Source organism: Enhydra lutris, unplaced genomic scaffold (assembly GCF_002288905.1).
Source record: "Enhydra lutris kenyoni isolate GAN:26980312 unplaced genomic scaffold, ASM228890v2 scaffoldscaffold33, whole genome shotgun sequence".
NCBI classification, from domain to species: Eukaryota; Metazoa; Chordata; class Mammalia; order Carnivora; family Mustelidae; genus Enhydra; species Enhydra lutris.
The window spans coordinates 368,103-438,406 of NW_019154117.1; the positions used below are offsets into that span (position 1 = coordinate 368,103).

Here is a 70,304-nt window from a genome sequence, read left to right on the forward strand (position 1 = left end):
ACTTACATAAGCCTTTACAGCCTTCTTAGGATTGCTGAGTGTTTCATATTTCTTTTCAGCTGTTTGTGTTCTTGAATACAAAGTGTCTTTTATAGACCACATAAAGATGGATAGTTTTTTAATCCTTCCTGCCAGTCTCTGTTGTTTTTTATTTGTCCTTTTAACCCACTTGGCTTTAATTAGTTAATGATAAGACAGGTTTTACTTCTGTCATTTTGCTATTTGTCTTCTATGTGTCACTTCTTTTTTGTTCCTCTATTCCTTGATTCCTGCCCTTTTTTGTGTTAAATAGATAGTTCCTAGTGTGATTTCAAAATTTCTTTATTTTGTTTTTCATATATGTAATTTAAAAAAATTATTTTCCTAGTGGTTGCGTGAAGTTTATTATTATTACCTCACTTTAAAGAAACCTAACTCAGATTAATGCTAACTTAATACCGATTACAAATACTTTGCTCCAGTATGTTGCTGTTCCTTCTTCTCTCTTAACTCTTAGTGCCACACAAATTATATCTTCATGTGTTTCAAGTCCATCAACACAATTTGATAATCACAGTTTTATGCAGTAGCCTTGTAAAATGAATGGCAGAAGTAAAGTGTTACTGAGAAAATACGTTTATACTAACTTTCATAGCCCCTGTGTAGCTCCCTTACTGGTACTGTTTTGTTTCTCTGTGTGAATTAGGATTCCTTCCGGTGTCCTTTCATTTCATCTCAGATAACCCCCTTTCTATTTCTTATAGAGCATTCTGCTAATGACTAATTTCCCCCATATTTTGCTCATCTGGTCGTGTCCTAAATTACGCATTTTTGAAGAAGAGGTTAGCGGATACAGAATTCTTGGCTGACGGTCTCTTTCTTCCCTCAACACTGTTAATATGTCGTCCCACATGTCATACGTGACAAGTCACTTCTTCTGCTGCTTTTAAGACTCTTTGTTTGCTTTTCACAGTTGTCTGTGGTGTGTCTAGTCGATGTCTCAGAGGTTGTCCCATGTAGAGTTCCATGATTTTCTTCAGTGCATCAGTCCATACTTTTTATCAAGTTTGCTAAGTGTTCAGTCATCATTTCTTCAAATATTTTTTCTGCCTTTTCCTTCTCTCTTAGATTGTTATTTTTCTTTATTTTTTCCATTTTCTCCTCTTCTGGGTAGATATCTCTCTTCCAGTACAGGTAGTGAACTGTCTTCCAGTTCATGCACTCCTTCCTCTGCAGCCCAGATCTGCTACGGAGACTACCTGGTGACCTTCAGTTGTTCTTTCCACTATAGGATTTAGGATTAAGATTCTTTTCATCTATTTAATTGATATTTCCTATTTGGTGAGAAAATTTTGTTATAATACACTTTGATTCTTTAGATGTGGTCTTCTTTAGTTTTCGAATGTATTTATAACGTTTTGGTCCCCTCAGGGACGTTCTCCATGGGGTGTTTCTTCCTGTGCACGTCGCACACTTTCTGATTTTATTTGTTGCGTGTCTTTGTGATTCTTTGTTAAAAACTGGACATTTTAGATAATGTTTTAGCGACTCTAGTAGCAGACCCCTCTACCCATCGGGGTTTGTTTTTGCTGCTGTGGTTTTATTTTTGTTTTTTTGTTTCAGTTTTTGATGGTGTATTTCTTGTTGCTGTTTGTTTAGTGGCTTTGCTTTACTAATTCTATGGGTTCTCTGTTTCCTGTGATGGGTGAGCACTGAGTTGTCCGTCATTCTTTTTGAGTTCTTCCTCTTTTCTTTCTAAACCACTTTATTGAGATATGGTTGGCATTTGGAAAGCCTTACAGATGTAATGTACACAACGTGATAAGCTCGGAGGTAAGTATATGCTCATGAAACCATCACCACTGCCTGTGCCATACATATACCCATCACCTCCAGAAGTCTCCGCTTACTGTCCTTATTACTGTTATTATCATTTTTGTTTTTATTTGTGTGATAAGAACACAAACTAAGGTCCCTTAATTTTCAAGCCTGGGTTCCTCAGAGTCACGTGTCGGTCAAGACCGTTGTGCAGTTAGCCAGTCACTCGTCATGTTTTCTCGTGTACCTCGCTGTGCATCTTGAACCTTGCGCAAGGGGGTCTTGTGAATGGACATTGGTCCAACCTCAGCCTTCACTACCTGCTCTTGATGGCACCAGCGGCGAGGGGCCAGCGTCTTCTCCTTCCTGGTCTTCCTGGGGCAAGCGCCTGGCCTTCCATGTGTGTGTAGCACTGTTGACCCTAGAAATACATCAGACCTTTTCACATTCCCTGTGGTCCTCTGGGTCTGCATTTCCTCGTATATTCAGGGCTGTGTTCGTGTTTGCTGCCATCAGAGTCAGCAGAAGGCAGTTTGCTGGTGTCCGGTCCTGTCCCAGCGGCACCACGCCCTCCTGCCTCCCTAGGACCTCGCCCCAGCCCAGCAGAGGCAGACCTAGAGCCTCCCTTGGGTGCCTCAAGTCCAAACGGCCATTGCTGCTCAATGGCCTCCGCGTTGCTTCAGAGCATCAGCTCTCGCGTCAAAGCGCATGGCAAACGGGCACAGCCCACCGTCCCTCTGAGGCTCGGTCCTTTCTCTCGGATGGATGAACTTTCAGTTCGTTCTGTGGCTTGGGTGACGCCTCTGAGCCCTGAGCTGCTTGGTGTTGGTTGTGTTGGAGGCAGAGTGAGTTCATCTAGATCCTCAGGCCGCCGTTCTGCAAGCCGGTTCTGCCACTGTTGCCGGGGGCCTGGGGTCCCTCACTTAGAGTGCGCCTTGGGTGCACCTGCTGCAGGGGTGCTGCCGGCGGCCGGCGGCTTGTGGTGGAGCAACACGTGGCCACGTAAAGGCGCACATGCACGCTCAGAAGAGCATGTGGGGGAGAGAGGATCGTGGACCCCAGCCGAGCTCCCGGGGGCACGTGGAGGACTGTCGGTCTGAGGACAGCTGCACAGGGACGTGCTCACACGCAGTGTGGAGGAGTAGGGGCCAGGCCTGGACTATGACCCCATTACCTGCCTGAGAGGAGGACATGCGGCCAAGAGCTTGTGCCGGCGTAGAGCCCCGAGCACAGCTGGAGCAGGTGCGACCAGCCTCCACGCTGGGGCCGAAACTCGGGGACGCAAGAACACGAGCACGACGGGCCCGCGGCACTGCCAGTGTCTGGGTTCTCCTCACACGGTCGCGGAGGGCTTTCTGCGTGCCTGGGTTCAAGGTTCCGCATGCAGCTGTCACCCAGAGCCTGACATCGGGGACCCGCTTTGCTGACGTGGGACAGACACGCCCCTCCGGAGAGAGATGGAGCCAGGGCCGGGCAGGTGGCATGAGGGCGCAGATGTTTTCAGTGAGGTGTGCAGGGGGTCATCGCTGGGGCGGAAGGAGGAAGGGGTGAGTGACAGGCAGGGGACAGAACAGACTCAGACCCTAGACGGAGAAGGGGCCGGACCTGTTGCTAAGGCCGTGAAGGGCAGAGGAGCCGAGGCAAGTTTAGGAGGCTGCGTGTGTGTGCACGTGTGCGCGTGTGTGCGTGTGTGCGTGCGCATGCGTGTGGAGGGGCCGGATGAAGGGAGTGGGTTGCTCCGCTCAGGAGGTGGAAGGTGCTGGAAGGTGTCGAGCATAGGAACCTTCACTCATTCACCAGATGAACAGCTGCTGAGGGTAGAGCAGACAGACAGACAGAGGGAGAAGAGGCAGACAGATGAGTATGTGGTTTCTCGGAAGGACGGGAAGCTGGCTGGGCGGCAGGATTGTGTGTGTTGTGTGCACAAGTGTGTCGGGCCCGTGGGAGGAGGTCAGCGTGGGTCCCGCTCAAGGTGGGAGCGTCACAGGAGAGATTCTGCCGGAAGAACCACAGTGAGCTCTGTAGGTGATACACGTGGATAAAAGTCCCACATCACAGGCCACACCGGCGACCTCTCAGAAACCTGTGTCCTGCTCCCTGTTGGCCGTCACCCCCAAAGGTCATGCTGACCCCCGTCAGCACAGGTGCCTCTGTCTCGTGCTGAACTTGGCGGGGGGATCCTACAAGCCAGGCTCCCTGTGTCCGGCTTCTTCCGCTCAGCCTCACGCTCTCGAGCTTCACCGCCCCTGCCCAGCGGACGGTGTGGGACGCTCCTACTAGAAGCCCGTGTGACCGCTGGCGGGGGAGGGGCCCACGGAGCCTGTCCAGGGGCTGTCGCCTGACCCCGCAGAGCCGAGGGCCACCAGGACTGGGCATGAGCCCTGAGGCACTGGGAGCATCAGATCCCAATGCCTGCTGGAGACAGAGCAAATGACCTTTCGTAACGGGTTGGATGCAGAAGGTGGTGGGACAGGAAGTCGGACAGCCGGGCCCGCAGCACTTGCCGGTGGAAGGACGGCGTCAGAATCTGGGAGGGGCGGCCGCAGGGGAGCGGTCTGTGGAGGGAAGCTGGGCTCGTGTTCGGACAGGCGAAGTGGTGCGTGTATCCGTGGTGAGGGGGTCCTCCGGCCTCTGGCGCTGACTTTCCAAGGGTGGTCTGAGCCACAAAGGTACATTTTGGGGACCCTGTGCACTTCGCCGGGCCCTCAAAGGGACGGAGGTGGAAAGAAGAGGGCAGCTTTGCAGGCCCAGCTCCGAGGCTATAGCATGCGGAGGACCGGGGAGGAGGACACACTGGCACGGCAGACGGATACAGGCGAGGGTCCGGACGTGGTGCTCCCGGGAAGGGGCCGTGAGGACGGACGTGTGAAAACTGGGGCAGCAGGCCCGCGCTGGGCTGCGGCTGCCCGCGCACACTCCCTCCAGGCCTGCTGCCCCGTGGGGACGGTGGTGCTGACGGAAGTAAGCACCGTGAGAGCGGGGATCTGCGTGGTGCAGACTCCGAAGGGGTCCCGGCCGCTGCTGGAAACCTCGGGGACACAGAGCTCGGAGGACAGCTCTGTCCTGACTGATGTCCGTTAGACGCAGCCACGGGACATCTTCCGTACGACAGAGAGGGCATCCAAAGGATGGAGTCAGGGTGCTCGAATCCCTAGTAGGCTGTGCGCGGTTCCCTCGGCCGCACCTCTGTGTGGGTCTGCGTCTGTCTCGCGGAGGTCTGTCTGTCCGTCTGCACCGCACACTTGCAAACGCCGCTTTCAAGTCGGCATTCTTCTGAGGCAACCTTGCCGACAAATAACACCCCTGTTGCGGGCTGAATCGGCTTCCCAGAAACAGGCCCACTGGAGTCCTAGCCCCGAGCATCTCCGAGTGTGACCTTGTTTGGACGGAGTGTCTCTACAGGAGTCATCAAGTGTAGACGAGGTCCTTATGGTGGGCCCTGATCCAGTGTGCCTGGGTCCTTATAAGAAGAGATCAGGACACCGATGTGCACAGGGAGGGACAACGGCAGGGAGTTCCGCCTGAGGGAGGATGGCTGGCTGCACTGGGGAACCCCACCCTTAGGCACCGAGAGGGTAGCATCTCTTGCTGACATGGGATCACACCCGACTCCGTTCTCTTCCTGATAAGGGTCATTCTTTAAAAAAAAAAAAAAAAAAGTATCTTCTTCTCCTTTACCTTTAAATAAATCTAGGGATTTGAGCTAAAAACCTTGGTGTAGGAACAGCTAGTAATTCAAGAGTCTTCCACGAAACCAAGTGGAGACCGAGAATGCACGAGCAGTGCACACCCCGCATTTCTGTTTGCCCTTTCTTGGCCGTGTTGGGCAAAGGACGAGCGGCCCAGCGAGGAAGCGGGGCTGGGTATGGCCTCACAGTGGACGGGTGGGAGGGGCTGGTCTCACCTTCCCTGCCGTGGCCGGAGGCTCTAGGTGTCTGGGAGGAGAGAAGGTGGATGAAAGACCCCGATTCAGCACAGGCTTACCAGGCCCTGACAGTGGGGCCTTTGTTGGCGGCCCTGGGGGCCATCACAGACCCAAGGGGAGAAAGCTCTTGCTTCAGGCGGTGCCCGGGAAGGGGGAGCCGCATCTGCACTTGGCTCACTGGGGGCTTTGACATGTTTGCTGTCCAAGCGGAATCAAAGCAGAGTTAAGTTGGGGACAGTCCGTGGTGACTCTGTGTCAGGTGGCTGGAGTTGACTTCGAGTCCACAAAGCAGGGCCGGGCCAGCCCTTGAGGGAGGCACGGGCCAGCATCTACTCCATCTGGGGTTAGCACGGGTGAAAGTCAGACATTAGAGACCGTTAGGACCCCCAGCGCCGAGGCCCCAGCTCACCTCACTGCCCGGTGGTGTTCTAGCTCCGTGAAGACGCACGGCGTGACGTTTTAACCGCCATCCTTCCCGACGCTGACATTACGGGGTCTCTTTCCTAGTGACTTGCCTTGTCTGGCCTGGTGCCCAGATGGATGGACACCCCTCTGGGGCCTTTCTCCCCTCGGCTCCTTCCCAGTCATTAGTTTCTTTCCTGTGGCCCTGGCATCTCCAGCATCACGCTGCTTCTCGCTGTATGTGTTGGCCTAGCGGAGGGATGGTTCTGGAACGCATGGCCGGTGTTTCCCGGTGCGAGCGGACGGGCCATCTGAGTTTTCACTGGGAGATGTGTCTGCCCTTGTGGAGGCCCCTGGCCTGCTGCACAGTCAACCCTCCGGGCTGGGGGTTTTCTGGGCCCTGACTGCTGTTTTTCTCAGATCCTGGAAATTACACCTTTTCATGAGGATGGCCACATCCAAGCGCGCCAAGCTTTGGTGAATAAAGTGCCCCCACTAATTAAACAGCAGCCCTGCTTTGAAGTTGTCTAGATATGCCGGGAGTACGTCCAATTAAATCACAACAAGTGTTCCTGATTCCGATCAACAGGTAGAGATTAGTGGGTGGGGAGTGTGAGTAACAGAACATTCTGAGAGACGCGGACCCAAACAGAAAGGCGGCCTGGACCCCAGTCCAAGAGCGTGGGTCGACCTTCATTAGTAAATTCTTGCCTAATCGTGTCTCCACTGCTAATGAGCGCGCCCGCGTCTTCGTGGAGAGGAGCCTGCGAACCGGAGCACGCCCGTGTGCCAGCTCTGCGGAGAGAGAGTCCTCCTCCGACAGCACGAGTCCTGGCGCCCCATCGGAGGCCCATGCTGCGAGCCGGCCCAGGGGGTATTTCGTGTGACCGGGGCCCGGTTTGTGGTTTCCACGCATTTCCCCGCCTCGGGGCAGGCTGGGCTCCGCCCTCCGCCCCAAAACCCTGACGACTTACCAAGCGTCACCAGACACCAGCGGTGAATCCCGGCGAAGGGTCACCCTGCAGACGGTGGCCGGTTCAGCCCGGCCAAGGATACGCCCCGAGTTCCCGGTTCAGAGCCGATATCCCCATGCCTGGCGATTAAGGCAGAATCTAGCTCAAAACCCAGCTTCTCCCAAGTGACTTCAGTCCGAGCCGCCGCTGAGTCTGCGCGGCTTAGATGCAACCCAGCGAGTCTGCGGCCCCGCGTTCCTGCGCCTCCCGCACGCCTGCCTGGCTTTGGGCTGAGTCAGGCATCAGGAATGTGGGGGCGCTGGAGGTCGGCTCTCCCAGCCCTTCTTTACTGGTGAGCCTTGGTGGCGGGCTGGGACCACGTGATGGGACGCGGACTCGTTTTCCACTAAGCTCGCCACGGACGGTAGTTTTAGGTTTGTAGGAGCCACGGGGGTGTCACGAGGTCCCGTGTTGTGCATCCCCGTCTCCCCTCGTGTTAAACCTTCCATCACGGGTGTGGTCCGTCCGTCACAGGCGTGCCTGGGCCGGCTCACTGTTCTCACCCCAAATCCGTGCAGTTCCTGTTTCCTTGGACTCTGTATTGGGTCTCTGCTTCCAGGCATTAAAGGGTAATTTTGACAGGAACCAAACTATACATGTCACGTATCGTTGTATTAAACCAGCCACGTTGAAATTTGACTCATATTAAGTGTTCTTTCTCTAAACGTTAAAAAAAAACAAACAAAAAGAATAAGGGGCTAATAATCACGCCGACCTGACACCAGCGATGGTTTCAGTGCTCCTGTGGCTTTGCCAGATACGTAATAGTGACATTTTGATGGGTTGGGGGAGAGTTTTTGTGGCCATTTAGTTGGTTTTGGCTTGAGTTTATTTTTTGGGGTGTTTGCAAGCCTTCTGGGGGGCAGGAGAGACCCTTTGGAATCTCTGGAAATGCGGGCCCATGCTGTCACCTGTCACCTGTCCCCAAGCTCGTATTTGGCCCAGTTACACCTGGCTTACACGTTTTGGGAGGTGTGGCGTCCGACTTACTGCTGTGCGGGAGAACGGCGGTTTCTAACGTCAGACTCTCAATGGGCTCCTTATTTCTCGGGGGGAGGCAGCAACAGGGCCCGGTTGTGTTCAAACTACAGGCGTCCGCACAAAGGACCATGGCCGTGGGCCGTTCCGCATTTATTCAGGTACGTGACTTGTCTCGGGGCCTCTGGGGTCCGCCTGGTGGGCGCCTTGAAACTTCATCCGTGTTTCCAACACACGCCTGGCGCTCTGCCGCTGAAGTCCCCGCGCTGAACTTTACTGAATCTTAACAGAGCTGTTTAGGGCAAAGCTGGAGGCTGGAAGAAACAAGAAATCAAACCCCGTTTCCGCGCTGACCGGCATGACCTTTTCCGACAGAACCTTCCCGTTTCTCCGGGGCCCGCAGAGCCTGCGATCGTGGCGGGCCCCTCCCCGAGGCAGTGCGCTGGTCTGGGCGGCGCCTCGGGCGCGGGGGCAGGTACGCGCTCTGGGCCCCGGAGCAGCCAGCGTCCTCCACGCCGCGGCCGGGCGAATCGTGCCCCCCTCTCTTCGGGCCGTGTGCTGACTGCTTCACAGCACGCCTCTCCCAGGGTGTGTACACAGTGCAAGTGTGTGTGATTTCCTGCGGCCTCTCTGCCCTTACACGGTGCTGAGGGACGGTACGTGTAAGGTGCCGGTTTGCCGTTGCGGACCCAACTGGAGTGCGAAGTGAGCACGGGCGCGTCGACTGGCTCGTATCGCTCCTGCCTGTCCCCATGGACGCAGCCCCCAATGTCCGACGCTGTTTACGGTCCCCTGGGCCGGGTCACGAGTCGGGGGAGAATGCTAGGACTGCTCTGGGAGGGACGTGCCGTTTGGGGGGTCGTCTCAGAGAATCAGGTGGTACTTCCGAGGGGTTGGTCAGGGACGTGTGACGAGAGCTGGCTTCGGACGGCTGCCAGAGTTTAGACTGGAAGTGATAGGAAGAGGGAACCGTCCTTCAGTGGCCATGGGAAGCCCGGGCCGGGGCAGAGACAGCCTCCCACTGGCCGTCTGGGAGCCGGGGCTGGTGCCCAAGGGCGCAGGTCTGTGGTCGCCGGTGCGTCCTGTGATGCAGTTGCTGGTGGGATGGACGGATCGGCACAGTGACACCGGTGCCCTCACGGATCCGCCGGCCCACGCTTGTTCGGCTCAGCAGTTAGAGGGCCCTTGTGCACCTGGTTCTCTCTGCGGACGGCTCGAACCCGCTTTCAGAGCTCCGCTGCCTGGAGCAAGCGTTCACCCTGAGAGCGGCCTGGAGGGTCTGCTGCTTTGTCCGCTCTCGTTTCTCATTTGAGAGACACAGTGGGGCAGCCCCATCTGTATCGGATCATAAACTGTGTCCTGTGGACTTTTTTAAAACCACGGTGGTAGACGCACATGATGCAAGGGTTCCCGTCCCACCCACTTTGACCGTCGCTGTCCACGCCGAGAGCTGCTCCGTCTGTCTCCCCCGTATGAAACCGTCCCCGTTGAACACTGGCTCCCGCCCCACCCCCCAGCCCTGGGCGCACCATCCGCTTTCTGCCTGTGAACTTGACTTGAACTTGACCCTGGGTCGGTCTTTCCGCGTCTGGCTGTTTCCGTCAGCTTCGTCCGTGTGTCCCAGGGCAGGATCTCCTGTTTTCTAAACCACGTGATGCTCGGCGTGGACGTTCCCTCTTTGGTCGGCTTTGACACCACAAACCCGGGTCCGTCGGGCTGTGTTGTCGCAGCCACCCCTGACGTCACCGGCTCTCCCCCACCGTCCCCCGCCCCCGACCGGAGGGAGCGGGTCGAGGCCGGGCTGCCAGGTGACAGTCTGAAAGTGAAAGGGACAGGAGCCACACTGGGACATGGGGCCAGGGCGTGCGTCGTGCCCACCCTGCCTTCCCCCAGGACCCGGGGATGGATGCCCACCTCCTTCTGCAGTGCTGCCGGTTCAGCAGACCAGATCCGCACTTGCGCGGGGTGTGGGTGAGTTTGGGGGCGTCGCTCCTGTGACCCCGTCTCTACGGGACGGGCTGCTGGTGCTGCAGGATGACACACTTCTGTCCTCGCAGCCGTGGCTCCATCTGTCTGTGGTGCCAGCCGCCAGCACATCCGGGAGCCGGGAGCGGAAGGAGCGGCCTGGGAGCCTCTGCGGTTCGGGGTGGATTCAGAGCTGCGGGGCCGATGTCCGGGGGACGGCCTGCAGACGGGCTACAGTGGGGCTTTGTCTCGCCCACCAGTGCTCGAACCTCTCCCTGCCCCGAATGGCGCTCAGCATCCGTCCCCCGCTCTTCATCGGCGCGGGCTGCAGTGTCCGCGCTCTGCCACCCTGGGGATCCCTGGTGCTTCCGTCCCACACCCCACGCTGCAGGAGCCTTCCGGAAGTTACCGCAGGGCCCCGTGCCTCCAGGTGCTCTGGAAACAGTGGGCAGCTGGGCTAGAACACTGTTGTCTCTGCTCGGGAAGCCGAGGAAAGGCCTTGCCCTGAGTTCTCACTGACGTTGTGCTGTGCTCTTCTGCCCAGGGGACCTGGAGGCGCCTGACCTGAGCGACCCTTTGGGACAACTGGACGGACCGGACGGCCCCCTTCCAACTCTGAAAGGTAAAGTGCGAGGAGCTCTGGGGGGCAGGTGTTCGAGAGCATCCTCGGGGTCCCACGAGAAGGGCCCCCCGCGGCGGGCATCCGTCCTGGAGGGGTGGCTGCGGACCTGGGGCAGGGCATCTGGGAGCCGGCGCTGGCCTGTTGGCGGGCGTGGTGGCCTGCCTGCCGCTGCACTGCCATTAGAGCTAGCTGGAAGGTGACAGTGGCAGGTGACAGGGCATAGAGGGGGCAGGTGGCCGCTGGAGGGAGACAGGGGCCTTGTGGGGAGCTCCATGGGCCCGAGCAGAGCCTGAGGAGCTGGACTCGTGGTCTGGCCACTGTCACCTGCCGACAGGTGGTCTTCCTGGGGTCACTCATCACCTAGATGGGGCGGGTGGCAGGTGGGCGGGCGGCTCACGAGTGGCAAGTTCTCTGTCTCGTGCTGCGCCTTTCCCATGGGTCGCAGTCCGGGTCACTGTGGGCACAGGGCACACCTTGTCAGCCTCTCCGGGTGGCAGAGTCGATAGGACACGTTTCTTCTGACACAGCCCACTTCCTCAGGGAGCCTGCCCCCTTCCTGCTCTACCTTCCATCCCCGAGTCGTCTGAGATCAACATCTCAAGACCCCACACATGGGTGCACACCTCAACCGGAACTCGTTCCCCAGACTCCAGGTGGCGGGAGTCCAGGGAGGGAGCCCAGCAGGGTCGGTTCTGGGGAGGCCTCTCTGCTGGGCCTGTGATGGGCGCTCCTGCTGTCCACGCGGCGGACAGAGTGCTCTGGCTGCTCTCCCTATCAGGGCGCTGATCCCCCTTGTGGGGACCCCTGGTGACCTAATGCCCCCCAAACATCCACCGTCAAATACCATCCCCCAAGGGGCTCTAAGCTCTCAGATAGGCGGTTTGGGGAGACTCAGTTCAAAGCCTAAGGACTGTCTATCAAAACATTCAGTTTAGTTCTGCTAACCCTATAATTACTCGAAGACCAGAAAGCCATCATAATTTCTTAGGGCCTGCACATTCGAGGGACCCATGACCCCGTAGGAAGGTGTTTTCCTCCACATGTCCACGGTGGGGACTTCTGGGCATCGAGCAGCTGGGACTCATGTCTGCTGGCCTCAGTCTAGGGGCTGACGCATCCCTGCAGGTCCCGAGAGGCTTCCGGAGTCATACGGGCGCTCAGCTCCCTCCTGGCTCCGGAACACTCACCAGCGTATGCGGTGAGCTGAGGGGTCACTTGACTGAACCGAGGGCACTGGGCTCCCTGCTCTGTTGATGGTGACGGTGTGTAGACCTCACTGTGACCTCACAGGGACCCAGGGTTCTCATAGGGGCAGGCCTCCATCAGGACAGGGATGCGTTCCTGGGGAGCAGGGCCTGTGCTCTGAATGCTGGGTCTCAAGAAACATTTCTTAAGAAGGAAGATAGTTTTTGGTGGTTTCGATTCTGAAATCATTTCTCAAAAGGCTGACTTAGCCCACAGTGCAGATGGCCCACACATATTCCATGTCGGGCCCTCTGTACCAGCTGCTGTATGAGGTCCAGGCGCATGCCGGGGACCCCAGAAACCCAGCAGCATTGTGTGTGGTCTCTGTCTCCTGAGGTTTCCATACTGGGGAGTCAGCATCCTGAGTCCCTGACAGAGCAGCTCAGAGGAAGAGACAGGAATGCAGTCAGCTGGAAGGAAGGGGAGGGTGTCCTGGCAAAGGACAGGATGTTACTCTGAGAGCTGAAGAGCTGACGGGCAAGGAGGGGGGTGTCCTGGGCCTTGGCAGTGCCCGTGCAAAGGCCCTGAGGTCAAGAGAACTCGGTGTCTTGGGGCAGCTGAGAGGAAGGGCTGGGGTAGCAGAAGGGTCAGCAGGGGCTACACCAACATGGCCCAGTACCAAGGCCACCAGCCATGTGTGGGTCTTTAAATTTAAATCAATTAAAATTAAATAGAATTAAGATTCCAGTTCCTCAGTCCTCTGAGCTGCATGTCAAGTGCTCAGTGACCACATGTGGCTAACGCCGTCACGGCACAGATCTAGAACATTCCCTCACCACAGAAAGTTGTGTTGGGCAGCCCGGGGTAGGACACACACAGCTCTCCAGGTGGGAGAACAATGTTCTGTTTTACTCTGGGGAGTGCCGTTCTCCACTGTACAAGATTCTGGCCTGGGGCGCCGTGTCACTAGATCCCACTCTGAGATGATCGCCCTGGTGGCCTGGAGAGTGATGGAGGGACTGTGGAAGGGGCAGCAGGAGAGAGTGAAGGGGAAGATAGGAGGGAGGTAAGGGGCCGGTGGGAAGGAGGTGGGACTGGCTGAGGAGGCGTGGACACACGCCCGTGTGAGCCCACGTCCAGTGTGAGCTCAGCTGCGGACTGCAGTGCTCCTCGGGGAGCCACATTTGCAGCAGCCCCCCCGGCCCCCGCCCAGGTGCAGAGCGCAGGCCTCTAGGGGGCCCGGCCTGGGTCCACAGGGACAGAGGGACTGGGGTGGGGGGGCGCACCTCCCAGACACAGCTGTGTTTCCAGCAGCGTGGGGGGCAGAGGCGGCTGTGGGGTGGGAGGCCCCGCAGGTTCCCTGGAGGGAAGACGCCCTCGCTGACCGAGGCGCGGAAGCGTGCGTGGGGGAGCGCTCACAGGACTTACTCCCACCGGGCCACCGGCTCCAAACATGGAGAAGTCAGGTTCTGTGCCTTGGGTGGTTTTCTTGGTCCTCCTTTTTGGTATTCGAGCAATTTCTCAAGCCCACAGCTGCATACTTTGTAACGCCGTCTGCTTAGTTGAGATCCGATGGCCTCCGGTCTGTTTTTGTTAACCCTCATGTGATTGTGTGAAAACCGGGGCTGCTTCCTGTCTACGGCTCTGAGGCATTTAGGAGCTTGCCTTCCCTTCTCCAGAGCACAGAAGCACCGTCTGCACGGGTTCCCTGGTGAAGCAGGTGTATGTGTAGGTGCGTGTGTGTGCGTGTGTGTGTGCGCGTCTCTCTGCACACATGTGTGTGCGCGTGCGTGCGTGTCTCTATGTGTCTGTGCCTGCATGTGTGCCTGCGTGTCTGTGTGTGTGTGTCTCGGTATGTATTCTTGCACACGTATGTGTGCATCCATGTGTGTCTGTGTGTGCATGTGTCTGTGTGCTTGAATGTTTGCGTGCGTCTGTGTGTATTTGTGTGCGTGCACGTGTCTGTGTGTGTGCCGGAGCGTGCGTGCGTGCGTGTGTACACACTGTGACGGGACAGCATGCCCAAGTGCCCCCAGTCGTCGGAGGGACGGGGTCTCGGTGTGCGGAGCCCACCCAGGCAGCAGTGGCAGGAGGCATATGCTGTGTGGCAGGTGTGACCGTCAGCATGAACCCCTGTTCCGGGTGACGGGACCTTAGCAACCCCTTGGGGACAGGATCCCCGAGAACGGCCATGGGGAGCCTCAGGGACCCCAGTCGTTCCCTTATGGCCCTGACCTCTGGCTCCTTCGTGTGATGTTATTTCTTCTCGGGTTATGGCTGTTGCACAAAAGGACACTCACTCTGCCCTTCCTCTCTGCTCCCCTGGCTGCCTCCTACGCTCAGTGACAGAAGGAGTCGGCCTGGCCATGCAGACTCGCTAATCCCCGTGCTTTTCTGTGCCATTCCCGGGAGCGTCCTTGCTTGGCCCTTTTGGCTGAAATCGTACAGAAAGTTCAGAACAGCTGGACGGACCGTAGGAGCCACTTCCTTACTCCATTCGGCGTTTGTGAGCGCCCCCCCATCTGTATAGAACCTCCGGCGGGTGAAGACGGCCACTAGGCCAGTCCCTCCGAGAGACAACCGCAGTGCATCCTCCAAGCAGACTCGGATCTGGGCACGAGGTCTGAGTGTAGACGGCGTCTGTGCTCAGATCCCCTGCACCACAGAGAGCGCTTCACGTATGTAGGGTCTGTGGCTGGTCCTGAGATCCCCGAGCAAAAAGCCTGCGTAGGGAATAAACACGACAGACACGGTGACTTACAGCTGAAAAGTTTGCCTGAAATTCCCGCCTGCCAGGGCCCGTCCCCACAGGCCTGCAGCCGGCCCGCGGACTCCAGGGAAAGTGCTGCCCCAGTGCCGGGTGGGTGTTGCCAGGAGCCCATCTTCCGTGCTGCGTAGACATCCTGGTGAGATGGTGGGTGGTGTTCTGTCACTCGCTGTTGCTGGCGTGACACTTACCGAAGCTTACCGTTTGCTCTTGCGTTCCAAGGCTGTATTTTAAGCACATCTGTGACACGTCTTGGGTTTTGTAAAATCAGTGCTTTGGAATGTTTGTGGGCAGTGGATCGCTTCTGAGAGCCCGAGGGCGGTGCTGCTGGGCTGGCGCGGCCGGGCCTCTCCCAGCACACCCGGGTACTCCTGTCCCCAGGGCATCCTAAATCACGGGGCAGACGTCCACCCTTACTCACCGGGCCGTCCCCTGCCATTTGCCGTGCGGCGCCGTGCACTGACTTCAGGTCCCCTGGGCAGAGGGAACAGAAAAATCAGCAGAGCCCTGCGTTGGCACGGCGAAGAGGCCCCTTGCTCTGCTGCCCGAGCCTTGGGTTCCCGACTCCTGCAGGATGCAGGAATTGATGAGCGTGTGTGCTGGGTGCGTTTCTGGAACTTCCGATGTGTGCGTGTGATGGTCTCCTGGAGTTTGCTGCAGGTGTGAGGGCTCCAAGCTGACGGGTGACGTGGAGAGCTCACCCCGTGTTGCAGACACAGGGTCAAGGGCTCTGAGTTCAGTGCCGCTCCCCGGGGTGGGTGGGGGGCACTTATAGATCTGCCTCGCTCCTTCCCGCCACCAGGAGCCCACAGAGCCGGGTGGACCGTCCAGGACGTGGCCAGACTGCACAGCGTTGTCGCACCGGCTCCTCCCTTCCTCCATCCCTACCCCTCTGCTGTAGCTTCCAAGGGCTCTCGTACCCAGGAACCACAGACAGTGTGTCTCGAGCCACAGGAATCTGTCTTCCAGTTCTGGAAGCCAGATGTCCACCACGTGTGGACTTCCTGGGCTCGTGGCCACATCTCTCGCATCTCTGCCCCTGTTGTCATATGGTCTTCTCTGTGTGTCTATGCCCAGACGTCCCTCTTCTGACAGGGACATGAGCCCTTGGACGAGGACCCACCCACGTGACCTCATCTTAATGTGATTACATTTGCCGCAGCCCTATTTCCAAATAAGGGCACATTCTCAGGTCCCGGGGATTAGGCCCCAGCACGTCACTGGGCCACCGTTCACCACGTGACCGGACGGACACCCTCCTCCGAACGTGCAAACGTTTGCACGCACTCATGGGACCTCGGGACCTCACGTTTCCTTTGCTCCTGTTTTCCCACGTTCTCTGGTGCCCGTCGTTCCTATTCTCGCATGTGTCGCTCCTGTCCCTGTGGCTCCTCGGCTCGTCTACCCCACCCGGCTGCCCCCATCTGCCGCTGGTTCTGTGCAGACCACTAGACAGCTCAGCGGGGACGTCTGAGCCGGAGTGACCCACTGCCCCTGCCCCCGGCTGATTTATTGGCCCATAAATGCTTTCCCCAGAAAAGAGTCCTTTATGTGCTCCGGGGGGCTCTCTGGGTCTCCTCCTCACCTGCCCAGCCAGGCAGGTTGTCTGTTTTATCTCCCCCCAGTCAAAGCCCTGCGGCCTGTGACCCCTCGCGCACACGGCTTTCCTGGTCTCCTTCTCAGACCAGTCAGCGTGGCCTGGGAAACAAGGGACTCCTCAGACGCCTAGGTAATCTGACCAAGTCTGCGGACATGTGGCGGTCAGCAGAGACTTTAAAAAAACAAACACACATGGTGATCACTGATCTGCGAGGCAGGCGTGGCGTCCCACGGTGACGGGTTCTCCCGTTGCCTCTGCCTTCGGTGTGTTTTCACGCTTGGACTCGGCGCTGCTGTCCGGAGTTAGGGGTGAGCCGAGAGCTGGCCAGGCAGCAAGGCCACGGAGTCCATTAGCATGGTTGTTAAAAGTCACTGTGCTGTGCAGCAGGAGAAACGCTCTCGGCGATGACACGGGAAGACTTCTGTCCTCCCTCTCCCGCTGTGGGGCCCCAGCTGACCTGTCAGCAGGTCCTTGGTTGTCTGGGTTCGCCCCACTTGGGCTGTCCGGTCGTGTCTGGAGCAGTTTGGGGGCGCACCCAGAGGGAGCCTTGTGAGCCAGAAGAGAGCTCAGCAAAAGTTAGTACAAACCCCATATTTTGCACAAAAGAGAAATGAAGCCGGGAGTTTAAATGGGTACCCGTGAATGAAGCCGAGGGCCGGGGCAGCACTGTACCTCTCCTTGAAAGAACTTTCTTTCTGGCTTTCATTATGGCCCCAGCGAGTTAACGGTGGCTACAGTGGTGGACCAAAGCAACGTGGCCACCCTCCCACTTAAATTGCATGCAAATGCTCCATGAGGATCAGTAGAAGAGGTCACTGCAGAGATGAGCTTACAGAGAGCAAGCGAGAAGGAGGAATGCCCAGGAGCCAAGAAGAGACAGGAGGCAGAGTTGTGACGGCCTTGGGCAGGATCAGCTTGAGGTGGTTCCACTCTGTTTGCAGCCTTGGAGAACGTCCCGTGGTTTTGTTTATCTGAGACAAAGAATTGTCTCTGCAGGTGTCACTGCTCGTGACGTGGGCTACCCAGCCGTGAAAGACGGCGTCCCCAAGGGCTTTGGGTGTATCCACGGGCTCCAGAGGAGAAGGAACACCAGGAAGTCGTGCGCATCTTGACGAAAGCTGGGGGTGGGCAACGGGCTTCTGCAAGTGCCTCAGGTTCTCCAAAGCAGTGATGCTGGAAGACCCCCAACCCGTTCCCCCGGCCCTGAGTGTAAATGCTCATTAGAGAGAATATCCAGGAGGGGGAAAATGCTGGCTGAGATCACATGACTAAATACATCCCTTCGTGTTACGACTTCACTTGGAATCGGAGGTATTACATTTCCTTCAATCAGAAGAAATAGGAATCGCAACGAAATCAAATCTGCCTTCAGGAAAATGAAAGAACTTACACTTCTTACTCCCTCAGCAAGGCCTCCAAATGATCGTTCTGCTACGGAGGCTGTTCTGGAAGGCTCAGCTGCAGCAGGAGTCTCGGGTTTCAGGGTCAAACTGAGGGAATCTGGGAGGTGCAGGGAGCTGAGTGTGGAGGGTGAGCCTTTGGCAACAAGCTAGGAGACCCCGGAGCTACAGCCCTCTCCTGAACCTGGCTCAAAGGGGCAAGCACAGGAGCCACTAGCATGAGGAATCACACTCGGACCCACCCCTCAGGAAACCCAGTTTACGTGATGGGAAATTTCTCGGGGAATCCCAGGCCCTAGAAAACATAAAACATGAAAATTTGGCACTGCTGTTGCAGGAACCCAGTCCCGAAGGGGTTCCCGCAGGAAAACCAGCCCCACAGTGGAAAATTACAAAGCATAGTTGGAGAGGCTTGGGATGAGTGGTGAGCTAGTAAACAAGGGAGCCAAAAGGATTAAAGATAAAGGAAGAAAAGGCCATGGTGGGTTTGAAAACCAAACAGACCTTCTAGAAATAAAAAATTGTAGTCAGAGAACTGAGAAAATTGATGGGCAGGTCAAGGAGCGGAGGGTGCACAGCTGGAGTTTCAGAGAGACAGGGAATTAAAAGCAGTGAAGTGCACTGAGGAGCCACAGACAGGAGGAAGTTCGGCATCTGACTGGAAGATTTCAGAGGAGAGATAAAGGGGCTGTAGAAACAATGAGGGACTGATGGGGAAGTTTACAGAATTGATGGAATTGGGAATGGTACTAAGACCCATTAATGCTACGTGCAAATAAATCCACAGCTAGGGATACATGGGAATGGCAAAGACAGAGGGGAACTATGGAAAAGTAGCCTGCGAGGGGAAAGGTCGGATAACCCACAAAGGAGTAGGGACTAGCCGGACTTGCAGCAGTGAACACGGAAGCCCGGAGATGGCCGTGTAATCTCCAGTCTAGAATTCCATACCCAGCTAAACTGTTAGGCAAGTGGGGAAGTCAGAGGCCACCCTCGGACCAAGACTGAGGGTGTTCACAGCCTCAATCCTTTAGGGGAAGTCAGAGGCCACCCTCGGACCAAGACTGAGGGTGTTCACAGCCTCAATCCTTTACCTAAAGAGCAAATATGAATCAGGATGAGAAAACACCTAAGTAACCTGCTCTTCCCTAAGGGAAACTTTTACAGGCCGATAAATCAGTAAGGGAAAAGTGGAGAATAAGGAAATCCAGTAGAAAATAGGAAAGGGGGATTAAAATGAAATGAAGAATAAGATGCAAAATGAAAACATTAAAAATAAAATTTGCCAGTTAAAAAACCCATAGTTCACACATACAGACACATCAACTAACACGTTAAATTATTATATGTGGTTTAGAAGATTCATCTCTAAAATTTAATCATAAAAATGATTTAAAAAATTAAAAATAGTGTAAGACCAAAGTACCCTGAGGTATCTACCTTAATGTCAGACAAGTTCTGTTTTAGACAGAAGCCTTACACTGTGGTCTAAAGAGGGAAGTTTAGACACCCAGCAACATAGTTTCCAATATATAGACACAACTCGACAAAATTACTAATAGTCATCTGACAAGCACACCATCAGTGAACACAGGTGCCGTTGAGAGTAAGAGATAAACATTAACAATTTGAAAATTTTGACAAGCTTAATCTAATGGGCATATGTAAATCCCTGCCCTGAGCAGTTAGAGAAATACATATTTTTAAAGATTTATATTTATTTATTCATCAGAGAGAGTGAGAGAGCACTAGCTCTGAGAGGCAGAGAGAGAGGGAGAAGCAGGCTCCCCCCTGAGCAGGGAGCCCAAAGTGGGGCTCGATCCCACAACCCGGAGATCATGACCTGTGCCAAAGGCAGATGCTTAACCGACTGAGCCACCCAGGCAGCCCTAGAAAACACATTCTTACCAATAAAATGTCACTGGCCCCGTGACATCACTTCTGCATGCAGGTAGATCCTTTCCAGATATTTTTGTATGTGTGTGAGATGACACATGTATACAGGGGGTCATGGAACACAAGCAAAAATGTGGGTACAGCTGACTGCCCCTCAGTTGGGGAAAAGGTAAAGAAATCATGGTTGGTTTGTACTGTGAAACGTGCAGTCATTAAAGTAAATGAACATCAACAAAGATAAATCCCAAGCTGACTTCCAGTGGAAAAAAAAAAAACTAGCAAGATCTTTCAGGGAAAATTTCTAAAAATATAGAACGATAGAAATGTGCATCAGAACGGTGCATACCTGTTCTCAGGAGAGGGAGGAAGAGATGGGAAAGTGTGGATCTTCGTTGAATCCTAGAATGTTTAATTTTTTTAAATAAAGTATTCTAAGTCAAATATGGTAAATGTTAGCATAAAATATCGATGTTGTGTGCACTTGTGTCTATTATATTTCTATTTGCATTTGTTGTGTGTTTTACCATTTCAGTATTTAAAATTAAGTTGGGAAGAACTAACACTGAGCAAAATAATTAGGTAAAAAGATACTCGAACAGTATGAACTTTTAAAGCAAATTGCCAATGGTCACACTGTTGGCTATTTGAAGAAGATATCTGCATAGAAAATCCAAGACAGTCAGCTCAGAAGCTATTATAACTAATAAGATAGTTCAGTAAAGTGGCAAGATAAAAGAAAATTATACATGGTGGACAGAATATTGCTCTTCTGAAGATGTCACAGGATCCTGGGAACATGTCACCTTTCGTGGTGCAGGGACTTTGCAGATGGGAGTAAGTTAATGATTTTGAGATGGGAAATGATCCTGGATGATCCAACTGGGCCCAGTGTCATCACAGAGGTCCTTACAAGAGGAAGGCAGAAGAGTCTGAGTCACCAGCTGGAGACCTGGTGATGGAGACAGAGGTGAGTCTTGTCACCGGTCTTTGGAGGAACTGTCATTAGTGTGGAGATGAGAATTATAATTCATCTTAGGCCAAGAAGAGATCATTGTTATTTTAATGCATCATTTGCTATTTTCATTACAATTTGATGACGATTTTATAAGCCCTACTCTGCGTTTGTGTGGTGCAAACCTTGATGAAGCATTTGAATATTAAACAACTTGAAAGTGCTTCCTGTGAAACCCTCTGATTCAGTTGAGCTCTGGCCAGAACACAGTGAAGGGGTGAGTGTCCCCTCATCTGTGACGGGGATTATATCAAGGAACCACTTCAAACGGTCAAGTCAGACTGGGTTTGTGTTCAGGGTCTCAGGGTCTAGGTTGGGAGCTGCAGGAACTAGGTCTCCCCAAGTCCAGTGAGCAATTGAGTTCATGAAGAGCATACAAGCAGCATGTCACCCTACTTGCTTCCAGGGGGATGTCATCAACGTGTCCCTCACATGACAGCTTTGTGTCCTCCACGAGAGTTCTCGTCCACAAGTGAATCCAGTGCACTGAGTAAAGGTTGGCCAGGAGAGAATCAGGGTTGACTCTAATGATGTGGGTAATAATGACTAGTGCTAATTAGGGACATTCTCAGACAGCTATCCGTCCACTCTCTCTTGTCAAGAAGAACCATCCTTCCCTCATAAAATCCACAACTTCCCATCCCCTCTGCCACTTCCCGTCACCCAACATCTGGGCCCATCACCCAGCCTGTGAAACATACCTCAAGGGTCCACTGGAAACGCTGTAGTTTCCCATGCAGTGAAGGCTAACAGATTCCTAACAGATATGTGCCATCTTTCCACTTCATTTCTTTAAAAAAGGGTAGGAACCTACCATAAATCAAGCCAGAAGATTCAGAGCGTGAGTATATTTGAGGGTCATTTCCAGACTGCTCTCTTATCTTAGTTTTGTCAGAGGTGAGTTCATCTCCTCATGGCTGATTGTCTTATCTAATCGTAGGGTTTGTGTGTGCTATGGAAGTTTAGCTTGCGTGTTTATCTTGACAGCATGATCTCCCAGATCCTGACATACATGTGTGCACATGTACACACACACACAAACCACACCACAAATACACATTCCACATCACACCCACATATCACACACCACACATGTACATGCACACTCCCTATACCACACACACACCACACAAACACATACACGCAACACACACACAACACCACATCACACCCATACACCACACACCACATATGTACAGCACACACAGACACACACAAACACACCCCTCTCCTCTGCCATCTGTTTCACTTCCTCTTGTCCTCCGTGGCCTATGTCACCTGCGGAGAGTCCCCAGCCCTGGTTGGATTGAGCCCACATTCCAGCCCCGCTGGTTCTGTGTTCCGGGTCCTTGCCGGCCCTGCTCTCCCCTGCCCCGCGGGGAGCCCCGCACAGCTTCTTCCCGCTCCTGCCCCACGTACAGCCTTCAGCAGCACTCAGCCTTGACGTCCCTGTTCTGTGCAGGCCAAGGATTAGCTCATTTTTGAGGATGTGTCCGGTGACAAATTGTTCCTTCTTGAGGCTTGACTTGGTGGTGCGACTGAGGGAGGACGGCTCTTCTGAGCGCAAATTGCATCACGAGTCCCTGAGATCAGATGAGGCCGGTGCTGGCAGAGAGCTGCCCAGTTGATCCTGTCTTCGGGGCTCCACTTTCCAAGTTCCTGCCGTCCAGAGTGTACCTGTAGCCCCCAAATCAGGCCTCACGGTGCCCTTGCGTGGTCACTCGCAGACCTGCCCGGAGCCATGAGTGCGTCTGATGCACACATCACTCACGGAGGCCCAACCAGGTGACTCCCGCAGTGGCTCCCGCTCAGACTGTAAACAGGTGTCCTTTCTGTGGTCTCTAAATAGTCTCAGGCTTTTGGCATTTTTTGGCTTTTTGTTGGTGATTTCGCTGTTTAAACCCCCTGCAGTGATGGTGCGAAGTGTTGTCTCGTGTTCTAAGCACCAGAATGCTGTGATGTGTCTTACGGAGAAGACACAGATCAGATAAGCGTCCTTTAGGCCTCAGTGTTGGCGGTGACCTTGTGTCAGCGAGTCAACAATACTTGTTAACGAGGGGTCTTCAGACAGAAACACGGGTAAAATGAGGTTGTGCCATGACTGACAAAAATCCTGTCCTCATTTCCCCGGGAGCAGCGGTTGGCTCATTCAGTGTTCTCAGAACATTCTAGAACATGAGTACCGCCAGGGACGGAGATGGAGTGCGTTTAGGCGAGAGGTCGCAGGAGCAGTGGCGTCCTCCCGGCCTCACCCAGCCTTGCCCTGTGACTGCTCTCCTCCGCAGGCTACTTTCTGAACTTCCTGGAGCCGGTGAACAACATCACCATAGTCCAAGGCCAGACGGCCATTCTGCACTGCAAGGTGGCCGGGAACCCCGCCCCCACGGTGCGGTGGCTGAAGAACGACGCGCCCGTGGTGCAGGAGCCCCGGCGGGTCATCGTCCGCAAGACGGAGTACGGATCCCGGCTGCGGATCCAAGACCTGGACACGACGGACACGGGCTACTACCAGTGCGTGGCCACCAACGGCGTGAAGACCATCACCGCCACAGGCGTGCTGTTCGTGAGGCTCGGTGAGTTGGGGCTGCGGCCGGCAGCTCGCAGGGAGCCCTGCTCCCGGCCCCGCCCCAGGACACAAACGTGCCTTTGGACACTGAGCATGCCCAGGGCGGCAGAAAGGAAATCAGACCGTTCCCCGAGGCCTCTCCCTGTGCACGAGGTCCAGGCTTGACCTGGTCCCCATTTACTAGTCATAACAGAAAGTAGGCACCGACGCAGGGGGCTGGAAACCCGGCGAGCAGAAAATCACCCCAGATGCAAAGGGGAGCTTCAAGGTGGAGGGGGACCCATGGCCAGGCTGGCCACACTCAGGGGGACAGGCGGCTGCTGTCCACAGAAGACGGGGCCTGGCCGAGAGGAAGGGCCAGCAGCAGAGCGCGGTGACGGTCCCCCACGTGCGCGCTCATCACAGGGGGCAATGGGGCAGGATGCGTCCTCGCTGACCCCCGTGGGGGGGGTGGTCCCCGCACTGCCCCAGCCCCTGCACACGGGCTCCACACAGCTCGGGCCCCGGCTAGGAAACAGACCTTGTGAGTCAAGGTTAGATGAGGAGAGAGTGAGAAAAGACAGCAAAAACTCCAAAAATATCTCCAAATGTTTCTGCATAAACAGAGAGCAGGCCCTGTCCACATTCCATGGTTTCCTGCATCCCGGGCGTGTTGTCTTGGGCCGCAGTGGAGCCCAGGCCCCAGGTCAGCTCACCACAAATGGGCCCACTGGGCTGTGGCTGCTTCACCGTTGGCGGGGCTGGAAGAAGGTTTGATTCCAAATCATGAAGGATTAATAACCTGCCTTTTTTTTTTCCTTTTTAGGTCCAACACACAGCCCAAATCATCACTTTCAGTAAGTATCCATTTCCCTCAAACCATTTTCTCATTCCCGGAGGGCTTCCGTTATGTAAGGACCCGGGATGGAAATGCCACAACGACCTGTCTTGGCCGAGTTGGCTGGACGTTGGCTGGACTTCACACAAGCATGTGGCTCGGGGCTGGGACCCTGTTGGAGTTTCCACGGCCTCACATCAGGGAGAAACATCGTGAGGCCAGTGGCTGCGGGATCGGGACCTCATGAGGCAGCTGGAAGGGGTATGGGCGTATGGGCCAGATGGCTGGGGACACCCGGGTCCTGGAGACAGGGAGGTGCTTCTCACGGAAATCCTAGCCCCGCTCACAACCGCACCACCAGCCGCGGGTCGATGGCAGGTGTGGCCACGCGCCTCAGGGTGTCCCCCGGCACAGGCGGGTGTCAGTCCCCCGTCAGAGGTGAGGACATTGAGCGTCAGAGCTCTGGCTCGTGTGTCTTCACCGAACCGTGGCTGGGTGCTGGGAACCCAGGCGTCTTTTCCCCGGTGTCTCATCTCTCCATGTACCCGTCCATTTGGGGACATTTTCTTCCAGAGCCTCCACGTTCTGTCACCCTGGACACGAGAACCACTCTCTTTGGGGTTGTGTTCGAGGTTAGCAGGGGCTCCTGGGCTCCCCCTTTCTTGTCCCGACAGATCAGAGAGCTATTGCTTCACCCCCAAATGTTGCAAACAGTGGCACGGATGCTACGTGTGGGCTAACGTGGGCTACTCTGTGGCCCCCCGGATTCTCAGCAACACTGGCCCCTGGGGTGGGTGCAGGGACAGGGGCCCCTGGTAGCGTACGCCGGGTGCCATCTGCAGAAGGTAGATTTTGGAGACCATCCTGTGCTGAGCGGTCGCGTCAACAGTCAGCTGTGCGGAGAGCGAGGCAAGGAGAAGTGACGTTAGAGCCACAGCTGGGCAGCTTTGGAGAAGGTGCCCGTGACTTCTGAAGTGGCCCTGCCTTACTTTTCCATACTTGGACATCTTATGTTTATAAATATTACATAACACAGACATACAAGGACAATGTGGTTTATTAGATAGGCAAATATCAATTCTATTTGCATATTTAAATTTCATATAAAAACTCAGCAATATTTTTGTATTTATTTTCTTCTGGTTTTTAATGAAGGATTAAAGCAGCACGTTGCCGTCCATCCTGCGGGCCGTTCCGGGAACGTGAACGTCTCCCCATCCCGTCCCCCCAGCCTGGGCCCCAGGATCGCCTCCACAGTCTCGTGGGGGTGCTGGTGGGGACCTCTCTCAGGATTTACCCCTACCTGGAGGGATACCCCATCCCACTGCCGTTGACTTTCTTACCTAAAAGCCATACTGGGCTGATGAGCGGGCTGACGGCCTATTTTAAATTTCCCTGACTTTCTCCCCATCTCTGTCCCTGGCAGAGAGTGTGATGTTCCCACAGTGACAAGAACCTCCCATCCTACATCCGTTGTGGTCGCTCTGTGTGTGTCCCGAGACGGGTGTTCGTTTCTCTAGGGGACGTTCTGAACGTGCTCCTTTTTTTTTTTTTTTAAGACTTTTTTAAAAATTTGACAGATCACAAGTAGGCAGAGAGGCAGAGAGAGAGGGGGAAGCAGGCTCCCCGCTGAGCAGAGAGCCTGACTTGGGACTCGATCCCAGGACCCTGAGATCATGACCTGAGCCGAAGACAGAGGCTTTAACCCACTGAGCCACCCAAGCGCCCCAAGATGCTCCTTGTTACAAGCGATCCCACCGCGGAGGCATGCACGCGTTGCTCTGTGCCATACGAAGACCGGATTGTCGTAAACTTGCAAGCTGACCACCGAGTCTGTTCGTGTTTGCTGCTCTGAAGGAGGAAAACCCGCAGCGGCCACGTCGGCTGGCTGGCTTGTTCGCGACAGACGTTCCTTGACACTCGTGGTTCCTCTTGGTCAACTGTCTCTTCGCAGTCTTTCCCCACCGCCCTAACGTTGTGCGGTGCTGAGTTTTAGTAATTATTTATCTCTGTCTTGATTATACAGAAATTAAAATATTTCAGTCGCTTAGCAGTAGTCACCAATAATTTTATGGTGTTCGTGCTGTGTCTTGTTAAAGAACACCCTCATTTCCTTGATGAATTCTGGTGGTATTTCGATCGGAATGATAATGAATTTTAACGTAAAGTTGGTGAAAATTAACATCTAAATTGAATTGTCCTGTCAAAGACCACTTTCTTCAAACTTTAAGGTTCTCTTTTTTCCTCCAGTATATATTTTTAAAATTTATTTATTTGAGAGAGAGAGAGAGACAGTATGGCTGTGAGCAAGAAAGAGGGGAGAGGGGGAAGCAGGTTCCCCGCCGAGCAGGGAGCCCGATGGCGGGACTCGATCCCAGGACCCTGAGATCATGACCTGAGCCCAAGGCAGACACTTCACCGACTGAGCCACCCAGGCGCCCCTCGTAACATTGTATTATGAAAAATCACAAGCGTATGGAAAAGTAGAAAGAATGACAGTGATATCCAATCCGCACGCCCCCAGCCAGACCCTGCCACTTCGGTTCCCGCTGCTGGCCTTACGGCCTCTCTCTCCACCCATCCGTCCGTCTGTTTTATGTTTTCCACAACTAGTTACAAGGATTTGTGCCCCTGAACTTCAGTGCTGCGGCGTGGACAAGAGTTCGGTGTCTGTGCGCTAGCCTTGCTGCTGCTTTGGAGCTAAAACACCACACAGCGAAGCGCACAGATCTGACGTATCGCCTTAATAAGGTCCAGCAAGTGCAAACCCCTGCCCAGGCACAGAACATTCCTGTCCTTCTAGAAAGTTCCATCCTGCAGCTTCTCAGGCAGCTCCCTCCTCCTCGGGCAGCCACGGTTCTCATTTCTTTTCTGCCATGGACTCGTTTTATGTATTTTAGAACTTTCTGGAAATGAAATTCTACAGCACGTAGCCACGCAAGATTGGCTTCTCTCACTTCATGTGAAGTGTTTGAGGCGCACGTGTGTTGCGCCTGTGTTAGCAGCTCACTGCCTTGTCGCTGGAGGTTGTCCCACGGTATGTCTACACCCGTTGGTCCGTCCACTCTCCTGTTGATGATGGATGCCCAGGTAATTCGCCCCTTTGACTCTTAGGAATAAGGTGCTGTGGATGTTCTCAAACACGTTTTGGCGGGCATATGTTTTCATTTCTGTTCAGTAAATACTAGGAGTGGTGTCGTTGGCTCACAGGGTGTGTGTGCCGAGTTTTGTCAGAAACACCAGAAAATACCAGACTTTTTAAAGGTGCTCGCGTCACCTTCAAACTGCCAGCAGCAGCGCAGAGAGTTCTGGTCGCCGCACGGTTCACTAGCGTTTGGTCTGGTTGGTGTTTTTATTAAGTTGCGCCATTCTGGTGTGTGTGTGTAGTAGTCCCGCCGATCTTTATGTCCATCTAATTGCTTGAAAAAGTCGTTTTTCTTAAGCATTTTAATTTTTCAAACAAATGCATTTAATACTACAACATGTCCTCTGAATAATGCTTTGGCTGCATTTCCCCCCTTCCCTCCAGGCACATCGGCTTTTCTTGGGATTTTCTGATACTTGCCACATTGTCGTCACTGATTTGGGGACGTATGTTACTTTGGCGATTGGCTGCGATTTTCTCCGGGGCCAGTTAGATGTGGTCAGTTCTTGTGAGTCTTTCCTGTCGTTTCAAGAGATAAGCATGTTCCGCTGGTGGTCACACGTAGGTTGCTTCGTATACGCGATCACGCGTGTTAAGTGTGTTATTGGAGGTGTCTGTCGTTTTGTCCACATAGGTTATAGATCTCTGAAATATGTGAAACTCATCCGTACCTATTCTGGGTTTGTCAGCTTCTATCCATTTTCTTCCTTCCTTTCTTCCTTCCTTTATTTTCCTAAACGCCTACAGGTTTGAGGCTGTACAGCTTTTATTTTGTTTTTAGTCCCTTTTGGTGCTTTTTGCTTTGAATTCATTCGCCTGACAATAATACGGCTGTTCCTACCTCCTTTTTATTTTATTTATTTATTTAGTTAGTTAGTTAAAGATTTTACTTATTATTTATTTGGTAGAGAGAGAAGGCACGAGAAGGGGGAGGGGCAGAGACAGAGGGCGTTGAGCATATTTTGTTTGTTTAGTGACCGCTGAATTGCCGCCGGTGAGTCTGTCCTCTTTATCTGCAGATTCCCTGGCTGCACAGTTTCTTACTCGCTAAAATCTCGTCCTAACTCCGAAGCCAGTACTCAGGCGGTTTCGTTGTCACTCACGGACGTGGGCAGGGCAGTGAAACGTGTGTTGCCTGTGCGCACGTCCCACCCGAGGTCTGCGGTCTTACTTCAGCAGCCCTTCGGTAAACACGGTGTTAGTCTGTTCTCATTTGCGGCTGCTTGTGGGTGATTCGCTGTGCAGGGCGGCCCTGAGCTCTGCGCTGAGGTGCTCTCGAGAGTTCCCAAGCACCAGAAGGCTGTGACAGGCCCCACGGAAAAACACGTGTGTTAGATAAGCTTCCTTCAGGCGGGAGTTACGGTGCTGTTGGCCCTCAGCTCGACGTTAATGAATCATCAACACACGTTACAGAAGATGTCTTCAAACAGAAACACACATGGAACAAGGTCCCGTATTGACTGGATAATGAAAATGTCATGACAACGGACGCGCAGAAAATCACCTCTGCCTTCTCCCCTGGGAGCCGTGCTCCGTATTTGCTTATTCAGCATTTGTGACACCCTCATAGGAAATAATTACTGCAAATAACCAGAATAGACTGTATTTTACCCATTTTTCATTGGGTGATTTGTCTTTTTCTTGCTGGTTTGCGAGAGTTTTAACCTGTATTCTAGATAGAACTTTTCTGTAGCTCTTACTCCACCCGGACTGACTTCTGTGCTGGTACAAGCTGGGGCTCTCCTGCCGTGTTTTCTCTATCAATGGCCTAGTCGTTGGCACTGTCTAATGAGTGGCGCCATCGGTAATCATTAAGTGTGACGTCACCTCTGTCACACGTGAGATTCCTGCACATGTGCGTCTGCTCTGAGCTCTCCGATGTGTTCCTGCAGCATCTCTCTCTGGAATGTCATCACTGTTCCAACAGCATAGCTTTGCACAATGTCTTGGTACATGTAGAGAGATTCTCTTACTCTGCTGCTATGGACTGAATTATGTCTCCCCCCACCCCCACCCCCCACTTCACACATTGAAGCCTTAACCCCCAGGGCCATGTGACAGTATTAGAGGTACGGTCTTTAAGGACGAAATTACAGTTAAATGGGGTCATAAGGGTGGGACCCTGATCCTGTAGGACTCATGTCCTTACAAGAAGAGGAAGACCCATGAGAGCTTTCTGTCCACGGTGTGAGGGACACAGCAAGAAGGGGGCCGTCTGTGCCGGAGCTGAACAGGCCGGCACTTTGAGGCTGAACCTCTCGCCTCCAGAACTGCACAAAGTCAGGTCGAACCGTCAGGGCTGTTTGTTACCGCAGGCTGAGCTGACGCATACACCCCCCTTATTACTCACCATTGCTTTCACATGTCCTGGCCGTCATGTTTTACTGCATCTGGATTTCTGTCGGTTTGTGTTTTTCTTGGAGCTGCAGAGTAGAAGTCCGACTTTTGCCATCACTTTTCTCACATACAACGGTGACTCTGGTTTTTCTCCTTTGAGAATATCAGTGTTCTGTTACGAAGCAGCGCTCCCAGCGTGGTGCGGCTTCGCGGCTCCGGCCTGAAACGCACTCAACGAGGGTGAGTTCTGCTCCGTCGAACTCCCGAACCCGTCTGCTGCCGCTTCGTGCTGGTGGACGACCTTCCGTAATCGGGTGGCCTTGTGATCCGACGCGCCCGAGCTGGATGCTGATTGTGTCTCCATAGACGAACCTCCCCTCCTTGTGGCATCTCTGGAAATTAACCAAAACCAAGACAGAAAGGGGGGAAATCACTGGCTAAAAACAGATTCGTCCACACGTTCTCCATTTTTGTCCCTGGAGTGTCCCCAGCTCATCGCACCTGTGACTCCTCTCGGGCTATCTCCTTGGGCTTCTCCTTGTTGTACCAGCCTTGGGCCTGTGCCTGCAAGGGGGGAGCCGGCCCTGGAGCACCAGCAGAGCCTCGGCCGACCCCCGAGTGCTGCGGGTCAGTGCTGTGAGCGGGAACCTCTGTGGCGGCTGCCCTCACACGGCCACACCTGCGCCCACGGGCAGAGCGTTGGACGCCAGTACGTGGGCGTCGAGCGAGGTGAAGGGATTTACTGCTGTTAAAACACGGTTTTTCCTTTCATGCTTTTGAAGGGAGGGTGAGGAGGGTGTGTACGTGGGGAACCGAGGCTTTAAGAGCAGCCGTGCCTCCGCAGACGTGGTTCAAAGACGGCGCTACCGCAGCTTACTCAGGCGGCAGCTTGGATCACGTGAGGGGATTAACGGGAGGCTGCGCGTCCCGTGTTTCGTGTATGGGCTCCGTTTTCATCTGCCCTTTAAAACGGGGCTCGACTTCACGATGACAGACCCGTGCGTCCACAGTGGCGTAGCCTGGTGGCTTGGGCCGCGGCGGGGCGGGGCAGGTGGGGTGGCCCCCGAAACCCGCCCTGGTACCTGCATGGCTGTGTTGGGTCAGTGCCACGGTCCCAACGTGAGCACCCCCAGGTGCTTCAACAGATGCTGCTTACAGGGACGCGCGTTGCTCTTTTGGGCGGTTGTGAATTAGGTTCATGATGGGCTTCCGGGAAATCGACAAACGGGGCCGCGTCCCGAGCCCTTTTCTTACTTCACAAGGTGCGTGTGACTCCAAGGCTTTGGCCACTCACCACCCGTGCGCTCACAGCCCTGGAAGCCCCGTTTCCCGGTCTGACTATCTCCCCGTCTCCAGGCCCCGGACTCCGCGGCATCGGGGCACCCCTGGGCGGATGACTCAGAGGTGCCCCACAGCCAGCGTGTCTAAACAGAGCGCGGCGATCTGCTCCCTCCAGCTCCTTCCACTGCCGTTTTTGGGGAACTGTCATAACGAGCTCAAGCTTTATCCTAATTATAGGAAAGTAGAAAAAACACACTGAAACTTCCAACAGGCAGTGATTGAAAATGACTTCAGGAGAAACCCGGCCGCCTCACCGTGGGGAGAGAACCGTCCCGGGCAAAGGCTGACACTGAGCATTTGCTGTCTAACCACGAAGGCCTGCCCTGGTCGAGCCGAGCTGCAGAGAGGGAGGCGCCAGCCCGGTGTCCTCCCTCCCTGGCTTCTCGTTGTGGTAGGTTCTATTTCTTGGAAAACGTAACTCCTTAAATCCTGTAGTGCCGAACTTGAATAAAAGGAGAAACTCAGTTCGTTTTAAGATTACGTGATGCAGGCAGGAGGTGGCAGAGATCCTCGTGGGGAGTGTGGGGGACACCCACAGCCTCCCGTTCACCGCACAGCGGCACGTGGACGTGTCTGCGCGTTAGCAGGGGTGACGGTGTCCACACAGGACGTGTGGTGACACATCCGATGCCTCCACTTGGTCCTTTTGTTTTTGCCTGAGTCCACGCACGAGCTGTCATGCCCTAGTATTTAGGGATGGGAGCTTTTTACACACCGACCGCCCAAGTCACCCAAGGAAATACCCACCTTCCAAGGTTTGCCCGGGAGGGACGAGCCCGCTGCGCTCCGCAGAGGAGAACCACGCTTCCCTCCGGTGAACTGTGAACCCAAACCACCCTTTCTCTGCCTCCGGCCGCCGCGTGCGATCCTGGCCCCGGAGACGGTTTCTGAGAGGTTCTGCTGACGTGGGCTTTGGGTCATGAATGCTGGTGTCGGGTCTGCTCCCGCGGACCCTGTCGACACTTTTTGTCACGTCCAACACGACATCCGCATAACCAGATGCTGCGAGTATTTTATCTTGAATTAGAAATATGAAGCGTGTGTCCCATGGTTGAAGAAAGTGTTCACTCACTCAACAGACGTGTGTTGAGGGTCAGCTGTGGGCCAGGCGCCGCTCGGAGTGTGGTGAGTACCACAATGCGTGGGACAGAAACGCATGGGTGCTACGTCCTCGCAGAGCCTCTCGCGTCCGGCTTCTTCACGCGGTGTAATACCTGAAAGATTCTTCCCGGACTTTCCCCGCTCGCTTACGGACCGCTGTTTCAGGAAGGCGCGACAGTGTGTGTCTTCGTGTGCTGACGGGCACTTGGGTTTCCAGTTTGGGGCGGTTACAGACACGGCCGCTGGGAATGTTTGTGTTCGAGGATTTCTGTGAGCGTGTTTTCATGGCTCTGGACCGCGTCCCGGCCGCGGGGTTACCGGGTCCGGTGGTCGGTGCGTGCACACGCCGGGGAAAGTGCCCAACTCCTCCCCGGAGCGGTCTCTCCGTTTTTTGCTGCCGCCCGTGGTGTGAGAGTCCGGCCGCCCCACGTCCACGCCAACGTGCGGGGTCGTCCGACGTTAGCCTTCTGGCACTTGTGTTGTGATGATTTGTGGCGGTTTGATTATAGTTTCTCCTCACTGAGACTGGGAACGTCTTTCCAGGCTGCACTTTGGTGAAGTGTCTCAGGCCTTCGCCCAGTTTTCCTGCGGTGTGTGTCTTCCTGCGGGGTCATAGGACTTCTTAGATATTCCGTACACAGTTCCTTTGCCAAAGAAAAAGTGACTGTGGTTTGCCTTTTTAGTTTCGTGACGCTGTCTTTCGGTGAGCAGCAGAATTTAAATTTATTTAAATTTAAATTTATTTATTTATTTGAGAAAGAAGGAGAGAGCAGAAGCAGGAGGGGCAGAGGGAGGGGGGAAGTCGACTCCCCGACGGGCACGGAGCCAGACATGGGGCTCGATCCCAGGACCCTGAGATCGGACCCGCACTGAAACCAGGAGCTGGCTACCTAAATTTTCCGCCACCCAGACACCCCAGGAAAATTTAATTTTAGTGAGTTAGTTTATCTTTTGTTTTCTCTTATGCATTGTGTTTGAGAAATCTTTGCCTTTGCTTATCTCAGTAGAATAAGGATATTCTCCGGTGTTTTCTTCCATAAGTGCCATAATTTTAGCTTTAATGGTTAGGTCTGTGGTCTCTCTCAAAATCAGGTTTTGTGTACGGTGGGAGACATGGGTTTGAGTTTATTTTTTCCATACGAATATCCAGTTCTGGGGCGCCTGGGGGGCTCAGTCAGTTAAGCCTCTGCCTTCGGCTTGGGTCATGGTCTCAGGGTCCTGGGATCGAGCCCCGCATCGGGCTTTCTGCTCATTGGGGGGTCTGCTTCTCCATCTGTGCGCACTCTCTCTCTCAAGTGAATAAATAAAAATCTTAAAACAAACAAAAGAAAAAGCTTCCGAATATCCAGTCCTTCCAGCACCGTTTTTGAAACTATCGCCGGGTCCTCCTCAGACGCCTCGTGTCTGTACTGAAAATCACTTGACCATTGGTTAGGGTCTATTTTAAGATTCTCCGTCATGTCCTCGTATCCCAGCCGCACGTTGTCCCCGACGTCGGAACGTGGTAAGTCTCGGAATCGGGCGGCTCCAGTGCACCCTCAGTCCTCCTCGTTCACGACTGTCCGGGCTGCTCTGGTTTACGTGTAAATTCCAGCGTTTGTCAGTTTCTACCAAAGCACGCACTGGGACGTTTTTAACTTTCCGTTTTGAAATAACTCCAAAAGTACAGAAAAGTGACTAGAAGAGCAATTAGGAGTAATCTCTCCTCTCTCTAGGCGGGCTTGCCAGCTGTGGTCGTGTCCTATTTGATTTCTCATTTTCCCATACATATTTGTAATTTTCCCCTTTCCTGAGCCACCCGAGAACTGGCTGTGTTCCCTGTGCCCCTTTTCCCTTTATACTTCCGTGTTAGTCCCCAAGGTCAACCTGTTTCCTCCCCAAACCACAGCTTCAGACTCGGGGTGTCACGTGACACGTGTCATTCACTTTCCAGTCTCTCCGCTTGTCCCAGGAGCGCTGTGTGGACCCTCTCCGGGGACGGGATCCTCTCCACGTCGCTTTAGTGTCTTTAATCCGGAACAGGTCCTCAGCCTCTCGTGGCTCTGGAACATCGGTCGCCGTGGGCAGCTGTGGTGCGGGCGGCTCTGGAGTTGAGTTTGGCTGATGGTTACAGTGGTCGCGATGAGGGGCTGCCTGTGAGTTTTACACTTGAAGGTGTCATAGCGACGTGTCCTTCTCAGGGTTGGACGTCTGGAGGCGCATGTCAGTCTGCCCCTTACCGGTGCTGTGGATTTTGCTCACTTCGTCATTTTCTCATTATGTAGTTTTTTTGTTTTTTGGCTTGTTTTTTTTTTTCCATGATTTAAAGTAATTTCTGCGGAAGCCGTGCTAGGATTTGACAGGTGACGCTGTGCTTGGGAGAATCGACTCCTTAAAACCGTTGAATGGTCCATCCTAGGAATATGGTACGTATTTCTATTGATGTAGCTTCTCTTTTCTTTCTCTCTACAGTGTTTGGAAGTTTTAAGTGGAGAGGTCTTGTACATTTTTACTAGGTTTTGTCCAAAGTATTTCAGCCATTTTTAATTGAGAAGCTCAGGGGTATTAAGTACCTTCTCCTTGCCGTGCAGTCATCACCACATACCGTCCAGAGCTTTGCACCCTTCCAGCCTGAAACCCAGTGTCTGTTAGACTGTGGCTCCCCATTTCCCCTTCACCCCGACCCTTAGCAACCATGATTCTACTTTGTCTCTATGAATTTGCTGCTCTTGTGTACTTCTAACGTTACTGTAAATGACTTTCTTTTAAAGATCTATTTACTTATTTGAGAGAGAGTGCAAAGAGTGGGGAGAAGCAGTGGGAGAGGGAGGGCATCTCAAGCAGACTCCCAGACGCTTGGAGCCCTGCGTGGGGCTTGATCCCGTGACATCGCAGCGAGCCGAAACAGGAGTCGGATGTTCAACCACCAGCATCACCGGAGCATCCCTGGAAATGATATTTTTTAAACATTCCGTTTGCTAACTGTTACATGTAGAAATACAGTTGATTGTATTGACCTTCTCCTGGGGCCGTACTAGATCTGTAGTAGTTTTAGCAGGTTAAAAATATATTCCTTGGGATTTTCTATGTAAATTTCGGCATCAGGTCTTACCTCTTCCTTCCCGGTGTGTGCCGTCCGTCTGCCGGGCCGCTGATGGGTTGATCACGCCGTCTCCTGATGGTACTGACTGAGCCCCAAGGTCACCTAGAATGTAAGAGCAGACAGGGTCATCTTCCCAAATGTCTACGGGGAAATGTCCCTTATTTCACCGTTAAGTAACGTGTTCACTGTAGGCGCCTGATAGATGCCCTTTTTAGTAGAGTACACTCGGAGAGGTTTTCTGTTTGTCGAGAGTTTGGTCATGAATGAGTGTTGACTTGTGTCGACCTTTTTTCCTTCTCAACTGAGATGATTACACAGTTTCCCTCCTTGTCTCTGTTTTCGGTGACCAGTTTTTAAATGTTGAAACACCTTGTGTTCGTGATCGCCCAGGTGGCTCACTGCCCATTTCTCTATTGTCTTTCTGTTTTGTTGGGTCCAGCCTGTGCGCTTGTGTTTTGTGAAGCGTGGTGCCCGTTCGGTCCCGGGCACGTTTGTCTGGGATGTCCTTGGACGTGCTTATGAGTCACTTGTGTCACTGCATTTTGGGATGATCTGGGTGGTATCTCTTATTCCTTTATATTCTGGAAGAGTTTATCTAAAATTACTGTTTCTTCCTTAAATGTTTGACAGAATTCACCAGTTTCTATTATGTGGGGCTGGGGTTTTAATCATGGGAAGGTTTTTTATTACAACTTCAAATTTCTTAAGACATTTAAGGCTATTCTGAGTTTTTTTTCTGTTTCCACTAATTTTAGTGTGTTATGTTTTTCAAGGAATTTGCCCTATTTTCCTAAGTTACTGGATCTGTGTTCAGATATCTGCGCATAACGTTCCCTGTTGTCTCTGAACATCCGTAGAGTTGGGCAACGTCCCCATCGCATTCGTGATGTTGCTGGTGTGTGTTTTCTCCTTCTCTCTTCTGTTTCTCTTTTCCAGTTTTTAAGCAATTTTGTTTTTTTTTTTTTTTTTTTGAAGAACTAACTTTTGGCTTTATTGATTTTTCTGTTTCTTTTGTATTGATTTCTGTTCTCATCATTGGTATTTTCTAGTTATTTCAGGCTTAATTTGACATTATTTTCTTCACCCTGAAGGACTGACTGCATCACAGCTCCTCTCTCGTGCGCAGGTGACGTTACACGGAATGTGGCTGTCTCTGATTTTCCAGGCGCAGTGGGCAAGCGCCCTGAGCCGCCCGCAAACGGTGACGCGTAGCACACGCACTGGGGCAGAGCCGACGTGTGCTTTTGGTGCATTTGGTAGGCACTGGTTTTCGTTTAATCAGCAGTTGACTCCAGCTCACAAAGAGTGAGAAGGGAGGGGCCGGGCTGTATTGTTAGCATGTGTGCTTGTCTAGTTAAGCTACATTTAAGGAATCCTTGACCCAAGGAAATAATGGCTAAGCGAGCTTGCGAGAAAGGGCGTCCAGCTCGTGTGGACACCACAGTCTCTTTGTTTCGGTTATTTATGGCTCCACGTTCCTTTCTTTGAAAAAGAGAGCTCCTGCAGGTGCCCAGGAGGGAGAGAGCCGAGCGGCTGAAAGGGTGTTCTGCCAGATCCTTTGTCTCTGCCCTTACGAGCGTCGGATTTTACATTTGTGAAGGAGCTGAAATATGGGTGTGGAGCTGGACACAACACAGGTTTTCCTGGGGGCCGGTCCAGACCACTGGAGGGCGGGCTGATGAGCGCTGTCAGGCTTAGGGGCTGGTTACAGATTAGCTAGAGAACAAGTGACTTAATTACAGTCCTAATGCACTTGTCAGTAACCTGCCCCTGGAGCCCCAAGCACCTCTCCCTGGCTCCAGCCACTGCCAGCTCTCGTATATCGGCCGTGGCCCCGTCCCCGTCTCCTTGGAGCATCCTGAGGGCTCTCTGAAAAGCATCTGGTACTCAGAATGCCTGATCTCATCAGCTGAAGGCACGACTAACAGGTTCCCGCAATAGAATGTGGCACAGACTCCAGCATGCCCTGTGCGTGCCGTGCAAAGGCCCTGGGGAGGGAGTCGAACTGGGGGGCCCGGTGGGAGGGCCATGCTTCGGTGAGGCTCCCCACCCAGCCCCTGTGTCTTGAAGTGTGGCCCGTGCCGTCTACTTCTCTGTTGTGTAATAAGAACATCTCCTTGTACAACTTATTTGAAGGCCAGACTTTCGGGGATCCCCACTGTTTCCCTCCATTTCTCTCATGTGATGCAGGAACGCGGTTCCTGGACTGTCATCGCTTTCGCGAGTGTTGCTTGCATACCAGCGATGCTCGTGGGGTGCGCTGTGATGTTTCTGCGTGGCTCACGGGTGGGATGAGATGTTCGTGGCCAACGTTCTGCGTGCGTTTGCTCAAAGACGTGGCCAACGTTCTGCGTGCGTTTGCTCAAAGACGTGGACGTGTGCCCACCCATGCGTACGCTTCACGTTTATGATCCATCTGTCACGCTCCATGGCGCCACGCCCTTAACGATGCTGGATTTTTTTAAGTTAATAGATATTATATTTTAGAGCCATTTGGGATTTCCAGAAAAATTGAACAGGAAGTCTGGAGAGTTTCACCGACACCCTCCCAGCATCCACACCTGCGGTTTGCCCCTTAGTGTGGCACGTTGCTTAGAACGGACGAGCCAGTGCCAGCACTTACGACGAGCTGAAGTCTGTACCCGCGAGCTGTCACTCTGGCTGCCGTCCCCGCTGGGACTTTGGGCAGCAGACTCTTGGACAACAGGGGAAGGGGACGCCACCCCCCCGTGTGGCTGGAAATCTGTGTGTAACTTTTGGCTACCCCAGAACTTAACTCCTAGCACCTCACCGATCACTTAGTCAATTAACGTGTGTTTTGTGTGTCGTATGCATTATGGACTGAATTCTTGCCATAAAGTCAGCTACAGAAAAGAAAATGCTATTAAGAAAATCATAAGGGACACAAAGTGCATTTACCGTACTCTGTTGTGTTCACCGTAAACGCGTTGCCCGTCAGTGGACTCACGAGGTTCAAACCGGTGCTGCTCCAGCGTCAGATCTAGAAAGACACGCACCCGCCGCCACAGTATCATACAGAGTCGGTTCCCGGCCCTGAAGTCCCTGTGCTTTGCCTGGTGGTCCCGTGTACCACCCCCGCCCCCAGCCCCTGGCCACCACTGAACTTACCCCATCTCCATAGTTCTGCCTTTTCCGGAAGGTCCAGCCGCTGGACTCCTACAGCACGTGGCCTCTCTGGATCGGTGTTTCACTTAGTCCCGTGCATGTGAGCTTTCTCTGTGTCTTTTCATGGCTCCTTTGTGTTTGGTGCTAAAAGCTCTTCCATCTGGACGGGCCACGGTATCTTTGCCCATCACCTGCTGGAGGACAGCTTGATTGCTTCCAAGTTTGGGCAGGTTTTCGGGTGGTCTGAAGTTTCCAGCTCATTTGCGTTGATACCAAGGAGTGAGACGATGAGATCACAAGGGTGTTCTGTATGGTGACTAACGTCGCATAATGAAACATAATAATCGTTATTTAAAAAAGATAAAAAAGATCTAGTTGGGTGTATTACTTGATGTGTAACAAAAAATCAACCCAATGAAATTTAAAGATCTTTAAAAAAAAAAAAAAAGCGCTGGATTTGAAGAGAAAAACCAAACAAGCCAGTGTGCTCACAGCCGTGTCTTCCCCAGAGACGACTACCACGAGGACGGCTTCTGCCAGCCATACCGGGGGATTGCGTGCGCACGCTTCATCGGGAACCGGACCATTTACGTGGACTCCCTCCAGATGCAGGGAGAGATTGAAAACCGCATCACAGGTAGGAGCCCCGCGTCGTTGTTGTCGGACCGTGAGCGCGCGCCGCCCGTCTCCGCCCCCCTCGTGCGTTTATTTCCGATCTCGGACACGGAGTCCCTGTTCCGCACGTCGTGCGACAGAGTCGGACAGCCCTGTTAGAAGCAGCGGGGACTGGCCCCAGGGTTTGCCCTCCAATGTTCCCGTTTGTGCGTTCCCACTAGCAAGCACACTTACTCGGGCCCACCGCATGGCTCCAGAGTCCTGAGACGTCCCGTCTCACTGCGTCACCAGGGCCTCCTGTTCCCGGGCTGTCCCCTCCTGTCCCCTGGCCACACCTCAGGGAGGCCGGCACCCACCGCACTTAATCACTGCACTTCTCTGTTCTGCGTTCCCCGACTCCTGTCCCCCATAGATCTGAGCTCAGTGAAGAGCTTCACGGGTCTGACTTCGGCGTTGGGGACAGGGGTTTGCAGTCCGTGGCGGAGCCCGGGGACGCTGCCAGGCCGCCTGCGGCCAGCATTCAGGTCCCGTGGACAGTCAGTGTTTGGGGACCTGCTTCACCGCGTGGGAAAGGGGGCGGCTCCCTTGGCAGGCAGTGGCCTGCTCTCTGTCTCTGCAGGCTTCCCGTTTCGGTCGGCCGGTCGTCCTCCACGTGCTGGCTTTAACGTGGTGATGTGAAAGTCATCTTGGGGGAAATGCTTTGAGAAGTAAGAAAATGAATTCAACCGAAGCCCCTCTCTGCTCTCCCCACAAACACACACACGTTTCCTCTCCAGCCTCCAGACGGCATCGACTTGTCCTTCCAAATCCGGGTCACCCCCCCTTCGCTTTCACCTCAGCTGGAGGGTCTAGGGCGATGGCCATGCAAGGATCCTCCTGGCCCGTGGTTCCCGAGCCCCTTGAGGACTGGGCCAGGTGTCCACGGAGAAGTAGGAGGACGGTGGTCGTCCAAGAGGAGCCCATTTGAGAACCTTGCTATTTTTGGAAAAGCTTTTCATGCTCTCTAAAGCAGAACTGCTCAAACCTTTTGGGCCACAACATTCAGTGGTTTACGTAGGGTTCTGTGTGGCCGTACCCGTGCCTCAGAGGTGTGACACAGGTTCCAGGGAACAGAAATCACCCTCGACAGAAGCAGGGCTCTTGGATTTTTCTCGTCGCTTCTCTTTCATTAAGGGAAGAGTCCATTATGGCCTTAGTAGGAGCCACGCGCTCAGACATCCTCTGTCCTAACCGACCTGGGAAGCGCTAGCCGCGTACCTCAGACCGGGCGTCCCACTCACTGACGAACCCGGCTCCCAGGCACGACACTGTTCCCAAGTCACATCTCCAGGAACGGCTGGACACGCTGAGCACATCTGCTGTCCGAGCAGGCGGGCTGCACAGCAGCGTTTAGACGAAAGTCTAGAACGAGCATTTCTAGGTGTGTGGACGTGAGAGGAGGTCGAAGTTGACCTGGGCTGACGGGCTTGTGGTTCCAAGGCCGTTGGCTCTGCGGTGTCCTGCCTGGGGCAGGCTTGTCAGAACTCACTCCCAGGACTCTGGGAGCTTCCGGGGGAAAGAGTCCCAGGACACCTTCAAGGTGACGTGGGGAGTGGACGGAGGCGGGGACATGAGCTGCTGGACCTTCTGGGTACCTAGAGCCGGATGTTGAGAAGTGAGTCCTCATGGGACGCGTCTGAGGGGGCAAGGGCAGAGCAGAGACCATCACAGGGTCACGCTCCGCTGGTGACTGCCCCGAGAGCAACGCCAGATCTGTCTGGCTTCGACCGTCCTTCCGTGCCCGGGGTCCCCGCCACGCCACGCCCGCCCTCCTGATGGTCCCCAGCTCCATCGCGGGCCTGATCGGGCCTCACCCCGGGCTCCTGAGCCGTCTCCGAGAGACCCTGCCCGGGGACCTCCTGTCCCTTCCTCAGCGTCAGTCTTGGCCGGAAGGGACCGGAAGGAGCAGGGACCGCGTGTTCCTCTCCCGAGCTCCCTCAGACGCTCTGTGTGGGCATCCGTCCCCCAAGGTGTGGCCTCAACAGGTCACCGCACAGGACCAGGCGGACGAGGGACCCACCGTCCGTGGTGGGTAACGGGCGGCGCCTGAGCTGGTCTCCCTCCGGCTCATCTGCCTTGGGCCGGGCCGGTCGGCAGAGAGTGGGCACCCCGCAGCGCCGCCTGCTGGCCACACGGGGCGCCGCAGCACGGGTCACTGGCCTGTGTCCCGGGGATGAGCCCGGCCGGCCTGTTTACTCGCCCGTGGCGCAGGGGGTGGGGCAGGGCCTCTCTCTTCGGCTGCCGGGTCACATCCTCAGGAGCAGGCCACAGTGGCTGGGCCTCGGGGCAGCAGGCATGCCGGCTGCGGCCTCCCTTTGAGCCCTGACGGGGCTGCTGCCTCCTGCCCTCCTGCCCCCGCACGTGTTCCCGCTCGGCCCGCAGTGCCACTGCGTGTTCTCTCCGGGTCACACGCCACGTTTGTTCCTCTCTGCTCCGTCCCGTGTCCTGCCTCGGAGGACAGGCAGCCGACCACGGCTCAGACCCTGGCTACACCTGCTTCTCTGCTTCCTTTATCCCAAAGCACCTCCCTCTGGCCCTCCCAACGCCCTCCGGCTATCTGGGGCCCCCCGCCCCGCCTCTCCTGCTGCTGCTTGGCCGCAGCTCTGGTCTCCCATGCGTCTGCCCTGCTGCCGTCCTCCTCGGGGGCACCCTCCCCCCCTCCCTGCCGCAGCCTCCCCAGGCCCCCAGGTCGGCCACAGTCCCGCAGGACGCCGGGCTCTGTCCCTGCGCCCTGTCCGGTCTCTGCTTCCAGACGTCACCCGTTGCTCTAGCTACCGCCCGTGGCTTGCAGAGCCCAGTTCCTAGCAGGGCCTTGGGAAGGGGCTTTGGGTCTGACCCGCGAATCTTCCTGTGCTGGAAGAAGCCTCCAGCCGGGTGAGATCCTGGGCCCGGTTTCCCCTTCTCTCCCGTTCCGCGTTTGTAAGTGAAGCCCTGGGACTGAGACTTTCCGTGTTCCCAGCACATCCGGGCAGCTCCTGCTCTCGGGGCGCCTGCCTTGGAGAGAGCCTTTCTGGGTGTGCAGAGGACAGGGCAGAGGGTTGGGGGCCCTGCTGGGAGGGGAAGGGGGAACACGAGCAGGAGAGGGGTGCAGTGGGGGCGGGGAGGCTCCGGTGGTGTTCAGGGGCCCGGGAGCAGGTGCCACCCAGCCTAACGCCCGTCTCGCGCCCCCGCAGCGGCCTTCACCATGATCGGCACCTCCACGCACCTGTCGGACCAGTGCTCACAGTTCGCCATCCCGTCCTTCTGCCACTTCGTGTTCCCGCTGTGCGACGCGCGCTCCCGGGCGCCCAAGCCCCGCGAGCTGTGCCGGGACGAGTGTGAGGTGCTGGAGAGCGACCTGTGTCGGCAGGAGTACACCATCGCGCGCTCCAACCCGCTCATCCTCATGCGGCTGCAGCTGCCCAAGTGCGAGGCGCTGCCCCTGCCCGAGAGCCCGGACGCCGCCAACTGCATGCGCATCGGTATCCCCGCGGAGAGGCTGGGCCGCTGTGAGTCCCGTGCGTCCGGCCTGGCCGCGGCCGTGGCTGCTCCAGCCCGGGGGCCCCTCCAGCGTGCCGTGGGGCTTTCCGCGAGGGCTCTGGGGTCCTCCTCCGGTGGGCGCACGGCAGCTGTGCCCCTGCCGTCTTGGCACTGGCGAGAGTCACTACGTCATTGGGCTTCAGACTCCGCTTCTGGGGTTTGAGGGGGGCGTCATGTCCGTGCCCATTAGCAGCCTGAGCAGAGGCACGGCCGGCCTCCAGACCACCCCGCGACCCCTGAGAGGCTCTCCTCTCCGATTAGGTCAGGGTTGCTGCCCCTTGCAGGGGACGGAGCGGGGAAGAGCCCACCCTCGTCCCAGGCCCTGGACTCTGGCCACTTCTTCGGTGAGGCTGGGGGTTCTCAGAGCCCTTCAGAGCTCCTTGGGGGGCAGTCGGAGCCCAATCTCTGGGCTCCCGGGGGCGTCCGGATCCAGGCGGCTCGCTCCTCACTCTGCGCGTGGTAATAGCCACAGAAGATGGAGCGTTGGTTAGTGAGTCCGTCTACAGGAGGGGCTGAGAACGGCGACAGAACTGAGGCAGCAGAATGGCTCTGAGAGGGCTCTGGGTCTCCGCCCTGGACACGGGGGTGCCTGGGTGTCCTCCCTGGGCGGCAAAGCGAGCGTGAGGTTGGGGTTGACGTCCTCCTGCAGCGGAGGTGCCTGGCGGGCCCCCAGGGGCTTCCACACTCATGGGGTGACTTCGGATGGGCCTTCCTTCCCCACTCATGTCCCTGGACGCCCCCCACCCCATCCCCCGACTTACCTGGTGGGCCTGCGGCTTTAACGCTGCTGTTTTTGGAAGTCGGACCGTTTGGTCTTCTGGAAGTTCCAGTTCGGGTATGTGCAGGCAAAGTGGTGGCGGTTGTCCTTTCTGGAAGGGCTGGGGAGGCAGCGGCCGCTCGCCAGCCGGGCGTCCTCACGCGTCTCTCTCCCACAGACCATCAGTGCTACAATGGCTCGGGCACGGATTACAGAGGCACGGCCAGCACCACCAAGTCGGGCCACCAGTGCCAGCCCTGGGCCCTACAGCTGCCTCACAGCCACCAGCTGAGCAGCGCGGACTTCCCCGAGCTCGGAGGGGGGCACGCCTACTGCCGCAACCCCGGAGGGCAGATGGAGGGCCCCTGGTGCTTCACGCAGAATAAAAACGTACGCATGGAACTGTGTGACGTTCCCTCCTGTAGTATGTATTCTCTCTCTCTCTTTTTTTTTTAAAGCGTTAACTGTTGAGGGAACCTGGGGATGGCTTGGGGTCCCAGGGCGCCTCCCCCATGCGCCGCCCTGATGACCGGCTTTAAATACAGCCATTGCCGGTTCTGGAAGTAGTACCTGGTCGTTATGGGACATTTTAAATTAGAGAAAGTTCTGGAGTCGTGTGTCCCTCAGCCCAGATTCCACCATGCGGGGGAGATGGCTGATTAGGTCTGGGGGCCCCTCACCAGCCTTCTCCTTGCGGGTGGCCCTGGGACGGTCAGTTTGGTGCCTGGTTTCTCCATCAATGTCGTCACGTGCTGTTCCCCGGCATTGGTGGACGGGCTTCCTGCTGCGGCCACAGCCCTCGGCCTGGCGCCTGGCCCCGGGGACACGGCACCTATGCTGCCCCGGCTCACACAGGTGGAGCAGGCGGAGCGAGGAACAGCGGAACTTCGGTCTCATGACCTGTCTCCCTGCCACGTCCTCGTTAAAGTATGAATGGGACAAGAGAGCCGTTGAGGGTCGCACACTTCACAGGCCTCCCTATTTCTGTCTCGAGGCCATTTACGTTTCGCTGGCTCCCACCAGCCTGGGTCCCCGGGAGAAGGTTGGCCGCCTTCTGAGTCTTACGTTCTGGTTCCTGGAGGCAGTGGGTTGCTGGGACATTACCGAGAAGTGACGGATGAGGAGAGAGGAAGGGTGAAGCAAAGCCGGGCTCGCCGTCCCCTCACCAGCCTCCTCCTGGCGGCCCCCGGTCCGGCGCACCTCCCCCTACAGATGCTGGCTGTGGAAACTGGCATCGCTTCCCTCCTGGGAGTAGAATGGGCCCGTTCCAAATTTGCCACTCCTCTTAACTCAGCACAGATCGTGCCACGGATCTTCGAGAACGTGCGTCCGCTGCAGGACTAACTTTTAAGAATGAGAATGTTGACAGTATCATGAAGCTGTTTCGTGGTTTGCTACGGTTTCTAAAAAAAATTTCCTGCAAGGAAGGATGTCCATGATGACCTCCTGGGGAAAGAAAGAAAGAACGAAGCTGTGGGACGATAGCTGGTTTCTCCCGCTTGCTTTTCCTCCCCTGACCCCCTTCTCTGTCTTTCTTTGTGAAGGAAAGACGTGCGCGTGCGCGTGCGTGTGTCCGTGTGGGTGAGCACACACGGGCACCTCCATGTTATGCATGAAGTTTTGGAGTGATACACGCCAAACTTTTCGCAGAGATTTCCTGTGGCCTGAAGAAATGTTAAAACAGAACACATTTTCACAATGAGCCGCTATTACCTTTGTAATTAAAATTAATCAAAACAGTAAAAATATGTATGCTGTTCAATCTGGCTGATCTAGGTACATTGGATATTGCAAAAAACTTTGCATTCTGAGGGTAGAAATGCAAAGCACACCTACTGTAGGATGGCTTTTAGCAGCTAAGGGAGACACAGGCTAATTGCTTCCCAGTGGGGTTCGGGTGATGCCCGAGGAACCCCCGTACGGGGAATGGTGTGCGGCCCCCGCCCGATGCCTGGAGCGTCTGGTCCTTGTGGAACCGTGTCTCAGATGCGGTGTTCTGCCACAAAACCAGCGGCCGGGGAATAGGGAGGATATGACTGCCTTTAAAAAGAACTCGATTTAAAATTCTATCTTAAAGAACTCTGTGACACTGCTGCTTCTGCGTGTCGGAACAGCCGAATGCCATGTGCTCCTGCTCACCTTAAACGGGATGTAGGAAATCGGGCAAACGCCCCTGTTAACGTGGGTACAGTCTTCGGCCCGTGGGCTGCGAGGACGCAGCCTGTCCTGTGGTACCGTAGTTAACAAGTGTGTCTGCTGGTGATTTTGAAAAGATAACGATAAAGTAAATGGTCTCACAGATGCTTGGACGGCGCTCCCATCTCTGACCTGGGACGGAGGTGGCGGGTCATGGAATCTCCCCAGAGAGATGACCCGGAGCCTCCACTGCCCCTGGGGCTTCTGGAACATCTGCCTCGAGGGTGGGGCTGGGGGAGTTCTGGGGTTTTATTTGGTTCTCTCTGCAGCGGGTGCAGGATGGGGCGTGGCGTGGGGCTGATGGGACGGACAGACAGACTCTGGGTTTGGGACAGCGCTGCAGCCCTGCGCGCCCCCGTGCCTGTCTGGAATCCCATAGAGGGAGACAGAGCCTTGCGTCTCGCTCTGAAAACCTTGGAGCTAACCGGAAGCCTCGCTGGACCTTTGACCGCCACGTTTCCCAGCACGCTTGGGGCCCTGTGGCGTCCTGCCTTGGGTCAGGCTCACTGGCGTCCGGTGCTCTTTGACATCAAATGCACTTTGGATTAGTGTCTTCAATGATATGTGTTCATTACACACAAAATGTGGAAAACCCTAAAAAGCCACAGGCGGGGTCACTTCTCATCCCAGGACTTTGCTTGTAACTACTGCAAGAGCCCTGGCATTCACGGGTTTTCTGAGCCGCGTACTCCGGCTTCAGGCCTTGGGGGCAGCTTTGGATAGCGTCTCCCGAGCGTGCAGGGGTACGTTACCCATTCTTGGGCTTGGCGTGCCCCTTCCCCTCCGAGCGACTCATGGCACCGTCCCCTTGTGCTTGAATCTGGCAGCTGGGGCGGGAGTGGGCTGGCGGGAACTCGGAGTTGGGCGGGGGATGGTTTCTAAGAACCCGTGACCCTGGCTGTTCGCAGGTCCCCAGGACGGCAGCAGGATGGGGATTCTGTACATCCTGGTCCCGAGCATCGCCATTCCTTTGGTCATCGCGTGCCTCTTCTTCCTGGTCTGCGTGTGCCGGAATAAGCAGAAGGCTTCCGCGTCTACACCACAGCGGCGGCAGCTGATGGCCTCGCCCAGCCAGGATGTGGAGATGCCTCTCATCACCCAGCACAAGCAGGTCTCCTCCGCCTCCTGGCGCTGCCTCTGCCTGGAGATGGCTTGCCCCCGACGCTCGGGTTCTTGGCTTACTCGATACACGACCCACCACCATGCTGAACTGCCCTGTATTTCCCGCATCTCCTCTAAGACATGTCGGGACATTTGTGTCCTTAGGAAGGAAGTGGTAGGCGTGTTGGAATCCTGCCATCCCGGAGTCTAGGCTTCTCCCTCCGCTCAGACGGGTGCATTAGCCAGAAGGTGCCGTCCTGCATCTGTCTGCAGGGCTGCCACTCTCCCCACAGGAGAACCAAAGGGAAAGGGCTCTGACTGGTCCACCACATGGGGGCCCGGCTGGCTCTGACAAGGGACGGGGGCCTGTTTTCTCATCCGTTTGGAGTTGGGTTGGTTTTGTTTTGCTTTGATTTTCGGGGAAGGGTGGAACTGCACATTTAGAGTGGAGGTAGAACACCCCCGTTCCCCTGCCCTGAGAGCTCTTAGGACAGCGATACCACCCCGAGATACAGCACAGGGGAGAATCTGTCCCGGCCTGCCTGGGCCTCCACGTTACTTGTACGCTTTGGGGGTACATCACTCCCGTCCGGGCTCTGAAGGGGATCGTCAAAGCGGTCGGGGGAGCGTGCACTGGGCTCGGAAGCCAGAAGTCACTGTGTGTTTGCTGGGGCTGGAGGGGTGGGGGGTGAGGAGATGCAGGTCAGCCCCCCCGACCCTGCTCGTGGGGCTTCTGTCATAACTTATCTAACCAAGAAGGAGCAGGGAGAGGGGCCCACGGAGGGACGGCTGGAAAACAGCTGGCCTGGACTCCAAGAGTGACAGAAATCGTGGGAAGCGCACGGCAGGGTTCCAGGGAGACAGTCCGGGTGTCGCTGTGACGAGCAGTGGGGCCTGGGCCTCGGTGGCCACCACGCATCAGGGAGCCATGGGAGCGGCGCTAGATGGGGGACGCAGCTGGGAGAGTCCCTTGGTGCCTCTGGGACGGTGGCGCCCAGCTTGGCTGTGTGCGTGCGCGTGCGTGTGCGCGTGTGAGTGTGGTGTGAGCAGGTGTGCACACGCCCTGCAGTGGTGTCTCTGGAGTTTGGGGGAGAGCAGACTTTGCATCCTGGCTGGGACCCGTGGACGTGTTTCCGGCAGCCTGACGGTGCCGAGCGTGTTGAAGAGCAGAGAGTGGGTGTGGGTCAGGTGGGGCCTGGGGCGGGCAGGACTGGGGTCCTCTGCTGGGCTCCCCCCGCCCCAGCTGCCCGGCTTGTCCTTCCTGTTGTGGGAACAGAAGTGGTTCACGGGGCTTTTCTTGTTGGCAGGCCAAGCTCAAGGAGATCAGCTTGTCGTCGGTGAGGTTCATGGAGGAGCTCGGGGAGGACCGGTTTGGGAAGGTCTACAAGGGCCACTTGTTCGGCCCGGCCCCGGGGGAGCAGAGCCAGGCCGTGGCCATCAAGACGCTGAAGGACAAGGCGGAGGGCCCGCTGCGGGAGGAGTTCCGGCACGAGGCCATGCTGCGGGCCCGGCTACAGCACGCCAACATCGTCTGCCTGCTGGGGGTGGTGACCAAGGACCAGCCCCTCAGCATGGTGTTCAGCTACTGCTCGCACGGGGACCTGCACGAGTTCCTGGTCATGCGCTCGCCGCACTCGGACGTGGGCAGCACGGACGACGACCGCACGGTGAGATCCGCCCTGGAGCCCCCCGACTTCGTGCACGTCGTGGCGCAGATCGCCTCGGGCATGGAGTACCTGTCCAGCCATCACGTGGTGCACAAGGACCTGGCCACCCGTAACGTCCTCGTGTACGACAAGTTGAGCGTGAAGGTCTCGGACCTGGGGCTGTTCCGCGAGGTGTACTCGGCCGACTACTGCCAGCTGGCGGGCGGCGCGCTGCTGCCCGTGCGCTGGATGTCCCCCGAGGCCCTCACGCACGGCAAGTTCTCCGTGGACTCGGACATCTGGTCCTACGGCGTGCTGCTGTGGGAGGTCTTCAGCTACGGCCTGCAGCCCTACTGCGGCCACTCCAACCAGGACGTGGTGGACATGGTGCGCGGCCGGCAGGTGCTGCCTTGCCCCGACGACTGCCCGGCCTGGGTGTACGCCCTGATGGTCGAGTGCTGGCACGAGGCCCCCGGCCGGCGGCCCCGCTTCAAGGACATCCACAGCAGGCTCCGTGCCTGGGGCAGCCTGTCCGCCTACAACAGCTCGGCACAGACCTCGGGGGCCAGCAACGCCACGCAGACCAGCTCCCTGAGCACCAGCCCCGTCAGCAACGTCAGCAACGCCCGCTACGGGGGTCCCAAGCAGAAGGCCCAGGCCTTCCCGCAGCCGCCGTTCATGCCCATGAAAGGCCAGATCAGGCCCATGGTGCCCCCTCCCCAGCTCTACATCCCCGTCAACGGGTACCAGCCCGTGCCGGCCTACGGGGCCTACCTGCCCAACTTCTACCCGGTCCAGATCCCCGTGCCGATGGCACCGCCGCATGTGCCCGCCCCGGTGGCCCTGAAGCCTGGCTCCCACCACAGCGGCAGTGGCTCCACCAGCACGGGCTACGTGACCACGGCGCCCTCCAACACGTCCATGGCGGACAGGGCGGCCCTGCTCACGGAGGCCGCGGAGGACACGCCGAACGTCCCCGGAGATGCGGCCCAGACCCCTGGGCAGGAAGCGGAGGAGGAGGAGGACGGCTCCGTCCCCGAGACCGAGCTGCTGGGGGACAATGACACTCTGCAGGTGGACGAGGCCGAGGTTCCCCCGGGCAGCCTGAGGGGCACGGGGCCACCGGGCACCCCGGGGGAGGCTTGAGCCCCAGGCGCGGGGTGGGGGGCGCCGGTTTGCCGTCGCACGGCGCAACCTCTGCTCCCCCGCCGTCCTCTTGTGCACAGAGCGGCCGCTCCCGCACCCAGAGGCCAGAGGGTCTTTGAGCTGGGGACGCCTGACCGGGCGGGGGTAGTGGTCTGGCGGGACACATGGTGACACCTACGCGGCCCGCAATCCCTGAGGGAGACGGGCAGGGAGGCCGGCCTGCGCCGTGCGGGAAAGTAGCCGCCGTCTTCCCTCCCCTGTGCATGTGCACTGGAGGTGGTGCCCCTTTGGGCTTCCGGGCGGCTGGCCTGTTCCTACCGCCGCCCCCACCGGCGACTGTCTCCCACCACCGTCGCCGCCCAGGACTGGCGGGACTGGGTGGCTGCCCCCTGCCAGGGTCCCAAGAGCACGGGGCTTCCGAGGCGGGGGCTCTCTGTGCCTCCGTGAAAATGTGCCTTAAAAAGAAAAAAGCCGGTGCGGTTTTGTACTTTGGGGAAATGGTTGTGGTCACCCTGCATGTGTATCCGGCCCCTTGTCTGGAGTCGGGGGAGGTGTGCTGGGGTTTGCAGTGTTAGGGGCACCGCCGTACGGAGCACAGCAGGGGATTCTGTTTCGTAGACGTGTGTACAGGCCTGAAGTGTAATTTATATGGCTGCGGCCGCCGTTTTCACTGAAGCACTGTGAGCTCAGTGATTTAGGTGCTGACGTGACCCACTCTGGGACGCCTCCCGACTGTATTTTGTCTGCCTGTGTTTGTCCCCAATGCAGGCGAGGTCCGTTCATTTCAGGCGGGAGAGAAGGCTCACAGGCCGCACACCCGTATGCCCCACTTGTAACCCCCACACCTGGTGTATCCAATAAAGTGAAACACGACTTCCAGCTGGCTCTGCGGGGGGGAGGGCGTCCGGCAGCCGGAGTTCCTCAAGATGGCAGGGGACGGCGAGGGGACGGCGAGGGGACGGCGAGGGCTGAGGGCGGGCCTTGGGGCGAGCTCGCTGGGAATTTGCATCAGGTGCGCGGGCAGCGGGACCCCTGTCCGCTCTGCTCCCAGGCAGGTGGGGGGGCTGGGGGTGCCAGTGTCCACAGTCCTGGGCGAGCCACCCAAGCCCAGAACGGACGATCCTGACCTTGTAGGACCTCAGGTCGTGCAGAACCTCAGGCTCGGGGCTGCCCCATGTCTGGTCTTCTCTCCCCAGGTATGCTTCTCCAAAATAACCGTGACCAGGAACCTCGCAAAAGGTTCGTCTTTAGAGTCCCGTTCCCTGTAAGCAGACAGTTTCCCTCCCGTTCGCTGGAAACAACCAGTCAGGCTTGAGGCAGCCCACCTGCTCGCACAGGACACAGGACACAGAAAACTGAGGCATTTGCTGGAAGAAGGCAGTCTTACCCCACAAGGTTAGCTGTGCAGGGGCGCGGGGTCCTTCGGGGGAGTCGGGAGCCCCTCGGAGGGCAGCGGAGCTGGGCGTGCGTCCGCCTCTCGCGACCATCCTGGGGTCTCCAAGCCGCGGACCAGGCTGCAATTCTGACGAAGGCCACTAGAGGCCACTAGAAAACAAGCTAATTAGTCCACGGAGCTAGTCTATTTCTGTCTACAAATAATTGTAGTTTGCCCCCAGGGTCAAAGGGGGGGGCACCAGCATCTCTTCGGTTCGCCCATTTGGCGGGGGGGGCATACACAGAAATACCAGTCAGTGGAGGCGCCTCTCCAAGCCCAGGCCGGCTCCCTCCTGCAGGGGTGGGTTACGAGAGGTGAGGTCCCCGGGGCGGGGGTTTTCTCCCTCTCCCGGCTGCCACCCCAGGGTTGTGGCACTTCCTGGGCTCTGCTGGGCAGCCTCTTACTTCTGGAGCCACAGGGGCGCTCTGCAGAGAGCAGAGCGAAGGTGAGGCTGTTTCCCCTGAGACGCCCACCGTGACCCTCCATAATGGATTTGACGACCTCTTCTCAATCGCGTGTCAGGACAGACGGCAGCTAGGACCTGGAATGGATGTCACACCGCCCCTTTGCTCAGGAGTCACGTAAGGCCCTGTTGCAGCAAACAGCGAGCAAATTGAGAGAAAGGACCGCGCAGGTTCAGGAAAATATCAAGAATCTTCCTAAAACCCCTCTCCCGGGTTCTCAAACTCAAGGTAGCTGCTGTGCACCCCCCCCCACACCGTCCCCACAACCCTCCCAGAGCTCAATCGCTCTCTCTCCCTCCCTCACACACACCCTAAGGAGTTCTTTGCTCATTGACTGCTTTGCTTCCTCTGATAAGTGAAATTCTCTGCTTCTAGATTTTTTCTCTTCTTTTAGTACTAAGTTATTGTGAATGCAATTGTAGCGTTACCGTGAACATCCTTGTGCCCGAAACCATGACCTATGCCATGCCTGGCACAGAGAACACCAGAGACGGGGCTGCCCGTGCCTCCCCCACACGCCCCTCCCCCTTCCCCCGTGTTCTTTTTTTGACACCACAGACCTGTCTGTCCTGATGCCCTCGTGCTTCCTTCTAACCCATCAGTTGTCTCCTCGAAGTATCTGTGCTCACACATGGACGCGGGGGAGCAAAGTGGCACATTTCACCGGGAACTCCTCCCTCTGTCCTTGACCAGGGGAGGAAGCCGCCATCACACAAGGCTCCGTGGCCACAGATCTTGGTCAAGTCTTCCTGAATTCTGGTGCATGAGCAGTTTTGAAAATCAGCCCAGGATAAATGCCATGAAATGAAAGTATTGGGATAGTCAAGATGACCTCTCCAGGCCACAGAAGAATGTCCGTACTAGCCCCGTCCTGATGCAGAAGTAGACGCCAGTATTGTGCAGGATGAAGGGCTCACGGCGTGGGCCGGGCTTCCTTCAGAAGTTGACCCGCAGTGACTCGTGTCGCTGAAGGACTAGGGTCCCCCCGCCCAGACACGGCCAGAAGGGTCCATCCTCGGCACACCCAGCCCTCCCCCGAGGAAGGTGAAGCGAGTTGCCTCTGGTCAAAAAGATGGGTTAAAAACACAGAAAAACAGAAGAGGTCACTGTGGGTGTTAAACATGGCGGGACCTAAAGTCAGAAGAACTCCGAGATGATGCGGGGCTCCCTGAGAAGTCAGAGAAGCCACAGCTGTTCACACAGCAGGCAGGGCAGGTAAATACACCAGCAACAGCTCCCTTAGCGGGGTGTCACGGCATCTTCTAGAATCCGAGGGAGCGAGTTGGAAACACGTGAGCGAACGCGGGAGCGTATGAGTAGCGCGATCCCCGGCCTCAGCCAGGGGACTGAGAATTCCGTTCCCTGTGGGCACGTTTCTCAGGGACATTTCCACATCATCGATCATGTCCTAGACAACAAAGTCAACCGGAATAAAATCCCAGAAGTAGAGACGTCACCGGCCCTGCTCTCTGACCATAATCTGGGAAACAGACGACAGCCCTGTCTTGTGTGTAGGGATGGTGGAGAAGTGCCTCCCTTCGTTTCTCGCCCCGTGAGATCCGTCCCACTGCGCACGGAGAGCCACGTGCCCTGCGTGTGAGCTGCCAGCAACAGGTGGCTTCCCCCTCCGGTTCCACCGTGTCCCCAGCGAAGAAGGAATGAAGTTTCGAAACAACCATACGCCCAGGGAGCTCGGGGGTTTTCTTTCTCCCTCACGTCCAAAGAAGTTTGTAACTGTTGGCCCCGGTGAACTTTTTTTTTTTTTTAAGTGATTGCAAGATCCTGTCACTGGATTTTATTTATTTATTTTGAGAGAGAGAGAGTGAGAACACGAGCGGGGAGGAGAGGGAGAAGCAGCCTCCGATGCGGGACTCGATCCTAGGACCCTGGAATCATGACCAGAGCTGAAGGCAGAGGCTTAACGACGGAGCCACCCAGGCACCCCAAGACCCTGTCACTGGACACAGCAGTGGTGGCACTGCTGTCCTCTTGCTTCCCTTTTGATGCAGCCTGTGTCCCGGGGACACTTGAGAGGAAGGGAAGCTCCTCTCCACCTCTACTGCGGGAAAGATCGGGAAATCAGTGGAAGGGTGACCCACCGTGACTACGGGTCCAAGTCCAAGGAGATGGGGGTCCCGGGAGCTGCACGTTCCCTTGCACAAACACCGAGATCCCAAGGAGGGATGACCCTGGAGTCAGGCATGGATCAAGGAGACAGGTTCCTCTGACCCAGTCAAGCAGTGGCATCCCTCTCCCTCTCTCTCTCTCAATCTCTCTCTCTCTCTCTCTCTCTCGGTGACAAATTTCCTGGCATCGTTTTCGTGTTGGACATTTTATGAGGTGCCTGGTGCAGAGCCACTTGGATGAAACTGTGCAGGGGACACCGTGTCCTGCCACTGCACTGTCCTGGAGGAGCTCAGTCGCGGCTGGGTGAAGTCAGACCTTCCTTTCTGACGATCTATTGTTTCTTCTCTTTCCTTTCCCCGCTAGGCTCAAATCAGGCCAAAGATTCCATTCCTCACCATGTTTTCTAGGAAGCCAATGGCACGGGGTGGGGCACGGACACAGAAGGGCAACACGGCATGAGCCCTGCAGAGAAGTTGCCACGGTCACCTTCTCTAACTGCATTCTCAGCGGAACCCCAGCTCACAGCAGGGGAAACTGAGGCCCAGGGGATGGCACGTGCATGGCGACGGGATCAGGAGGGCTCTGCGGCCAGGCCAGGGTTCCCACTTGGAGACATTCCAGTGCCTGGCCCTGCCATAGGCCCTTCCCGCCAGGAGGTGCAGCCGTGGCCCGGGATGGTGGCCGTGGGAAGGCTAGGACAGGGGCTCGAAGCCCCGTGCGTGGTGTATGGGGCTGGGGAACTCCTCCTGGGGTAGAACCTGAGAACTTGGGGGGTCACTCCTTCTGGGAGCGGGGCATGGAGACATGGGGGGTATGTATAGGCTGTCCTCCTGGGGATGACTGGCCCTGATGCGATCTGCCCCAGGGCCACTGTACACGGTCCGGGACAGTTCCTCCCACAGGACGGGTCCACGCACAGGTTGGAGGGAGCCCAGGGCTGAAGGGACCTCCTGGGGACTCAGGGACAGATCACTGTGACCCAAGCGGCAGGGTCTGCACAGGGCAGTTCCCCAGAGAAGGAGCCCTCCCGAGGTCCCCGCCACGGAGATTCTGGTCCATTTATTTTCTCTCCCTCAATTCCTTAATGTTAGTTGAGCTCGAAACCTGTACCCTCCCCAAGATGGAATTTTATCATTTTGTCACAAAGTGGGGAAGCTTATTTTCTACTTTTTAAATGTGAAGCCAAAAGCTTACGGTGTTAACATGACGTGTATCACATGCGACTGGTTTTATTACTGTTCTTTATAATTTTATATTCTTACGCTCCAAGCAATAGAGCTGAACATCCCGGAGTGGGAGAGACTGGTTTTTAGGAAGCTGACTCTAGAAGACAGAACTAGCAAACCACTGTGTGACGCAGGGGGAAACCCATGAGAAAGACTTCCAACGGCCCATTAGAAGCTTGCTGAAAATCTCAGATACAATGCTCCCAGATATAAAAAAAAAAAAAACTAGGTACTTTGATACCTATTTTCTCCCCATTAAATTTTTTTTTTTAAATACTCATGTTTAAATCCAGTTTTCAGAGTTTAACTTCCCCAGTTTTGACACTGGCAGGAGTACCCCTGGTCGAAGAGCCTGTTAATATCTGTAGGTTCTATTTCCAGCGAGGAGTGGAGGCGAGGGAAGGAAGGTGGAGGGGCCCTTGGGCTGCCTATCGGGCACCCAGAGGAAGCGCAGGAGGGTGGGAGGGTCCCTGAGGGCTCTCCGCACTCTGGACCAGGCTGGGGGCCAGACACGCTCCTGCCCCTGGGGTCAGCGAGCTGGCACCACCTCCGTTCCCCAGAGAGAACTGAGACAGAGGCTGGTCTGTGAGGTCCCCTGGCGGGTTCTGTACAGACCGTCACACTCTCTTGTGACCCAATTGCTGTGGAAAACTATTTGGCAGGTTTTTTTATTAAAGATTTTATGTATTTATTTGACAGAGAGGGAGCACAAGCAGGGGGAGCAGCAGAGGGAGAGGAAGAAGCAGGCTCCCCGCCGAGTAGGGAGCCCGACGCAGGACTCGGTCCTGGGACCCTGGGGTCATGATGTGAGCCGAAGGCAGACGCTTCACCGACTGAGTCCCCCAGGTGCCCGATGGTTTTTTATAAAGTTTAGTACATACCCGCTGCACGGTCCCGAAGTTCTGCCCCCTGCGTCTGCCCGAGAGACGGGAGAAGATTCCTCACCCCGCAGTTGTGCAGGAGTGTGCGTGGAGGCTTTCGTCCTCGCGTCCCAGCAGGGGGACCTCCCAGTGCTCGCCAGCAGGCGAATGGTAGACCAACGGCAGCCCCCGTGCAGGGAATTGTGCGTGCAGTAAAAATCCCTCTCTCTCTCTCTCTCACACGCACACACACACACGCACACACGCACGCACACATGGGTCTCCAGAACACGCAGAGCAGAGGAGACCAAACGGAAACGGTGCATACAGTCGGGCTCTTGTGCTGTCCTGGGACAGGAAATCATCATCTGTCGGGACGGGCAGCCTCCCTGTGCTTGTCTGGAACTGGGGGGCTGGGTGTGGTGCAGGTGGAGCCTTCCGCGAGGGACGGACGCAGTCTGGATGTGGGGGTGGAGGTTCCACGAGCGTCCACGTTCAATTCACCGAGTTACACACTTCTGATGGACACCAGTTACACTCTTTAAATTACCCCTGGACAAGGAGTGCTTGTTTTAAAAGACGAAGAACCCTTCTAATGCTCTCCGACGCAGATGCCAACACTTGGCAATCACACAATTTCAGGCCAGTCCGTGACATTAAAATGTCATTTACAAAAGTGTCTGCAGGGTCGTGGAGATGGAGAGACGGTTTCTTCTTCAGGTTTGCAGAGGGAGTGAGGGGTCAGGTGGTGAGGGGCAGGCCAGTCACCAGACAGGGCAGGTGACCCCAGCCTCAACCACCCGCACAACGCTGGCAAGTGCGTGAGTGTCTCGAGCCCCATCCACCCCCGAGTCACGGGCCACACGGGTGAGGATGGTGGCCGCAGCCGCTGTCCAGGCTGGGCCATGGGACAGCGGGGAGAACGGGAATGAGCAGAAAAGGCCAGGCTGGGCCTGCTCGTGACTGGGGTGGGAGGGGCAGCAAGGGGCTCCGTCTTGCCTCTGGGGCTTCCCACCCCCGCCGGGGACCCTCCGTGTGGGTCTGCGCAGCTGCAGGACCATACCAGGCACTGCGGGGACCTGCTCCGGACGTCCCCTGTCTCTGCTGAGGTGAGCACGCTCGTGTCCCCCACATGAGCAGAAGCATCTGGATGGGACGGCGAGTGGGAGAGGTTGGAGCTGTGGGATCGACCCCTGCGGACAGGCTCTCCCGAGGTCCTGCTCCTCCCACGGCTGTGACGACCGTCCCCTGCTCGCCTGTGGAGCCCATGGGGCCGACTCGGGCTCTCACGGTCACACGTGCTCTCGCTCAGTCCCGGGCTCCCCGGCTGCTCCCACCCAGGGTAGAAGGACCCAGCTGGCTGTTCAGCCAGAGATGTTGAGCCGGGCCGGGGCAGGAGTGGGGCGGGAGCAGGAGTGGGGCGGGGGCAGGAGTGGGCCGGGGGCAGGAGTGGGCCGGGGGCAGGAGTGGGCCGGGGGCAGGAGTGGGCCGGAAGCTAGAGACACCGGGAGCCTCCCGCACGTTCCAAGCCCGGCCCGGACGGCCTGTGAGTGCGGCTTAAAAGCGGAAGCGGCCAGAGACGAAGCCGACGAGCCGCCCACGGACGGGCCCTGCAGGTGTCCAGGGCGGCCGGCGGAGGCCACGGGCAACGGCGCTGATCGTTTGCTGCCATGGTCGCCAGCCGTCCCGCTGCGTCTGCACGAGACACTCTGGGGCTGGGAGGTGAGAGCAAATGGGAAGAGAGGAAGGAGTGACACTGTGAGGGCGACCCCCGGTGACGTGCCCTGACCTGGGAGGCAGGGTCCATGCCGCGCGGACTCTCGTTTTTAAATTACAACCGTCTATGTCTCCTCCCGATTCTGCTACGGCCTCGTCTTCTCTGGTTACATCCCCCCAGCCCCGTTTCCAAGCAAGGCCGCATCCTGGGGCTGTGGGAGCTGAGACTTTAACCTATTAATTCGGGGAGGACACGCGATCGTCTCAAGAGAGACGGTTTGCCGGCTGGTTCCTTACTTAGACCCGCGAGTTTTCTGTTGGCTGAGCAGCCTCTTCTCCGCGCTTCTCTCTCGCCATAACGTCTATTCGCTCGGGGCTGCCCTCCAAGTCTCCTGCCCTTCTCCTTGCCCCTCGTGAGGCTGAGCCCCGCAGCCCCGAACCCCAGCCCCACCCCGGCAGGGTTTTCTCATTCATCTGGTGGTCGGACCCCCCACTTCCTACAGTGTGCAGTGGATTGGGTCTCTTTTCTGCTCAAGGCTCCTCATGAACCCCCATTGCCCTGGGACGAGGGCAAACACCCCAGCCTGTTTCACATCTAAACCACACCTAAGCTGGTCTGATTTCCTGCTCAGCGTGCCCGAGAGTGGTCCCCAGATGCCCCCAGTGTTCCCCTCTGGGTGAGCTAGGTGGGGCCAAGGCCTCCCTATCTCCCAAGCAGGAGGAGCTAAGCCCTCCCCGGTCCCAAGAGTCCCATAATTCCTTCCAAAAATTTCCGTTTGCTTTTCACATTTAGGTCTTGCATCCACAGTGTGTGTGTGGTGTGAGGTAGGACAAGAAAGGTGCCCATTTTCCTGCGGGACAGCCCATTACCGGGTGGACCGTTCTCTGCTCATGAAATGCCACTTCCAGACGACACATGAAGTCTGTTTCCAGACTGTTTTGTCCCATGCGGATTTGTGAGGTCGTCTTTTCAGAACAAATGCTTCCTGAAAACCCATCATACTCTGTTCTTAGGCTTCCGTTTTGCACGTTCTATGGAGCCCGTGCGTGCAAACACACATGGCAGGTGCAGGAAATGACATTCCTGCACGGCAGTCAGCCCTCGTGCGCCAGTGTCAGCCACCGGGTGGGGGGCGTTAGCGTCGTGAGCAGGAGAGTGGCTTGTGGACCCCACAACCCCGCTATCTGCGGTCGGCTGACAGTGAGCTCAGAAGGCGTTCCGACACCTGGGGCCACCCTCCTAGGTAACCCATCAGCAAATATCTGATTGATAAGCAGTTTACTTGTATCTGCAAAAATGAGATTTTTTTTCCCCTCAAAACATAAGGCACGGCGATGCAGGTGTTAAGGAGTTCTGTCATCTGTCCTGTCGCTTACCCATTTACTTTCCTTTCAGGACTCCCTAGCGGTTTCTGAGTCCTGAGAAGGAAGCCTGTGAGGTTCTGGACGGTCGAGCCGTGGTCCCTCTTCCGAATGTACGTGGGACTCACCACGGTGAGGTGTACGACACATCTCGGATCCGTTTTATTTCCTGAAATAAGGTGTCCTTGAGAAAAACGGCTGTTTCTCCTTTTCCTATTTTGTACTTTTTGGGAATGAGATGTGGACAGACCCTTGGGGCCCCCACCGCACTCACACCTTTCCCCTCTTTCTGAGTATGGGCAGGACCTGCCGCTTCCTTAAACCCATGCGAGCGGCCAAGGCAGTGGCGTGTTGCTCTGGGATGGGGGCACGGTTGAGTAGATCCTGTCGTGGGTGGCCTTGCCCTCTGTCTCCACTGCTGGCTTTGAAGAAGCAACCTGCCGTGACTCTTCCGGCCACCGGCAAACAAACAGCCACGCGAGGGACCCTCCCCGTCAAGCCTCCGACAGGGACCCCAGCAGGGTCAGCATCCTCGCTAGAGCCCGTGCCACCCCAGACGATGACCTGGCTCAGAGCGCCTGCACTCCGGGCCCGGAGAAAGTGTGAGACGATAACCTGTGTTCTGTACGACCCCCGTCATGTGTGCGGGTTGGTGTGTAGCCCTAGGCGCTCACACGTTAACGCACGGATAATTCGTGGAAGTCACTCTCTGGCCAATGCATACGTGTGGGTGGGAATGTGCCAGCCAGGTCTGGGGCTCGGATTTACCCAGATGAGCAGTGGGAGAATGTTTATGTTAAGTCTCTCCCAGCACAAACTGGGTTCCAAGTCGCACAGTGGTCCCTCCTTGCCCTGCCTCCGTCCCATGTGCCCCGTGAGCTCTGTGAGCTGGGGAGCTGGGGCCACGGCTTGGGGAGGGACGGGCCGGGCCGCCAGCTCCCGGGAACCCCCATCCAGCGGGGGTCTGGCACCCAGCAGGCTCCGTAGGTGGTTGTTGCAGAAAGAGCAGACGGAAGCCGGCTGTCCCCTCTAGTGCTCTGCCTTGGGCTCTGGGGTGAGCGTGCTCCCTGCGGCACCTGTGGACTCATCCCTGTGGCCCCTTAGGTACGTGCTGTCACTCTCCGCACGGCCACTGGGCAAGCTGCGGTGCCAGCCATCACCCGGGACCCCAGGGAGTGAGAGGCCGAGCTTGGGACCAGGCCTTCTGGACTGAAAACATTTACACACACGCGTGCACACACACACCTGCTCGCCTATAAAGTTTTACTAAAAGGACGAACCTTCTCTTTCATCTCCGCAATCACTTCCTTCCCTGCAAAGGGAACCGGGTTGGGGGGCCTGACGGGAGCAGAGGTGGTCCGGGCCCGTGGTCGCCACTGTGGCTGCAGGTGGCGCTCCAGCCCTGCCGTGGCCGCCTCTGCTGGGCCCCTTGGAAACGTCTGTAAGGACGCCCGGCGTTCTCGCCCTTGGAGAGCTTATTTTCCCACAATTAATGCAGACGGGTGGTCCCATTATGGCCGATTCTTCGTCTGTGAATTATCTAGTGTGAGAAGAAGTGCCTGCACAGGCTTAATTTCTGATGGTGATTACAGGCCGGCGCTACGCGCGAGGGGAGGGAAGCGGTGAGGCTGAGAAGCTCTTGGTGCATCTCCTTCCTCCACAGGAACAGGGTACCCGTGGCACAATTTGCATTTGCGGAGGCTTACTCCGGGACTCCACAGGACTTACCTCGCCTCATAAACCCCATCAGGGCCTGGGGAGGGAGGCGCTATTATTATTCTGCTCACAAAGCCACAGATCCAGAGCTGGAAATTACCCGCAAGGAAGGGAAGGGCCGGGGTAGCGCTTGGTCCCAGACCTGCCGCACCCCCACATCCAGCTCTCGAAGGCTAGATGGAGGCAAAGAGGTCCCCCCCCCGGACAACCCCCTTATTTCTGCAGGTTTCCTCTTTATTGTCAACAACCATGAGCCACGCAGCCACAGAGATGAGCTCAAACCTCCTTTGGGACAGGGTGATCTCAGCAACGGTGTGACCCGGGGTCCCCATGGCACCGATGTCCACACCCGATGGTCCCATCTCCCCTTGTTGTGCGAGGAAGGTGGGAGCCACGGGGCAGCCCGGAGGTCGGTGCCGGTGACTTTGGGGGACCACGTGATGCATTGGGTGGGCTTGGGAGGAAAGACGGGAGGACTGGGGTGTCACAGAGGTCCCTGCTGTTAAAATAACTTCTGTGCCATTCAGAGAATCAACCCTCGGGCACCCCAGATGAAATGGGTCCCAGCTAAACGAGATAAGCTGGCGGGATGTGAAATGTCAGTTGCTCTGCCTCCCGTCGGGGCTGCCGGACAAAGACCTGAGCTCTGGCTCCCCGAGGGCTCCGTGGAGAAGGGTTGGTTCGTAGGGAGAAAACCAGAGAAAGCCAAAGACAGACCCTCCCCGCAAAGCTCTGGGCAGAGAGAGCGCCTTTCCTAAGTCACCCGCTTCGGGAAGTTGGGGCGGCTGGGAAGGCGACACCAGCCGCTCCCCCTTTGGGCATCCCAGAGCCCCCCGTCCTCGGACGCACACTGACACGCCTGCCGGGAGATGGAGTCCTATCCCTGAAACCCCTGTGCTTGCCGGCGCTGCCGCAGGCCGTGCCGTAATGATGAGACGAGCTCTGCACATTGAATTATACTCACCTCGGTCGTGATAAAACCACAGGTTGTCGTCTGCACGATGGAGAAGTGCGCATGGAGGCAGTAGGGACTCGAGAGCGACTGGTCAGGCCTGGGGCAGAGGCACTCCCTTCTCACAGAGCCTTTCCAGAAGTCTCCGTGTCAGTGACACACGACAAGCGCCCACCCACCCTTTATCTGGTGGACGGAAGGGAAGGCCTGTGGCGCCGGCGTCCAGTGGTCCGTATTGGAGAGTCCTCACTGGGGTGGAGGCGTTAGAGCTCGGGGTGGGTCTGCCAGTGTAGCCCAAGGGGTGAACAGACCTCATCTCCTTCCGTTCCCAGGCCTCCAGGCCTCCTCCCAGACGCTTACTGGGGCACGAGAAGCAAGGATTACTGAAACTCGTGGGCGGGGACAGTCCAAACACCGTAGAATCTGTAAACCCTTCATCCTGTTGCTTTCCAGGAAGCAGACGGAAACTTACAGACAATTTTTTTTTTCATTACTTAGCCAGGAACCTGTGAGCGTACATTTAATAAAGTGGCAGGCAGCCGTGTGAGGGGCTGAGAACGCAGCCACCAAACCCAGAGACCGTGTTTTCTGGAAGCTACAGACTCCAGGGCAGGCAGTCCGGCCCATGAGCACAGACGGGAGGAAAGGCAGTGGGGGAGGAGCGCAGGCTGGGCGGTCTCGGGACAACAGAGGTGACACCAGCTGGAGGGTGTTAGAAACGGCCTCCCCAGGAGGGGGACTTCCCTGGGTGGGTGGGCGAGGCCAGCGCGGCACTGGGGGCCCCGTGGAGGTTCCCAGGCCGGAGGGGGGAAGGTGCGGGGCCTGGGAAGGCCTGCAGGGGAGGGGCGGGAGCTGCCTGTCCCTCACAGCCCCCGGCAGGGTCCCAGGTCGGGAGCGCAACTGGCCCGGGCACACTCCGGCCGGGAGGTGCTGGGACGTTTGCCACGAATCCGTGCTCCAGGAGAGCACCTGGGAGGGCTCCCCGGTCACCTCCTCCCAGGCTGACAAAGGAGTCGCCTCCCATTTTGTTGCTTGTCTCTGATTTAAATTCATAGAAAAAGGGGTTTGGGCGGCTTCGTTGCCAAGGTGGTGTGACACCAGGTGTGAGTCTGCGAGGGGCCGCGGGCACCGTGGCTGCGTCTTCTGCCCAGGCCTTTCTAGCCCAGCGTGACGGAGGCCGGAAGTCTGAGATCAATGTAGACCCCATTATTCCTCCTGGGCTCGCAGATCGGCTGTCCTCTCCCTCGTCCCCACGGGTCCTTCCTCCGTGTCTCCTCGTGTCCTCATCTCCCCTCGTAAAAGGTCCACCCACAGGCCTCGTTTTAACTTAACTGCACTCCGGAAGGATCTGGTCTCCAAACAGAGTCCCGTTCCAGGGCGCTAGGGGTCAGGGCCGCAACACGGGAATTGGAGAGGCAGCGGCCATTCAACCTGTAACACGCCACTCAAGATAACGCTTTTTCCGAGATGTTACTGCACGAGGACAGTTGGAGCAAAAGAGCATTTTCTCTTGGGACGCTGGGAGCTCGACCAGCCAAGTTTAATTAAACTCATCTGCCAGTGAGTAAGTGTCTCTGCGCAATGTACTCCTCTAGTGGAAACCCCACTGTCACCTCGTCTTCGTGATTCAGTCACAAAGGACGCCTTCCTCCTCTTCCTCCTACCCACCCCCACGTCCTTTTATCCCTTTCCAATGTGGAAAAAGGAAGAGAGCTCTTCTGGGCATGCCTGCATTTTATCTTCCAACAAAAAGAAATGGAGTCAGGCATGGTGGAGCCAAGCCTTGTTACGCGTCCATGTGAAATGGAGACCTTCTCCACGGTGTCCCCACTGTCCCTGACACGGGACGTGTGTCGAGCCAGAAGGGGCAGCGGCGGGGGTGTGTGCGGGAGGGGGAGCCGTTATGATATCTGGGAAGGACACTGTTACTTAAGAAGCCTTTAGTGCTGGTTATTGAATTTAAAAGTCCCACTTTGTCTTAAGTACTTCTCCTTTTTCCAATTTCACTGTGATTTGCATCATACGCTCTTACATAAAAATTACTCTCCAGACCAGAAATTCTTCATTCCGACATCTGTCCAAAAATGTTCCTTCTGCAACTTGCAGTCATAACTCCTTGTTTTAATACCACCACCTCCTCCTTCCTGCTGTCACATTCTTGCGGAAATGGCAAGTGAAGAGAAAACACTCCCTCCTGGGAGCCCAGGAGATGCAAAGTAATTCTCTGTCGAGAGATTTGCTATATTTATGTAACCAGTAGAAAACAAACACAGACGTGTACTACAATCAGAAACTCCTGTTTGCTCTATTTTAAAGAATCTCGGTCTGCTTTCTCAAGAAGGAGAAGCAGCTAATGCCAGAGTTTACAGATTCTTTACGGTCGGGGACATACCGTGCCACCATGCCGCAACCAGCTGAAAGACCTCCCCTTTCAAAGCCGCGAGAGGAGAAAGGCTGGGGAGGGTTGATACCCTGGCTGGAGTGGCACACGCCCTCTGGAGTTCAGAGCCTACTGCTTGGGTGGAAAATCGAGAAAAGCTGAATTTTTATGATAGAGCAGCGTGGTGTCCCGGGGAAAAGTCAGTGGTGAGGAAAGGCCTGTTGAGGCAGAACTTGACAGTCACCTCGTTACATACAGTGCGGGCGGCCTGTGATCCTGGGGTCTTTGCGGAGTCGACTGTGAACCTACGACGTTCAGCTGTTCTGCTCTGAGACCCTGCGTTGTCCGCACCACGTTCCTAAACACATTCTGATGAGCCGGGTCGCGGGACCACGTCACATTTAATTTAATCCCGGCAGGAACTTTAAGAGAAAACTCCGCAAGTTTATCCCAGATTGTCTCAAAAGAGCAGCTCATACTGGCCAGAGCAGTTCTGAAGTGTAAATCTGAGTGGGGATCGCTACTCTTCACCAGGAGCAGAGAATGCTCTAGCGACTTCCACTGCCGGGGAGATGGAGCCGATGGACACTCCCTATGCCTCCCAATAAATACCACTAAAAACCTTAGAGCTTATCCACAAAACAAATACAGGCTCTGCTCTGACGGGCAGAGAGGAGAAGCACGCTGGCTGGGGACCTGGAACCCCAGAATGACAGCATGGAGAGTCTCTGGGTTTCCTCTTTGGCCTCATACGCCCCAGACTGGATACCGGGGAAGCTGGCAATCCGAGACACCCATGTGGGAGCCTAGACATCCCCTTCTGATGTGCCAACACCTGCTCCAACTTTCCACCGGGATGGTGTTGGAGAAGCAGAGTGAGCAGCTGGGACCTTCCTCACGCTGCATGGCCGCAAGTCCTTCTCCTGTACCCCGTGTCATCAGTGCAGCAGACGGGGAGTTGGACTTCCACCCCCTCAAGGGCTGCCTGCCTCTGCCCCTAAGAGTGACGTCATGAGACACCTCCAGGTTAACCAAGCTAGGCGGACCCCAAGCCTGAGAACTCAAAGCGGCTCACCCAAGGACCCAATAATGGTTTTATGTCCCCAAATTAAAGACAACCACAGCTCTTGAAGGCAGCTGGGGAGAAACGATGCATCCCTTTCTGAGGCACATCTTAACGATGGTGGATTTCTCATCTGAAACCACGGACCAGAAGGAAGTGACATGTTGTTCGATGTGCTGAAAAAAATGTCTAATCCCAGGAAATCTATATCCAGCAAGAATACCCTTCAGTGATCAGATCACAATGAAATAAAGGCAGTCTTATGTGAACACTGAGAGAATTTCATGCCCACATTCCTGCCTGAGCATATCAGCTGGAGGAAGTACTCTAAATAGGAAAAAAAGAGAGAGAGAGAGAGAGAGAGAGAGAGAATCTTCAAACATCAGAAAGGAAGGGGAAACACAGTAGAGCAAATATATGGATAAATAGAGTAGACTTTCCTCCTGTTCTTGAGTTTTCTAAATTATGTTTGGTGGCCAGAACAAAATTATATGGTTCCCAGTGTATTAGGGGAAATATTTTGATCAAGTATGTTATTGACCACGGAAGGTAAGTGGGCATAAAGGAGGGCAGTTTATCCTAACCTTGTTTGAACAGGTAAAATGTCAACACCAATAGACTTTACACATTTAGAATATACAATGTCTAGAGCATTCACTACAAAAGCAACCTAAAGAGATAGAGCCAAAACTCCTGTAACTAGAGATGAATTCTAGGAAAGATGAGGAAACCCAACAAAGGCAGGAAAAAGGAAACAGAAATTCAAAAAGGGAAGAGAAACTTGAAAAATAAAATGTCAGGGACACCTGGGTGGCTCAATGGGTTAAGCCTCTGCCTTCGGCTCAGGTCATGATCTCGGGGTCCTGGGATCGAGCCCCACATCGGGCTCTCTGCTCAGCGGGGAGCCTGCTTCCCTCTCCCTCTGACTGCTTCTCTGTCTACTTGTGTGCTCTCTCTCTCTCTCTGACAAATAAATAAATAAAATCTTTAAAAATAAAAATAAAATGGCAGACTTAAGCCTTAATGTATCAATGGTTAAATTAAGATAAATGTTCTAAAAGCACCAATTAAAAGGCATAGATCGACAGAATGGATTAAAAAAAAAAACATGACTCAACTACGTATTGCCTACAAAAACTCACTCGACTATGATGATACTCATCAGTGGAAAGCAAGAAGATGGAAAAGATACACCGCACACATATTGATCAGTAAAAAAGCTAGAGTGCCCCATTAATATCAGATAAAGTCAACTTTGGAGCAAAGGATATTGCCAGTGCGGGGAAGAAACATTACATACGGTGACGGAGTCTATCCATGAGGAAACAGCTGTTCCAAGGATGAAAGAACCAAAGGGCTAGCAAGTACATTCATCAGAAGTGGATAAAACGGGAAGGAGAAAGACAGTTCACACTGGGGACTTCTACACTGTTCTCTCCAGCTGAAGACCAACGAGATAGGAAAACAGGAAATGTACGGAACTCGGAACATCACGCACAGCCAGGACCTCGCCAGCACACACGGGACAGCCCTGGCCGCGGCAGAGCTGTCTCTTTTCAAGAGCCCACCAAGAGCAGGCACCAAGGTCGACGGCAGCCTAGACCATGACGTACACCCAACGGATCTGAAAGAACTGGAGTTCTGCAGGGTGTGTTTTCTGAGCACAGTAAGACGAAGGAACTCACAGAAAGATAAGTGGAAAACAATCCTCTGGAGATTGTTTTCTCTGCGTGTTTAGAGAAACCGCTGGAACCTCAACAACCCTCTTCTGAGTAATCTGAGGGTCAAAGCAGGAGTCTCAGAGGAACAAGAAAAACAAAAACAAAAACACGGAACTAGATGAGAGTGAAAACACATCTTACCAACACTTTGGGGACGACAGCAGAGCAGGAGGGAAATTCATGGCACCAAAAGTCTGCAGCAAGAAAGAATAAATTCTCCGATGGGTGATAGAGGCTCCTGTTGTAAGAGACCAGAAAATAAAGAGCAAAACAAACCGAACACCAGAAGAAAGAAGGAAATTATACAAAGAAGAGCAGAAATCGATGAAATTGTGAACGGAAGAACAATAGAGAACATCAGAGAAACGGGACACTGGTGCTTTGCAGAGATCAATGAGATTGACAAGTGTCTGGCCACACAGACTAAGGAAAAAGGGAAGACACAAATTATTGATATCAGGGATGAAACAGAAGATACCATGGCAGACCCTACGACACCAGACGGAAAAGAAGGGAGCACGTGAACATTCGCGTACCCACAGATTTGATACTTCACACGAGACGGACCTGTTCCTTAGAAAATCAATGACAATAATTCACCTCACATGAAATAGATCATTTGAAGCCATTTAACAATTAAGACAATTAAAGTTGTAATTAAAAAGCTCCTGAAAAAGAAACCTCCAGACCCAGATGGTTTCACTGGAGAGTTTTACCAAGTATTTAAAGAAGAATTATCACACATTCTACAGAATACCTTCCAGCAGATAAAAGAGAAGGAAACAGTTTCACCTCATTCTGAGAAGCAGATATTACCGGAGTAGCAAGACAAGACCAAGATAGTACATAAAAGGAGGGAAACCTAGAGCATTATCTTTACAAAGATAAAAAATTCTTAATATTGGCAAATAGAATTCACCATCATGTAGAAAGAACTAGTGTCCAAAGTACACTAGAACGCTTGCGTATAAAAACCCATCAAGGTAATCCACCAGAGTCCCGTGCTAAAGGAGAAAGGTCACACGATTACAGCAATTGAAGAAAAAAAAGCATTTGAAAAACTCAGCACTCATTTATGCAGAGAAAGCTCTCTGAAAACTAGGAGTGCAGGGAAACTTCCTTACCTTGGTAAAGCATACATGCAAAACCCCACAGCTAAAATCACCCACAACAGAGGAAGTTTCCCACCACGACCGGGAACAAGGCAGGACGTCCAGTCTCCCTGCGGCTACTGAGCATCGTACCGGAAATTCTAGGCAATGTTACAAGGCAAGGAGGGAAACAACAGTCATCTGGGCCAGAAAGAAAGATCTACAACTGCTCCTACGGGTAGATGACATGATGGTCTGTGTAGAAAGTACCAAGGAAAACACAGTAAACAAGAAAAAAATTCAAAGTCCCCAAACTCCCAGAACTCATCGGTGAGGTCAGCAAGGTTGCAGGGTTGAAGGTCAACATACAAAAGATCAGCTTCCCTTCTGTCTATTAGCAACAGACTTGAGGGAACTGAAGTTTTAAGAACTATGCGATGTGCCATCTCCATGAATAGTGAAACACGTGGGCGTCGGTCTAAGAAAACAGGTACGGGACTTGAGTGTTGGTGAAGTTCTCCTTGAACACCTAAATAAACAGAGAGATGGTCTGCATTCATAGACCGGGAGATTCAGCATAGGAAGGGTTTAATTCTCCCCAGACTGATAGACAGATTTAACAACGTTCCTGTAAAATCTTTGAAGGGTTTCAGTAGACATAGACAAGACGGTTCTAAAATCTGTATGGAGGGGCGCCTGGGTGGCTCAGTGGGTTAAAGCCTCTGCCTTCGGCTCGGGTCATGATCTCAGGGTCCTGGGATCAAGCCCTGCATCGGGCTCTCTGCTCCGCGGGGAGCCTGCTTCCTCCTCTCTCTCTGCCTGCCTCTCTGCCTACTTGTGATTTCTCTCTGTCAAATAAATAAAATCTTTAAAAAAAAAAAATAAAAAAAAAAATAAAATCTGTATGGAAAGGCAAAGGATATGGAGAGCTCAAGCCACTTTGAAAAAGAACACAGTGGGAGCCACTGTTCTACCCAATTTCAAGACTTACTACGTAGCCTTAGGAAGTTAGGCTGTGCCAGAAGAGGAAGAAGGGTAGACACAGAGATCAGTGGACAAAACCGTGAGCCCCTAAGTAACTCTGTGACGATGGCCACTAATTTTTGACCAAGTTGTGAAAGATCGTTTTTTCAACAGAGAGTGTTGAATTGGATAGCCACAGGCAAAAAAACCCAGAAAGAACCCCCCACTCATATCTCACATGTCATGCAAAAACTCATGCAAAATTGAGCACAGATTTAAAAAGAACACGTAATGTTTTTAGAAAAGAAATAGAGGAAAAAATCGGGACCTAGGGCTTGGTGAACAGTCTTTAGTTATGATATCAAAAGCATGTTCTATATTTTTAAAAAATCATGAAGGGGACTTCATCAGCAATTAGAACTTTTGTTCTACAACATACGCTGCTAAGAACATGGAAAGGAAAAGGGAAAAAAAATATTTGCAAACCACATATCTGACAAAGGGCTCCTATCTAAAATAATAAATTCTCAGAAATCAAAGTAAAAAAAAATAATCTGATTACAAAATGAGCAAAAAGCATGAAGAGGATATGTGAATGGCCAAAAACCACTTAAAAAGATATTCAATATCACGAGCTTAGTTTGCATTAAGGAAATACAAATTAAGACCTTGATTCAGTATCATTAAACATTTTTTAGAAGAAGTAAAATTAAGAAAAGATAGTGAAAATCCCAAAATCAGGTGAGGAAGCAGAGAAACTGGCTCTCGCATACATTGCTGGTGGGGTTATAAAATGGTACAGCTACTCTGGCGAAGAACCGCAGTTTCTTAGAAAGCTAAATCGTACACTCGCCACACAACCCAGCAGTGGTACTCTTGAACGTTTATCTCAGATCAATGAAAACTCACATCCACAGAAAAACCTGCAAATAATTGTCCTGGCAGCTCCGTTCGTAATAGTCCCAGAGTGGAACAACCCCAGTGTCCCTGAATGGATGAATGGTCTGGTCGACAGGGACACGCCGCACACGGAGTGGACTGTGGGTGCACACAGCAGCTTGGGTGGGTCTTAAGGCCATGACGTGGAGCAGAACAGCCAACACCAAAGGCCACAGACTGTATGATCCACTTACACACCATTCTTGGAAAAACAAAATTACAGAGATGGAAGACAGATTAGCGGTTGCCAGGGGTTAGGGATGCTGGGGGGAAGGGTGGTGGGGTGACTACAAAGGGCCACACAGGCAAGACCTTTCTGATAATGGGATATTGTTGTATCCCGACTGTGGTCGTTGTTACACAGATTTGCGATCTGTGGTACCACGGCTCGGAGGGACACACAAACTGTACGATGTGGACCTCCTTGTTCCGCTCTTGCGCCGTAATTATGGAAGAGGTCACCCTGGGAGAAATGGGAAGGGTGCACGATCCCTCCTTTACCATCCTTGATATAGAATTACAGTTTTTAAAGTTCCCCAAATGGCAAAAGCCAAAGTTAATACTAATCAGGACAGTGGGGTAGAAACCAAAGGATCAATAGAACAGATTCCAACAACTCAAAAAAAAGTAAATGTAGACATCTGGTGGAGGCTAACAGTCGTATTTCAATTGAATGTGGAAGATACGGACATTTGAGAAAACTGGCGATCCAAACGAAACAAGTTAGATCCCTCTGCCAAGTTGTGAGTGAATTTCAGAAAGATTCAAGCACTAACATGTAATGATTAGCAGCCGAAAGTGTAGATACTTCTCATCGTACCCCTGCGGAAAGTCTTTCTGAGCACGGCGCAGAGTTGAAAGCGTGAGGGCAAGGACCAGGGACTTGATTTTGTGAACGATACGCTATTATTTAGTAAGTGATACTATGACGAATGCCAGACCTCTGACGAGTTTGGAGAATATATTGGAACAATAAATAAAATACTCCAATGAATGAGACAGGCCGCATGTCGTTCCAAAATAGACCAAGGAAAGAACAGAGAAGAAAACCAAGAAGCCGTGCAGATTCGGAGAAGAAGCCCCAGCTTCCCAGTAACTAATTAATGAGATCAAATGGATGGATTGATTGAAGCGAGCGATGGTGTCCTACGTTCGCAGGGTGTGAGGAAGCAGACACTTGCATACACTGATCA

At 54.9% G+C, this 70,304-nt stretch overlaps 1 protein-coding gene across 1 annotated transcript; it reads left to right on the forward strand.

Moving 5' to 3' along the window:
* Nucleotides 1-8,246: 8,246 nt before the first annotated feature.
* On the forward strand, nt 8,247-49,962 carry LOC111153506 (tyrosine-protein kinase transmembrane receptor ROR2-like). Its single transcript, XM_022512566.1, has 12 exons — nt 8,247-8,276; nt 8,491-8,590; nt 9,846-9,923; nt 10,009-10,254; nt 10,625-10,702; nt 22,848-23,135; nt 23,934-23,964; nt 38,587-38,714; nt 41,905-42,219; nt 43,186-43,431; nt 46,112-46,314; nt 47,612-49,962. The coding sequence occupies exons 1-12, from the start codon at nt 8,247-8,249 to the stop codon at nt 49,094-49,096; spliced, it is 3,228 nt and encodes a 1,075-aa protein (XP_022368274.1). The 3' UTR covers nt 49,097-49,962.
* Nucleotides 49,963-70,304: the final 20,342 nt, after the last annotated feature.

Excerpts from the sequence above, each read along its gene's own strand:
- LOC111153506 (XM_022512566.1), top strand. The coding sequence starts at position 8,247 with ATGGCCGTGGGCCGTTCCGCATTTATTCAG. Across the intron at positions 10,255-10,624 it reads GCGGCCTGGGAGCCTCTGCG|GGGACCTGGAGGCGCCTGAC; the intron begins GTTCGGGGTGGA and ends TCTTCTGCCCAG. Across the intron at positions 43,432-46,111 it reads GTGTGACGTTCCCTCCTGTA|GTCCCCAGGACGGCAGCAGG; the intron begins GTATGTATTCTC and ends GGCTGTTCGCAG.